Below are 63,395 nucleotides of genomic sequence, written 5' to 3' on the forward strand. Positions count from 1 at the left end.
AAGTGAAAAGTGCAAGTGAAAAAAAGGAAGGAACAGTTAATGTTACAATTCAATTCTTCAATTTACCAATTAAATTAAGTGTGTTTAAAGTATTGTCATCACTATTTTCACTAATGTTAAATGTTTTTTTGGCTTTTTACCTAAATTGATATGTTAGATTTTAAGATCTTCCATGTCATGTATTATTGCGACTGAACGACAAATATAAGAATCACACTTTTCTACAAAGGTTCTGATGAATTAGGAAACAAATGTGTTCATAAAAACGTGTATTCTTGGGTGTAAAGAGCGTTGCTGTATCGGATTAATGAATCACAAAACCTTGTGAACGTAATCCCAGATCACGTCGCTGTAGTAGCTTCTCAAACACACGTCGGCTGAAACACATTAAACCTCCCGGACACAGATCTGCGTCTGGTACTGGGATCCATGTGGTCGTGAGCATGGATGTTATTATTAATTAAAACCCAGCAGCATGTGTTGTGTATTTGTGCCCAAAAAAAAAAAAGGGAGGCATCTGTGAAGTGGTTGGAGGCGTGTTGGTCCTGCAAGCAGGTGTAACTGTAATGTTACTGACAAATATTAGCACGAGGCTCCAGATGTTCCGCCTCTCAGCTCTGGTCCGGACACTCCTCTGGATCTCCTTCTCCTGCTTTCATGTTGTTCAATAAAGCAAAACTTTGCATTTAACTTTTGTCCTGTTGTTTCATTTCAATAATAAAAACGAAATGATGTCATTGTTTTCGTTTTTTATGATCAATATCAGAAGTAACGTTTTGATGCCATTATTAGCATGTGCGAGCTAATGCTTTAAACAGAGCTCAACTCACCTCATTAAATTTCAGTTAAAATGCATTCATTTATTCAAATTATTTTTATCTAACAATCAGATTATGTGACTCGTAAATAGTATTAATAGTCGTATTTAACAAAACGTAATAAACAATTTGCACTTTATTTTATTCTTACTCTGGTCTCCGTTTTGTGACTTAAGATTAAAAAATGAGAAAACTACTGATAGTTGTGAGTTCATTTTGTTGTTGTCAGGCATATTTGATTCTTCTAAGCAATTGAAAAGAAAATATATTTTACAATTTCACTGAAAAAGGCTCAGGGAGAAGATTAATACTAGTCTAATATACAACTTGTGCTGTACCAGATATATATTGTGTATACACACACACTCATATATTTTTCATTTTTTCCAAATGTAAACATACATTTCAAATATACAGTAAATGAACATAATGTTTTTTCTAAAAGAACAATGTTATTTTTGAGTTTAAATGAAATAAATATTTTTGTGTTTTTAGATCCAGCTCTCAATATATGTCTAACATTGACTCAAACAAACTTATTGACACTGCCTGGTATAGTTTTATTTTTCACTTTAAACATAATTTTCTCCAAAGTTGAAAACATGGGAATCAAAAAATAACGGATCGGTATGATCAGAATATCCATTTTTGGTTGTAAAAGAATTATCAGTTGTCGTTTGAATTTTTTATTAAAATAATAAATTGTTAAATACATGAGTAAAAATGTATATATTTTTGGACATTTGTTTCAGATACAAGTTGATTAACCTTTAAATCATGGGCTTATGATATATTTATTTTTTAAATCTGTTTCATTCCTCTTTCCACACATTCCTCACAAGAAGGATTCAAACTTTTCTATCCATCTCCATGTGTGTTTATTCTATAGGAAGAAAGCAGCAGGAGCTGAGTTGCCGCAGAATCAAAACCCTGACTTACATCATCATGTAAGGGGTAAAAGTATATATATATTCCACTGTTGCACTGGTGGTGGAAGTTTTTTTTAACACACTTTGTGGATCAATAATGTGTTGCTGTCGCTGTTGTAGGTCAACACTCTCGACACATGTGTTGCTATTCTTGCACACTGACCGATATCTGCCATTGTTGTCCTGCCAGCATCCTCACACTGACCCACCACATGACGGTCAGATATATTTAGACAATGACTGTCGTCCACTTTCCTCTGCCTCGCGCCAAATATCCTTCACTAACAAACGCCACTGTCCCAATTATTTTGTTATTATTATTTTTATTTTTATATAAATATTATTTCCTTTTTAAAGTTCACAACAGTTAACAGTATTAATACACACACTCTTTTTTAAACTGTATATTCAAGAGACATTTTCCGGGTGAACAGCGCCCTCAAGAGGTTTAAGTATAACCTATAAACTACACGATGTTCAATAGCATTAACGGATTTAGAAATCAAAATATATCAGTTCATAGAAGGAATCTTGCTTCTAAGATTAAAATAAAACTACCACGATATGGATTTTAAGCTTGTTTATTTCACCCTGTGTGTGTGTGTAGTTATTATGGACACTATTTGAAGAGTAGTTGTCACCTTAACGGTGAAATTGTGTGTTATTTAGCGATTTTGTACGGTGGCTTAGAAGTTCAAAAACAAATATACAATTTCTATAAATTTTACATTTTGTTTGTAAATTTGCCTTCCTGTCAGTCCTCCATAGTAAGATCATGTTAAACAGGAGTTTTTCACACACACTTCAACAGACACCAATGTACAAATTGGTGTATGTTGTCTTTCTTGGAGTTAATTTTAAAAGAATATCTTTATATTATTAAATAAAACATTCATTTTCTTTCCATTCTGCTCCTTTAACTGGACCAGAAGAATCTTTAATATCAAGACAAAGTTGTGTTCTACTACAGTTTTAACCAGCTTTTAGTTGCCTTTTCAGACATATTTGACGATGATTAAAGTAGCATGATATTTCAACAGCAGTTACAAATAAGAGGCGAGTGAATTCTTTAAAATATTATGAGTCAATGTTTTTTGTGTAATACAAGTTATATTTTTTTTACAACTAGAACATGAAAAGGTGAGGTGACATGCGTTACTCAAGAGTTGGAAAGTACACAAGTCTTAAATATTGTCACAAGTCAACAGTTCAAAACAATCAACGGATGTTTTACGTTTCAAGGGAACTAACTAGTGAAGGCAGCACACAGTCTCCTAGTTTTAAATACAATAACAAAAGTCTCCATAAAACTACTGTTGTGGCGAAAAGAGTTATTGGTCCAAGATCACTGACATCGTGTCAGATCAACCTGGCCGAGTGTCCAGAGTGTCATAGCAAGGATGTTACAGACACACACACACACACACACACACACACACACACACACACACACACACACACACACTGAGAGTTTGGGAAAACAGCTTATATAATGAGATTGGAAAACATCTTGTGAAATCGTCCTGGCCAAGAGTCAAGAATATCATGTCAAATTAACATATGTCATGTCATGCCAAGTAAGGTCCGGAGGCGGACCGGACTGTGTCGTGTATAAAGCCAGTGCGAACTCTGTGACAATTCGATGATGTTGACAGTGTAAGCTTGTACGGATTGCTTGTGAATTATCTGCTGGGTATTCGTCCCACAGTTAATAAAATCCATCATCCGGTTGACCTGGTCTGGGTTCACTCATTTCCAGTCGACAACCGCTGGTTCCTTCTTCTATACTACGAGAACTAAATGTCTTCACAAACGTGGAATCAAAACTACTGAACTTCTACAAAAACGTGATTGAATCATTTACTCACCAACGATGGAAGACACACTGGTACAAGGAAAAGGTTGGTGGAGAATAAGAAGGGAGGAGGATTTACTAACACCAGGTGAAAACACTTAGACAATCATACTGAGACACACACTGGAAACAACACAGGAAGAGAATGAAACGATACCAAAATAACCAAACAAAAAACGCTACATGATTATGATTGAATGAATGAATATTGTTTTTTTTCGGGCATGTCAGTTTAAATCATAAACATCACTCTAGTTCACATGTTACATGCATGTCCCAAAAGGGAAAATCGGGAGAAGCAGAAGCTTATTTAGTCCCGCCCCCATTACCCTCAGAATAAAATCATAATCATAATCATATCTTCTACTTGCCCTTATTTTACTTTGGGACGTATGACGTATCACAGCAGTAGATGTCACAAAGTCACCCATTGGTCCAATCGACAGAGCTAAAGTCGTGAACCAATAGATTGTGCTTAGTGTGTGGATTTACAAGTTTCTCAGGCTCAACTCATTGTTTAGTTACAGAATGATCTTTCTTTATCAGCTCATACCGTCTCAACACCATGTCTGATTAGCTTCTCTGACCTTTATCAACCATCATGTACCATTTTGTACCAGTCAATGGTTGAATTTTTTAACTTTTTCTTGAAGGCATTAAGTGTTGCTGAATGTTTGACATCCGTTTCTAGTACATTCCATTGTTTAACACCTGTGACCGATAAAGAAAAAGGATTTTAAAGTAGTACATATCCTCCTTTGCCTGAAATTCATATTTCCTCTAAGATTGTGTCTCTCCTCTCTGTCATGAAATAGTTTCCCCACGTTACTACGGAGGCTTTTTTTTAGCAGCAAGTACATCATTTGTACAGTGCGGTAGTTTATTAAGTCATATAACTTAAGAATGTTGGATTTGATGTATAATTGTTTTGTTTGTGCCCTGTAGCATGATGTAAGACTATCAAAGCTTCTTTTTTTAAGTATTAGCAAGGAGTTTATGGAACACTTGTATGTATTACCCCAGATCTCAGCACAGTATAGCAGGTGTCGAGAGATTAGTGCGCAGTACAAAATATGGAGTGCTTTTTGATTTACTATTTTCTGTGCCCTTCCATAATATGGAGACGCCTCAGGCCAACTTACTTTTTAAGTGTCTGATGTGTGGCTTCCAACTTTATATGTTACATTCCCAGTACTTTATTCTTACTGACCTTTCAATATTCACTCTATTTATTTGAATGTTAGTACACTTGTTGCAGCCTTTTTTACCATATAGCATGTCTTTAGTTTTCGCTAGATTTAATGATAATTTTTTTAAATTTAAACCACACATGAAGCTTCGCCATTTCCTGATTTATTGTTTCCACGAGTTGGTTCAAGTTACTGCCAGGACAGAAAATATTAGTATAATCCACAAATAGTATTCATTTCAGAATGTTTGAGACTTTGTATCATTTATACATAGTATAAACAGTTTTAGCCCCAGAACTGACCCCTGTGGGACCCCACAGACTATGTCCAAACAAGTTGTGTTTTGTTTGTTATATTGGGATCTCTTGTGTATGTAGCTCTTGACCCAATCCAGTACTTCACCTCTAATGCCATATCTATCCAGTTTAGCTGTTAAAATATCATGGTTAATGGTGTCAAATGCTTTTTTCAGGTCTATGAAAATTCCTATTGAGTGTAGTTTTTGGTCAATGGCGTCAGTAATGATTTCCACAGACTCGGTTATCTATCTATCTACATAGGCATTTGTGTTTGTTGATGAAGTCGTCTAGTCTGTTTGTTCTGTAGTTGTTAAACTCATGTCTATCACCTTTTTTTCAAACAGAGGAACAACTTTGGCAACTTTTATTTTGGTGGGAATTGTCCCAGTTTGAAATGAGAGATTGAGAATGTAAGTGAGCGGAGCAATGATACCAGATAAGACCTTTTTAGTCAGTTTCATATCCAGATCATTTACGTCACTGGATGTTTTTGCTACGCATTTGCTCACCAGGTGTCTAATCTCTGTGTCCTTCACTGGAGTGAGAAGCATTGACCTTGAATTTCTGTCTCCGTCCTTATCACGTCTCCTTTGATTCACGTTTTCTGCTAAAAGATTGCTGTAGTATTGTTTCTTGCATTTATTTAGAATGTTATTTAGCTTGTTTCTGTACCTTTTGTATCTCATTTCTGACTGGACCGTCCCAGTTTTAATGATCTGTTTGTACAGAGTGTTTTCTTTTTTTTATTATCGTTTATCAATGTTTTTGTAAGCCATGGTTTCACCTACTTATTTTGATTTTTGTATTTTTTTTCAGAGGACAGTGTTTGTCATACAGTGTTGTAGAAGTTTGCAAAAAAGAACCACATGCATTTAAACAGGAATTATCCATGTTGCTATCGACGTTGACAGCAGTATAGTATATAGTAATATAAAGTATTGGGATAAGATTCGAAGAAGTGGGAATTGAACTCACACCTCCAAGATATTTTTTTCAGTAAATCTTGCATGTTACATGAAAGAAATGAGTAGGGCTACATTGATGTATTCGATATTTTTATTCATCGCACTGTATTGATATTTAACATTTCGATTAAAACATATAATATAAAATGAAAATTGGGGGTAAGAAAAATATGTTTTGTTTTATTAAGTATAAGTAAGTAAAGATTATTTGTAAAGCGCCTTTCTATACCAGGGAAACAAGGCGATTTAACAAACAAAAACAAAACACAGTTAAAATATATATTGACAAAGACATGTCTCTAGTACAACACTGCAGAAAACTGACCAGAAACTGTTTCCTTCGACTGTGAAAAATTGTATTATTATTATGTAACTATTGTAACAGTTTATTTCCTTGTCTTAACAAGAAGGAGCTGTCTCGCCTGCAGTTGATTCAGAACTCTGCAGCAAGAATTCTGACCCGCTCTAGCAGAAGAACTCACATTTCTCCGATCCTTAAATCTCTTCACTGGCTGCCAGTTTCTTTCAGGATCAACTTTAAAATTCTGGTTCTTACTTTCAGATCTATTCATGGTCAGGCTCCTCCTTACATCACTGATCTAAACCAGCCTTACACCCCAGCTCGGGCTCTTAGGTCTATGGATCAGAATCTACTGATGGTTCAGGACCAGAGGAGAGAAATCCTTCCAGGCTGTTGCTCCTGAGCTTTCGAACAATCTTCCTCTCTCACTGTGTTTGATGGAGTGTCTTTTGTTTATGATTTACTATAACATGCAAATAATCACAGTGTTTGTTAATTTTTGTGTTGCAATTTAACTTCCGGCCACTAGATGGGAGCAGTCATTAAATCTATCACTGATCAAGAAACAAGAAAATCCCACCTGATCCCGGTGACTACTTAGGACAAGACGATACAGGCGACTCCAGCGGACTTTAAAAACTGTAATTTGGTTTCAAAACAAATGAAAGCAGTTACGACTTTGTCAAGAGTCATGTGTATACTTTACAATACTACACATATATACTTGTTACTAAAGTAATAAAAAGTAAATATATCGTATCATTGACCCTGTATTGTGATACAGCAGATTCTTGCCAATACAGAATCCTAATAGTTACAGATTATTTTACCATTTTTGTAACTTTGCCTTGATACCTTTGGTTTTCAAATTCAGAACTTCCAAGAATGAAGAAAATATGTCTTTTGTCAGGCCATACAAAATGAGACAACCATTCACTCACACACACTCATACCAACGGATAATTTCCCCAAAATTCACAATCAACCTCTGTTTGTATTTGGACTGTGGGAGGAAACCGGAGTTCCCGGAGTAAACCCACACAACACGGGTAGAAATCACAAAACGGAACTTTTTATTCACGTCAGATCAGGAGTTATAATCACTGGCTACAAACTGAGAACACAATTGTCAATTAAATTAGAAATTACAATAGTTATTTTAACCATGTTAATAAAAGGCAGGTATAGTGGACGGGTCAAGTTCCTCAAGAGCAGTGCAAACATGCGGTAAAAACATTGCAATTATCCTCACGTTAAATAAATGGACATAAATTTAGAGCGATATACTTTACTAATCATTCATAGTATTTCAGTGCAAACCAAGTGTCTTCAACAGGATTCAGTTCATGTTGTGGCGGAGGAGGATAAGGCCAGTGAGTTCAAGAACACGTCCAGAGTGCTGTGGTAGTCTTCGGGGTGGCATCTCATGTGGGCCGCGTGAATGGACTCCTTCCACCTCCTGGTCTTGACGCGGACGCCCCTCGCCCGCCACCTTTCCGCGACCTTCTCCACGACCCCGGTGTCGCACAGCGCGTCGTCGTCGCTCAGGAAGAACAGAGCCGGCGCCGTGATGGGGTTGTCGTTGAAGACCTGGATGCCGTGGTGGTAGAAGTCGGCGGTGCTGCTCCTGAAGAGCCAGAAGTAAAGCATGGCCGTGTTCTTCACCAGACTCTCCAAGCACGGCAGCAACGTCTTTCCCAGGCCTGGCGATGAAACAACGGGACATGAGTGGAGCCTTCGACGGGTTAGTGGCTACAGAAATATTTAACTTATGTTAAATAATTAAAGGATTTAATAAGAATATTTGACCAGAGTTTGATTATTTTTGGGTGAATTTTCAATTTGATCTGAAGGAAAAATTCAAGAAATTCAGCTTTAAATCGGTTTTAATATGAAAATAATAATGTATTTTTTATTTTTAAAAGTAAATAATACACAGAAATAAACAGATTCTAATACAAACCAAAAGAGTACAGCATAAATACATTCTTAACTATTTACTTTGAATATAAAAACTGTATATCAACAGGTAAAATATTTCAATAAATGTCATGGGCTCAAACATTCTGCTGCGTTTATTTTGAATCTCTTACCTTTTTAGAATACGTTTTTTGTTAGAAAAAATACTTGTGAAAAATGATTTCAAAAGATGTAATAATACTGTAACTACCATAATAAATAATAAAAATTAGTGCAAAATGCAGGACCACACGCCTGAGAAACTCTTTCTACCCCACTGCAATAAGAATCATGAACAGCTGAACACTGCACTGTTGTCACATGTCACTTTAAATCCATCACATGTACAGTTCCCCTCCCTTTCTTATATTATTATTTTTTATTGTTATTTTATCTTGACTTTTTTTTGTTATGTATATTTATTTTTATTTTTTTGTTATGCCGATATTTGTGGAGGGACGGCAAAGAAAGAATTTCATTGCATAGGGAAATGTGTTTCTCGATGTATATGACAATAAACACTTTGAATTTGAATTTGATAATAATAATTTAAAAACTACAATAATTAACTCTATATATATTTAATAGAAATATTATAGTCTTATACTAGTAGTTTAAAGTAGTAACGGGACACGTTACTGTGAAGAAAGTCTCGTGTTGTCAAGATTTAGAACTGTTGGCTGTCAGCATGCGTCCATATTATCTACCGCGTGAGTTCAGTCACGTGATCGCGCTGTGTGTCTACATTCCTCCGAGCGCTGCGGCTGCATCTGCCTGTGAGAAGATCCACACAATGACAGCTCGACTTCAGAATCAACATCCTGACGCGTTTATCATCATCTCTGGAGACTTTAATCATGCCAACCTGGACTCTACTCTGCCTACTTTCCATCAGGCCGTGGATTGTCCCACCAGGAATAACAGGACAATTGACCTTCTTTATTCCAACTTGAAGGACGCCTACAGAGCCAAACCTCTTCCTCCACTTGGAAGGTCCGATCATAACCTGGTCCACCTTCAGTCACAGTACATTCCTCTGGTGCAGAGACAGACTTTGACCACTAAGACAATCAGAAAGTGGACACCAGCTGTGGAGGACGCCATCAGAGACTGCTTTGAAACAACAGACTGGGATGTGCTGCTGAGGTCTCATGGTGAGGACATCGAGGGACAGACACACTGTCTAACAGATTATTTAAATTTCTGCTTGGACGTTGTCGCCCCCTACTAAGACTGTCCGCTGTTACCCTAATAATAAACCGTGGGTAACAAAGGAGGTCAAGGATGTCCTTAACAGGAAGAAAGTGGCATTCAGGAGCAGAGACAGGGACGCCATGAGGTCAGCTCAGCAGGAGGTGAAGCGATGCTTGAAGGAGGCAAAGGACACCTACAGGAGGAGGTTGGAGGAGAAGCTGAGCCGAGAAGAAATAAGAGAGGTCTGGGATGGTGTTAAAACCATCACTGGACACAAGACCAAGGCCTCTCTGACTGCAGTGGACACGGTGGATGAGGCAAATGGACTGAACAACTTTTTCAACAGGTCTGAGCAGGTCACCTCACCCTCACTGCTGCCCGCCTCAGGACCTGCCCCACCTTCTTGTGCCCCCCCCAGCTCCACAGAACCACTTCCCAGCTTCACCTCACTCCAGGTACAGGATGTACTTCGGAGGATTCGTCCAGGGAAGGCTGCTGGTCCTGATAAGGTGTCTGCTCGACTGCTAAAGACCTGCGCTGCTGAACTAGCTGAGCCACTCCAGCATGTCTTCAACCTCAGTCTACGGCTGGGGAAAGTACCAACTCTGTGGAAGACTTCCTGTATCGTTCCAGTCCCTAAAAAGATCAGACCGAGTGTGCTGAACGATTACAGACCGGTGGCACTGACTTCGCAGCTGATGAAGACACTGGAGCGGCTGGTCCTCAAACATCTCACGCCACAAGTCCAGCACGCGCAAGACCCCCTGCAGTTTGCCTACCAGCCAGCAGTTGGTGTGGAAGATGCCATCCTTCACCTCCTGCATCGGACCTACTCCCACTTGGATAAAGGAAGCGGTTCAGTGAGAATCCTGTTCCTGGACTTTTCTAGTGCCTTCAACACTATCCAACCCACTCTGCTGCAGGACAAACTGACTAAGATGCATGTGGACCCTGGTCTGGTCTCCTGGATTACGGACTATCTTACTGATCAACCACAGTATGTCAGGCTGAAGGACATCAAGTCTGACACTGTGGTGTGCAGTACAGGAGCACCTCAGGGGACAGTACTGGCCCCTCTCCTCTTCACCATCTACACTTCAGACTTCTGCTACAACTCAGAGCTGAGTCTCGTCCAGAAGTATGCTGACGACACTGCCATTGTTGGATGCATCAGAGACAACAGCGAAGACGAGTAAAGGAGTCTGATACGTGACTTTGTGGACTGGAGTGAGAGGAACCACTTGCAGCTGAACACCTCAAAAACCAAGGAGCTGGTCTTGGATTTCGGGAGGTCCAGGATAAAGCCACGTCCAGTGTCCATCAGAGGCGACGAGGTGGAGATAGTGGACAACTATAAGTACCTCGGTGTGTGGATGGACAGTAAACTGGACTGGTCCTGCAATACAGACCATGTATATAAGAAGGTTCAGAGTAGACTGTACTTTCTGAGGATGTTCTGTTCCATGTTAGTCTTTGTATCTTTGTCTTTGTTGTTTTTCTTTCCTTGACCTATGTCCTTTGTCTTTGTTGTTTTTCTTTCCTTGACCTATGTCCTTTGTCTTTGTTGTTTTTCTTTCCTTGACCTATGTCCTTTGTCTTTGTTGTTTTTCTTTCCTTGACCTATGTCCTTTGTCTTTGTTGTTTTTCTTTCCTTGACCTATGTCCTTTGTCTTTGTCTTTAGACTTAGATTGTGTCATCTTGTTCTTCCTCTTTATGTTCTTCTTTTTTTATTTTTTATGTATTATTTTCTATTGTTTATGAAAAATTGCTGGCTATTGGTAAAAAACAATTTCCCAAAGGAGACCTCCTGAGGGATCAATAAAGTTTTACCTTACCTTACCTTACCTTACTTATTGATTGTCTTGTATTATTTTGTATATTTTTAAATAATGTACTGAATGTCTTATTATGATTTAATTGTGTAATGTGTGTTTAATATACTTCTTGTGAACTCATAAACTCAAATGACGGCAGTTTGTGAAGAATAAATATGTAATTATTATTATCATTATAATCATAATTTCTATTATCATTGTTGTGTTTTTAATCATCCTCTTTTATTTTATTTTGTTTATCATTTTAAATGCTATTATAACTGGAACTTTGTATTATGAGCTGCTGTAGAAGTATTTTACTGACAATCCTGTCGTCTTCTTTGCACTAAAATGGGTGTAATGTTGAAATAAAGATGTTGTCAGTAGTGTCCCTCAATGTGTCTCAATCTGTAGTCGGGAATTACATTTCAAGGGCCACATTTTATGCAGTGGCTCTTGTGAGGGGACATCAAGTTAAAAAAAAATATTAGAGGAGGAGAAAAAATATAAAATCAAGTTGAAAATTATTATTTTATTGAATTCTATACCAATTGTATTTATCAAGAAATACAAAATAAAGCCCTTTTTATTCGAAATATTTTTTCTATAATTATCTAATTCTTTTTTAATTAAAATGAATGCATGAATCTTGTGATACCTCTGCTATTTTCTTTTCAGCCTTCGCTGTAAACTGCATTATTTAAGCAGAGGATTTAAGAAATAAACAGAATTCCTTAAGTTGAAAATGTCACAATAGCTTTTTAGTAAGTATTACAAATATGTTTCTTAGCTCTCCATAAAAAAATGAAATTTTGTGTTTTAGTGGACAAAAGCAAATTTTCTTCATACTTACAACAAAAAATGACAAAAGCGACGTATTAAAGTCCTAAAACAAAAACCTTAAATAAAAGTCCAGTTTGGAGACTTATATTGACTTATAGGAATAAATACTAAATGAGTTCCAACATGATCTTTGACCTTGTGACTGTAATACAGTCAAAGGGCAAGACTTTCCCCCGCTAAGGTCAAAGGTCATACAAAGGTCAATAAAAAAGGGGGGGGGATAATTGTGAGGTCCTCATGAGTGGTTTTCTGGGGGTCATGTGATGTGAAAATGCAGATATCAGGTGTAATTCAGGAGCCAACAAAGCTCTTAATACAAGCTCTAAACCTGTAATACGACCTCTGTGCTCACACCTTCTCCATAAAGTATTTATAGTTGCGGCTCACGTGACCCCACTAAACACAGCTGAGAGCTCGAACCATTTTCCATCGCCGTCCCCCCTCACCTGTGGCCATGTGCTCCAGGGACCCCGCCACGATGCTGTCGTAGATGTGACCCACCACCATCTGCGGCACCTTGCACTCCCGCCGGAGGGCCACGTGGGTCAGCACCTGGGTGAACGTGTACCCGCCCAGGGACGAGGCGTAGACCAGGATGGGGCGCCCGGAGAACTGGGGCCCCTCCAGCACCCTCAGCACCTCCGACCCGTACTCCAGCCCCCAGCGGGGCCACAGGAAGTGCAGGACGCCGCTCTGGACCAGCAGGACGTCCATGCCCCGCCGCAGGTACATGTCCGTGTACTTGGACACCGTGGACGGGCTGGCGCCCAGCCAGGACAGGAAGAGGAGAAGGGGGCGACCGGTGGACTGGGAAAGTGGGTCAGATGATTGGGGGGAGGAGGACGGCGGGACATTATGGGATGGCGCGTCCACACCCAGACCCGGGGCATAGTAGCAAGTGATGCCTTTGCTGATCCTCTGGGTTCTGTACCTGCCGTGCTGAGCAGGAGCAGCATCTGCAGTGAAGAGCCTGGAAATAAAAACAAATATATGTTACAAGCAAATAACGACATAAACACCAGCCTGTGTCTCATCACTGTGACCCGCATTCAAGAGAGTCCTTCTCTTACCCGGTGGACAGCGGGAGGTTCCCCATGACCAGACCCCTTCGAGGACAGGCCCCGCTTTATAGAAGCGACCAAAAAAAAACCGGCTCCGGAAGATACGCAGAAAAGCTGCGGAAGAGTTTTTTCCTTTTGCCGGCTCGATGTTTCTATGGAGAGCGTGTGGCGTCACTGAGCTGCGCGCGCATTCTATCGAGAGTGGGGAGAAAATGTGCGCGCGCATCATGTGACATCGTGACACGTTTTACATTTCGTTGGATTTATATTAAATAGATAGAGATTAATTGTTGATTTCGTTTAGGATTATGATTTATTTTTCGGGGGGTCTTGCAATTTCCCTCCATGAACAGATGTTTTAAAAATAAATACGAATAGTTGTTCAATCTTTCTACAAATAAATCGATAAAATTATTATTTATAATAATAATAGATTCCGATCCAGGTCCTTTCGTCCTTGTGACTTATCTTTAAGAGCAGATATTACAATACAGAAAAATAGTGATTATTTAATTTTTCTCTTTTATTTTTATTTTTTTTTAAACAATTATTACAATCCAAAATAATCATATTAAATGAAATGGTCGTTTGTTAATTTGTACTCAACATAATGAAAATAACTGTCGCAATAAAAGCGAAACCGGGTCCAGTGACCGGATGTAGAAGATTTCAAAATAAGAGCACGTCAGTCGATAATGTGCGCGCGCATCATGTGACATCGCGACACGTTTTACATTTCGTTGGATTTACTTTAAATAGTTAAGAGATTAATTGTTGATTTCGTTTAGGATTATGATTTATTTTTTTGGGGGGTCTTGCAATTTCCCTCTATGAACAGATGTTTAAAAAAGAAAAAACGAATGGTTGTTCGATCTTTCTATAAATAAATAAAAACTAAAATTATTATTTATAATAATAATAATAATAGATTCCGATCCATGTAATTTCGTCCTTGTGACTTATCTTTAAGAGCAGATATTAAAATACAGAAAAAGCGTGATTAGTGAATTGTTCTCGAAAAGAAATTACAATTTTTACAATCCAAAATAATCATATTAAAGAAATGGTCGTTTGTTCATTTATCTCTAAACAACATAATGAAAATAACTGACGCAATAAAAGCGAAACCGGGTCCAGTGACCGGATGTAGAAGAGTTCAAAATAAGAGAACGTCAGTCTTTTTTTTTTCGATCACACTCACACAGAGCTTTATGCAATAAATGTAACATCATTTTGATTGGAAAATAATAGGATATTTACCTTGACTTCAATGTAGAAAATGCCATCTTAAGAACTTCGCTGTTAATATAATAATGATTCAATTTCTTTCTCTCGAACACGGAACCAAAGTGTGAATAAACAAATCGTCCTTTTCTATTTCGTTTAAGTGTTGACGTCAGTATTTGTAAAAAAGTTCCAAATGATGAAACAAAGAAGAAGCAAATAAAAGAAAGGTCCCTCGTCCTATATCTTACATTTAGTTAATATGTTAAACGACACTTAATGAAAGCAAATGACTGAGAATTATAGTTAAGGGGAAACTTTTAATATAATTAATTTAATTATAAATGCATTAACGAATCAAACGAGTGCAATATCTTAAACTGCCACCGGGTGGTGCTAACGCCGCACAAAGAAGGAATACTCGAATTCACTATATAATAGTGAGGAGTTCACGCTTTGGAAAACTACGTCACACGAGGAAAGCAAAGTTGTTGTTTTTTAAGGAATTAAACTCTTTTCCAAACCACCGTCCTTCCTCAACCCCTTAGAATCTTTTCCTTTCCTCTGCAGCCACCATGTATCGACCACACAAACCCTGCCTTTCCTTGTTGTATTGTTTCATGGAGGCCACTATTGTCAGAGTGAAATGAAGATGGAAGGGTCTTGAGGTGCAGAAGAAAGAAAGGGGAGAGGAAAGGGGAGGCTGACAGAAAGAGTGAAGGGGTGGCATGTTGCTCCTTCCATTCTACTCAATGGAAAATTCCCTTACAGCGTTTTTCTTCCAGTTGCTTTAGTCATGTTTTCTGTTGCCTCATGTTCCCAAAAACTTGACAGGGAAGGAAATGTATTTGGATGTTTGCTGTGCTTCCATCTATGAGTAGAAAACGTCAAACATTAGGCATTTATTACCACTTTTAACCTCGATTTGGCGTATGAATGTTGCATGTTTCCAAATACACAGAGATTCAAAGTTGAGTAGAAATGCTTTTGAGTGACAGATTTGGATCTACAAGTCGTGATAATGTATACACTTATTTCATCAATACTGTTCGTGTAAATTAATATATTTTCCCTGCATGTGACGTGAGTTTTAAATCACTCTGTTCCACTAACCCCTTTCTCATTCTCTGTTCACGCTGTCCAAATATACCTGCCCTGGTTTCCATAATCCCCGCCAGATTACATCGTTTACCTCGGGCCTAGTTCACTGTTCTTATTGCTGCCTGCCTTGTTGATCCTTTGCCATGACTTGCTCGTCCTGCTTCTCACTTTGGCCGTGACCTACGACCTTCTGTTACAGGGATGTGGATTCTCAAGACGTGTAAAACTCACGGTCCACCAGGCTTTTAATGTCGCCCGCTCTATGGTTGGGCTCAGAATCAAAGTATAAAAATGTTGATCTTGTGACCAGTTAAGATGCCTGTGTTTGAGATTAGATTGGAAACTGAGATTATTGATGTCAGAAATTCTACAGAGACTTCCAGTAAGACTTATATCATAGGAACAGAATATCTGGTAATGGAGGACAAACAAGTAGATGATTAAGTAGATTGAGCCTCAAGGAATGAAAACAAGTTCTCGTCATTTATTTTATTTAAAATGAATCTGACTCATGTTTCCTGTGAGAGATAGTTTTGTACGTATATACTGTCTGCCTTTGAGTTAGAGATAATGTTAGGTTTTTACTAGTTTTTCAATTTATATTGAACCGATTAAATATATAGATCTATTCTGTATATATTTATGATATTATTAATAATATGGAATAATGTATTCATTACGTTTTTGCAGACGTTGATCCGTCTGTCTATCTGTTCTAAATATAAACAACCTATTCAAATTAAAGTTGAAATAATTAATAATGGAACAAAACAATGAAGCTGGGATAGTTTTATTTTATTTTATCTATTTTTTATCCGGATTACCGTCAAGCTCCTTCACTGTAGCTCCAGGTTTTCTCAAGACATTTTTATTTGTTCAGGCTTTTCCTTGATTTTCTGAGACTCTTGTGTTCATCTCGGTGTTATCTTGACCTTTTAAGTATTTATTTTATTGTTTTTTTTATTTATTGTTTAAGCGCTTTGTGACCCTGGTCTAGAAAAGTGCTCTATAAATACTAATTATAATAATAATAATATTTTACTTACTTACTTACTTACTTATATTGTGTTGGTATGTTCCAGAACACTACTGCCCCCTGCTGTCCAATTGATCTTTTTTGAAAAAAACACTGGCATTTATAAGTATTTCAAATGCTAAAAAAGGACAACAACACTGGTTAGAAATCTCAGTATAGGTGTAAATGACCTTCTTGGCAGGGTTTTCCACTCCCTGAGTACTTTTCTATTTTCCCATTATTTTCATTGATATCATTATTTTTTCTCAACATACCCTATAGGCAGATTCAATTTCAACTTACTTTGAAAGTACTTTACTTCCACCGCTCTACTCCGGCCCACTCGTATGACAGAATAATCCTCTATTGATGGACTCCATTGTTTGAGTTTCCAGACAAAGTTTAACTTTCTCTGACCTCCACAATCTGCCTTTGTCCCAAAACGTTCCGTTGGCATGGGCCAGCATGCGCACACACTCGTGCACACACACCCGTGCACACACACTAGGAAAGGAAGGGACTCTCATTTACTGTAACAATGTTGAGTAATTAAGATTTTCATGAATTAATATTTATTTTGAGATTTGTGGGGCGTAATAATCTATTATTATTCTATTATTGAGAATATTGGGATGGGCAGCATCATCATCCTGACAGGATCTGTGAGGATATTAATCGTTATGGACAAGAAAACAAGGCCATTAGCGGTTCGTGCTCTTGCTCAACAATGGTGCCGCAATCTCGTGGGGACACTTTAATGAAATCAAACCTGTGTCTGAGACTCAACAAAGTCTCCTGAGAGGATGCAAATCAGCCGTAAAACTTCCTATCAGACGTCGGCGATGCTGAGAAAGTACACGGGCTTCTGAAAACACGGCATCGCTCGGGATCTGTGCGAAAGGGCACGAGCTGTGACCGAGGTTCATCTGGGAATCAACTGTGAGGACATAATAAAGTCGGATTGGTGCCTCGAAGCACATCTGACTTGAACTCTTCAAGGAGAGTCAAGGTCAAACTTGTTATTATGTGCCGACGGGAGCGAGTCGAGCTGGAGGCGAGGGGGGGGGGCCTTCATCACATCACAATTCTCTCTTCAGGAAATGATGTTTCCTTGGGCGCGGAGGGAGTCGATTATTTGCTATATTTAGGGAAATACCAGGGGATCATGGAGACGAGGGTCCGCCGGACCTTCTGTCAGAGTCGGCGCTCGAGACAAAGTGTGATGTCAGACCTGCGTGACTGTTTGAGAGTGTGTAGAAGGTGAGTTCAGTGCCAGAGCGTCAACACTATTGTTCCGTGTCTCAAGTTAAACAACAATAGAAACACTACAACACAACATTTGGACGCCGTTCAATAAAAGCGTCTTTGGATTGTACTTCATTGAAATATAGAAAACTGATGGAAAACCTAAGAGTAAAAAAATAAAGACAAAATAGGGTTTTTCAAAAACGTCATGTTAAACGCAGTTAGATTCTGCTAACGTACATTTCTCACTAAAGTATCAACATTTTTTCATGACTGTGTAGTGGAAGTAGCAGAGACGCCAAGGAAAATTCAACGAAAGAACAGAAAATACTGAAAGCTGACGCGTCTCCTCTTGACAGGATAACTTGATGTCTTAATTATCACATCTTATGTTGTTCAATATTATTCATTTTTATCTTTTAAAAGGACGAAAAGATGTACACAAACAGCAATGCTATTGATGCTAAGCTAACAACAAACCTCCTGCTTTGGATGTATTACTGTCTGATTTATTTATTTTCATAACATTTTATATATATAGATATATATATAGATATATATATATTATTGTGAGTTACAATGTTATCCAGTTGGACTCAACAAAACATCTCTGGATCATCTGAACCATAACTGAACATCAGTAGCGTGGCATTATTAACATCCTCTTTAATTTAATGTTCTCATTCAAGCAATTTATATATATGGCATTTTTATTGTGTTGTTTTTATTGTATGTTGTAACACAAAACACCAAGCTTGATTCATGAACCAGTAGGACATGTTAATTTGAGGCAAACCTGAATAATTTATGAACCCATTAAGTGGTGGAAATGACAAGAGAAACAGTTGTGGTGACCAAAGGGCTCGTAGGTCATGAAATACTTATGTCTGAGTGTAAAAACAAAAATATTTGACTCTTTCTAATCAAAGACCTCAGCGATCCTGGACAGAGTAAAGAGCTGCTGTATTACCCAAAAAGTTTCTATTCAGATGAAAGTCGGCCTCTTTCCTTTGGCTGCTGTATTGCGACATGACTTGGGATAAATGCATCACAGACACATGTTAAAAATGATAAGAGCAGGGTTTCCCACAGACCAACCGATAAAAACAGTAAAAATAAATCATATAGAGATCGTGTTTTACTCATTAACAGGTTCCTTTTTTAAATAAACTTTCTTTCAAGAGCCATAAGCTAATTCTATTAATAACATCTTATAAATATAAAATAATAAAATGTGAACAATGTAGTAACAAGGTTGTATAAACGACATGGATGGGATGTAAGGTAACAAATCGGTATTATATTCCGGGACCGATCTTCAGATAAAGAGTTAAAATAAATAAAGTTTTTTTTTCACTAGTTACCAGGTTCATTTTTCAAAATTAAACTTGACTTAAACTGATGTGTCAAGAGCCACATGCTTATTTTACTTCTGGGAAAATACAATCTTTTTTTTTTCAAAACAAAACACATGTCAGACCGTATTAATCCATAATAACACCGGATAAGAGGAATTAAATAATAAAATGTGAACGGTGAAAAATGTTGTTACAAGGATGAATAAAGGACAATACATGGGTGGGATATAAGGTAACAACGTTAGAAGCTGTCCTGAACCTGTTAAGCAAATTTAAAAAATAAATAAATTTGGAGCTCTGAAGTCTTTACATTTTAGAGGACTTATTATGGTTTAGGAAAATTACTTTTTTTTTTTCATTGAGCACGAGCGTCTTCTGCACCATTCCTCTGGAGTGCTCTCCTCTAATGAACAATTTGCTCATTGAGGTGTGACCACATGCATTGTGATAAAAGCTCCAGAGCAGACTGTGTGTGAGGAGAAGAGGGAGGGAGGGGAGGAAGAGAGAGAGAGAGAGAGAGGGAGGTAGAGCGAGAGAGAGAGGGAGGGAGGGAGGGAGGACAGAACTCTGGTGAAACATACACTCGCAAAGAAACCGTGCAGCACAGACACTCGCCGGCTGCTGGATGCGGATACTCCATCACCTGTAGGTGAGCATGACATCTCTGTTCCTCTGCATGTGTGGATCGTTTGTCTTGTGCCTGGAAGGTCTGACTTCTACATACATGATGAGCTTGAGGCGACACAGTTATAGTCTCCCAACACATGTAGAATCAAGCTGGAATGTATGGAATAACAGGAGAAGATGAAGGTGGTCATAAATATGTGGCTACAGTATCATCCATCTACATTATTGTTGCTCTACTGCTGATTTAAATCTAGAATAGAGTCATGACAGTAGTAGAACATCCATCTGTTCTCTCTTTCTTTCCCTGCATTCGCTAATGACATATAGCAAAACACTCAATGGGGAACAGTGCAGTCCAAAAAGGTGTTCAAATCCCAAGGATTAGCAAAACGCCTTGGCTCCAGCTGTCACCATGGCGGAGGCAGCCGGCGGAACGTCTTGAAAGTCTGAGAGTAGGTTTTAATAAAAGCCAGGTTGACATTGCTCAGGGATAAGCCTGGACACACTTGGTAATTCTGTGTTGTGGAATTGCTCGGAGAGAATAGCTCCCCCCCGACGTACGGGCCGTGTTGACATGAGTGGAATTGTAAAATGATGTATACGAGGGCACCGCCAGCGTAAAACCCTCAGATTAGAACAACAGGGATTTAATCCCATTTGTGTGTTGCATGACAGCTTCCTCTGGTCCTGATGTCCTCAGAATGCAGTTTGGGAAACATGACAAAGTGGTTTTAGCTACAAGCGAGTGGTGGTAGGCGATGACATCGGCCAAATGAGGCTTTGGATGAAACCCAGAGGATTGTAATATAGTTCATCAAAATCCATGGGATTATGTTTAAAAACGAGGCGAGCTGATGAGGTGTGAAATCCAGATAAGATCCATCCATCCATCCATCCATCCATCCATCCATCCATATATGCATCCATCCATCCATCCATCCATCCATCCTTCCATCCATCTATATATGCATCCATCCATCCATCCATCCATCCATCCATCCATCCATCCATCCATCAATCCATCTATATATGCATCCATCCATCCATCCCTCCTTCCATCCATCCATCCATCCATCCATCCATCCATCCATCCATCCTTTCTTTCTTTCTTCCATCAATCCATCCATATATCCATCCAATCATCCACCCACGCATCCTTCCATCCATCCTCTATCTATCCATCCATCCATCCATCCATCCATCCATGGTTCATAAAATGACAAGGTTTATTAGATGTGTATGTATTTTGCTTTTAGAACATCATTTTTTGACAAAAGAGGTGATTATTGGCAAAAATCTGACGATTTGATACGTATCAGGATACAGGTGCACCTATATGATATATCACAATACTGTAGAAACTCATTTTGATGATAATCAAGTATTTATACTATTTATACACAGTTTATTGAAATGCAAACCACAAAATAACTATGATTTAAATCAAATATGATTTGGATAAAGTATTGGGAAAAAAAAGTACCACAATAAAAAAGGTTTCTGAAAAAATGTAAATCGATACAGTGCTGTTGAATATTGATACAGTGTCGTGATACATTATTGGAATATATCGATATTTTCTCACACCACTAATTGAAACTGTCAGTTAGTTGTGTTCCATCACCACCACAAATGTCCTTTAATAGATCCACAGTGACTCAGGACATTAAACTGCCCTCTCTCCCCCCATAAAGCCCCTAAATGCGGCGCTTTATGCCGAGCTGAGCTGCCTTGGCATGACGTGGACGGTCAGAGTGACGCCGCCCGGGTATTGACATCTCTGGTGTTCGGTTAAAGTCAGCCGAGGTGAGACGGAGGCTAGAATCGAAACGCGGCACGTTTGTGAAGCTGCATCTGGCAGCACCCCAGTGAACAAGATGGATGGAGAGAGAGTGACGCAGGGACACTGAACGCCGTAACACACTTTCCACGCTATGTTTGTTTGTTTGTGTCGGAGGTTCATCCTCATCATCATCATCATCAATCCATTTTAATATGCTATATATTCCATTAAAAGGCTGATTACCAGGAAGTGACAGGTCAACTGAAAATAGCATTGATTCTTTGGTCACCCAAAGTTAAACATGGATGATAAAATGCTTTTAGATAAATCCGATGTGACACAATCAAAACCACTTTGGAATCTGACTGTAAACACCTACAACATGGCCAGCATTAAACTCTCAATATGGAGTTTGGAAATGTGACAAGATTTTCTTACTGGCCACGAACAAAAGCTGGTCAATTTCACATTAACATTTCGGGATTAACTTTGAGTTAATATGTGTTGCAACTGGACGTCCGCAGTTTCTGCCTTGAGTTCTCCACATTCGCCACTAATCCCCCTGTGGCAGCTTCTTCTTCTATATCTTGGTGTAGCTGCTTTGAGTTCCCCTAAAAACTTTAATTTAAAAGTGACAAAATTGCTCCAGAGATTTAATAATCTCTTAATTTACTGTATGACGTGTGCTCATGTCCTAAAGATGGGTTTCTCCCTGAGTAATCACCGAAAGAAAGAATAAAAAGCAGCTTAAAAACCGTGGTCGCTACAATTCTAATTCGCAAGCAGCCCTGAAGCCACAAAAACCATTGTCTGTGGTAGTCGAACCACTTTGTTTAAATCCATCTGACGAGCAACAGAGTCCGTTTAAGGATGAGATTGTGTCGTGGATAGTTTCTCCTTCGCATGAATTTAAGTTTAAACTCCTCTGTGCCGTGAACTATATCAGCTTTTGCATTATACACGAATGACAAGAATGTTTTCTCTTGCTAATGCTGGTTAAAACTGATACACGTGAAATGTGAGATTGTTCAAGGAAATAAATAATAAATGCCTTTCTCCGGCTGCGTGGCCAAGCGCTCCGGTGAGAAGGAAAATTACCCTCTGGACTACAACTATTAACACATAATAAACATCCAAACTCACTGAGACTGCAGATACCTCAGCCAAGGAGCTGATTTCACATCTTTTTATAGAAACAAGGCATGAAACCAAATCAATAAAATAACTAGTATGACTAATGGTCACGGCAAAAAAGGGAGTTTTTCTGCCTTCCACCAGATAGTTCAGTAAGTAGCATTAAAGAGATAATTTGCCCAAAATTTTCTCATTTTCTACTCACCCTCGTGTCGACTAAGGGTTGCTTTTACAGGAGCTCAGCTTTATAGGAGCTCAGTTGTCTTCGTCTTCATCTTCCTCCAAAGAAAACCTTAAAAACATCCAAATACCTTCATACTGCTCGTCTGTAACGTTCATCTTGTATTGAAGCATCAACATCAGAAATTATTCAGGAAAAACGTAAATAAATGTAGATATTTTTAGTTTGTTTGTAGCGGAAGCTCCCAGTTTCTCAGCTATTGCCTGAAGTCTTTCCTCAGTGGAAAAAACATTGCCAGTGCTCAAGCTATAGGCTGACGGCCTTGGATCTTCCGCTAAAAACAAGCTTAAATTTAGACATATTATTATAGATATTGTTTCATTGTTTCAGTAACAATTCCTTATGTCGAGGCTTCAATACAAGATGGACGTTACAGACGAGCAGTTTGGGGGTATTTTGATGTTTTTAAGTTTGTCTTTTTGGACGAAGATGGCGACAACTGAGCTCCAGTCGCTACACTAAAATGAACATACATTTTTGCCTATAACCCTGAACAGATTATTCTGAAAATAATCCCAACCCTTAGTCGACATGAGGGTGAGAAAGAAAATGAGTGAACTTTTACGTGAACTATTGTGTTTGACGAATTCTCCCACCAACTCTGCAACATCTTTTTAGTCTGCATTTTAGAGACTGGCTAGTATGCTGTGTTTACAAAGTAAAGTTGAATGGGTCTTGCTAGTTTTAAATTCAGATGAGTAGCCATACAAGTGAACCACAAGAACCCCCCTAATAATGCACATAATAAAAATGAGTTCACACCTTTATGAGTTCTGTTAACAAAAGCTGTGGAAAAACATGACCTCCTGAATCGGAGTCATACCTCTAGAACACATCATTTCTGTATCGATAGCAAAACAAGAAAGTGTGTGTTCAGTTCACAGCTATGCTAGTGGGCGGTTGGATTTTTCCAGCGTGTAAGAGTCAGATTGAAAGTCATCTAAGATCTTATCTGGGCATAAAGAAAACGCGTCCCTGTGTGGGTTGATACAGGCTCAAACAGGCATCGAAAACATCCTCGCCACCTTGGAAACGGATTTCATGCTGCTCCGTCAACGCGATAAAAGTGTGTGTGGGAAGTCGGGCCCCTTCAGCGGTCAGTCTTCATCAGGCGGTGGATTCAAAGAAGAGAAAAACGGCAGATTAACTCCTGTTGTTTGAGCTCCTGATGGGTCTAACTTGGGTAATCAATGAAGAAAGACTTGATAAATAAAAGCATTAAAAACACAAACAAAACCCTCGGGGGAACAAATGCTTTTGAGACCGAGAGGCGGAGAGAGAGAGAGGAGGGGGGGAGTCGTGGAGGGGAGTTACACAGGTTGTTGTTCTCACAGGGGAAATTCCTTCGGACCCCCAGTCTTTTCACTGAGGCAACAGGCTAGTGACTTTGAACCCACACCACACCCCATGAAGAAATAGAGGACCCCTATTATTGGAGCTCATTCTCCACTCACCTCCCCCACACACACACTTTATTTTACCCACTGCTCCTTGAATGGACTGAGGAAAAGCTGCTGTTTAATTGGTGCACCAGCGTGGGCATAAATACTGACCAGTGGATCTAAGGAGACGCCACAAATTACTGGGTGTTAAATCCCAAATGTAAGTTTTGGTCACTGATGCGTATTCCACCTTCTGTTATCGAGCCTGAATCCCATATCAGAACATTACATGCAGGTACATAGATAATTACATTGTTGTCATAGACTCATTAAGGATATGTAACATGTGTATTTGTTTCCACATATACAGAAAAATAATTAAAGCATTTCATTTGAGTGCATTTTCACTTTAACTTAAGTGCCGCTCCCATCTTCTAAAAATATTTCCCAGAATTCATTGCAGGGTTGAAAGGTTCCACCTGTTCAAAAGTTTCTATTCTAGATCCTGAAAATGGTCACATTTGCTTGCAATAGAGATACTTTGAACCATAAGTATACGTTCTGTCTTTCTGGGTAGAGACCTCCGCCTAAAAGGAACTATGGACTTCTGGTCATGTGACATGTAGCAACTTATCAACATGTTGGTTGGAGGTTTGAGACCCCTGATTTTACTCATCATTTAACATGAATTTTATAAAACTTTTCTAAGTCGAGTGATAAGACAAAATTGTCTATGTCAATCTATGGTTGAAATCCCTTGGAAAACAAATGACGAATAATATTTTTATTGGTCTTCATACTTGTCTGGAGACACATAAGTTATTGTTTGATATGTTGAGCTAACACATGTCTTGTTAAAGTGTTTTCAAGGAATTTAATCTGTAACCATGGTTGCCATAAATCAGGGGTCGGCAACGTCTTTCATGTAAAGACCCTTTTAGAACCGTTCCCCGTCAAATTAAACTCACTCAGAGCTTCAGTTTGACTGAAACTAAATTAAAAGACAGTTATTTTTGTACTATAAGGTCTATTGTAAAAAAAAATGAAAACAACATAAAAGTGAAAAATATTGGCTATTCAAACATTTAACAGTCGGTTTTAATCTTCAATGAATAGCAGTGTTTTTTCTCTTTAATCTATAGAACCGACAGAATAAAAAGCAAATAACTATACTTATAAACAATTAACAAACAAGTTCATTTGTTTTAAATTGGTATTATTTGTTCACATTATTATTCTTGTTTTTATCTCAGAATTCATCCAAGATAAGCGTAAAATCCCCACTGAAGATGAACATAAATGAATTAATATATGAGAAAATCGAACAATGATCAGAAGAACTAGATGAGAAAAGTTTCGGCTGCCAAGGAGGTAATATTTTTGCCAGTGTTTTTGCAAATAGCATAAATTATGAATTTATAGTAGTTTTCAAAGGATTTGCAACTTACTTTCAACACGCAACAAAAATGCGACTTTAAATTTGAGTTTGTGACACACTGCATATATAGATCAGTAAAATAAATCAACTTTCACGTGACTATGGTGAAAATAATTGTTGTTAGATTGTCGATTCAACTTTATTTTAGAGTTGCGTAAACAGGGTTATGACAGCTCAGGAATATTGCTAAGCTAACACCACTCAACGCTTCAGCTTTAGTTTAATTTATTTATTTATTATAAAGTATTTAGACATTTGCCAGAAGTGTTTCTCAACTGTTTCTTGTTTCCTTTTAAACAATGTTTGACTGATTCCGGATCTTTTTCTGTCTTTCCAGGTCATCCGTGATGTCAGCGAAATCCGACCGACGAAAAGAGGAAATCAACATGTGATCAGCTCATCCAGGACCGACGTCAGCATGCTTCACCTTCACCAGGTCCTGGTTCTCTTCTTCTGGTGTCTATTTTTGGCCGGCAGGCGAGCTCGGGCCGACGAGGAGGCTCTGTGGGACACGTCATCGTCCAGCGAAAGACCCAGTAAGGCTAAGACTGGATCTTCTTGGTGGATTCCAACTCTGCCAAAGTTACCTTCTTTTCCCTCTCTGCCGTTCGACATCCCGTTTTTACCCTTCAGCGAGAAAAGCAAAGCGGAGGCCGCCACAGCTAAAGAGGGCTTGACAGAACCAATCGATCACCTGCTGGAGGGCTCGGGATCTGGGGATGGCAGCATTTTGGAATCCACAGAAACACCCGCTACTTCCACTCCTGAGACTCCTGCCAGCGTGACGGCGATAAGACAGATATCTACAGTGACATCGGATTCTGTGCACGGCAGCGCCGCGGACAATGACACCGTTGTTGCTAGCTCCCACTTTCCCACAAGCAGTTTTATCCCAAACGATTTGTTTAGCAGAAATCCTGCCAGTGTTGGACTTCCCAAACAACATCCAACACATACCAGCCCACCAGTGGGTGCGACACTCGCTGCCAGACACAGAAATGCGACCACAACATCCCCCGTTCCGAGACAAAACACCCAATCGTCACCAGAACCTTCAGATCCCACCGTCTTAATACAAGCAGACGGCCCAACCACAACAACACACCCGGGATTACGACCAGGCCACGCGAGAAGTTCCCCTGAACCGAGATCAGAAACCACAGCCGTCGTCACGACCGACCCGACCCTCGGAGATGTTTCCGAGGACACGACAAGTATGGCACGTGAGAACGTGTTTTCTGAGGCCAGGACAGAAGAGCAATCGATGACTTCGTCCGTCGGGATTGATCTGAAAGAGACGCTGGGGCGATCCATGGGCAGTACGACCCCGAGCCAGAACGTTAGCGTGCTTATTGCAGGAGGTAAGCAGAGTTCAACATTTGAATAGTTGCCAGATTATGTCAATAAAAGAGATCAATCACCGGTTGACAGGTCATGAATAGGAGGTTGTTTAACAGTGTGGGTTTGATTGATGACACTGCGAGGGGTCGAAGAATCCTTGTTTCAATACATATACCAACAACACCAGAGGAGTCATTGTTCTTAGAGCGGTATTTATATATATTTTTTTTACAATTTCTCCGATGATCCTTAATTTTGAACGCATTACTTACACTTTAGTACAGTGGTGGGCAATTACATTTTCTCAGGGGCCACATTTCCTACTTTTGTGAGGGGCCCTAAACCAATAAAAGGAGCGTAAAGTATAAAATCAAGCTAAACCGCCATATAGATATGATATAAAACCTTTTTTTTGTCATATTCACAGCAAAAAGGGGAAAATAAATATTCACGAAAATGACAAGAGGCCCCCGAAACAAAAACCCTATTGTTGTCACTGTTTGTATGGACCGGAAAGTGTGAGTGAAGAACGAAATCTCAAGCTTGCAAAGGATCAGATGAATACAAATATAGATAAATATACAATTTAATATCAAGCATAAAAAATAAGAGTCCATTATCTCTTAAAATATACAAATGTCCAAAGCCAAAAACAGCAAAGCAAGAAGAGGGAACCATACTCATGGAACTCTCCGATTGGGGCGCACTGGTCTGTAAGCCGAGGGTTAATATTCTGCAGGTGATTGTTGATCAGCTCCAGCCGTGTGCCATTAGCCAGGTTCATGTGGAAAGAAACAGGAAGTAACTATACAAAATAAAACCACAATTAAAGAAGCACGACATTTGTCATATTTAGAAACAAAAGACTAATAACAGAAATAAATACTAAATAAATAATTAATAAGATAAACTTATTTTCCATTTCTAAATGATCTTCAGACTCACAACTTCACGAGGGGCCACATAAATACATGTATGTTTTAAGATTCTGCTATGTAACTGTACCACATAACTGATTGACAGCAGTAGTTCAGAGACAGAATTCTTCTGGCACAGGTGAAGTACTTAGAGTACTTTTTAAAGATTCCAGGAAGGAAAACAAATGATCCAAAAGAGCCATTTGTCTAATTTGTAAACAAATGTGGACTCTGGCAGCAGAGCAGGTCACACTTCAGTTTTCATGACACCGAGGCGTGTAAACATGTTCCAACCAAACTGTGTGTGTGACAGTAAAATTTGATTCTTATTCCTTCTACCATTCCTATCCATTTTCTTTGATGCCAGTTTTATGGTTATTGGAAGTATCTGTACAGTTGATGTTCCTTATTTTATCTTAAACACTGGCAATAGATCACATTATCAACATGAACATTAATCTACAGTGATTTGAGCATAAAATGACACCACAGGCCACATTTGACACTCGTGGTTTACATAATTACAATTACATTTTTTTTGCCTTTGCTTTGCGTCTTCATCTGAACGACCGAACCGCAACTTTCTCTAAGCAATAATGTCATAATCCTGCCTCCCTAATCCCAAATTTCAATAATAAACTAAATAGTCGTTCTTGTCCAGCAACAGCAGAAGATCTCAGGGAAAAATACTAACACAGCATTTCCATCTTTAATTATTCTCTATATTTGTCAAATTAAAATGGAAATATTGGGTAGAGAAGTTCCCACCTCTCCAGCAAAGTGATTGGTGAAGGATTTTCCCTTGGGGGTGGAGTTTAATAGCCACCCAATCAACGTAAGCAAAGTATAACCTGGGGACCTCTGGTAATTTGACATAATTGTGGAGAATGTCTGAGTTGTAATCCTGTGTGAATGCACCATGTCTGTGATTTGTAATGAAATAATTCCGCCGCAAATTACCTACAGTAATTCGCCAAACACAGATGTCGGGTGATAATACTAATCCCGTGTGAATCCGAATGTCTGTGTTTGTAATATTGAATCGCGCATATATGCCACTGTAACGGACTTCTAGGCACTCAGAATTGTGTTCATATTTACTTCCGCTGTTTTATTTTGAAGGGGTTGAAAAGGAAGTAGATCAAGTTAGTTGTTGTTTGGGGGTGTCTTCCACATGACGAAACTAACGAAGATGTGTGCGCTGCACAGCTACAAACTAAGTTCCCGACTCGTTGTTTCCCACATGAATACACTCGGTTACACTACTGCAACAGACTGTGTCTCTTCTGTAAGAATAATATTCTTATCTCAACGAAGAACACTTGGTTACACTACCTTTCTCTTTCAGTTATTGTGCTCCTTTTTAGATCTGTATCTCTAGGTAATGTCAGTAAAAATGACTATTTTACAGACGTCGCTTATCCCGTAAAAATGCACTTAAACTAACACAAAGGAGGGGGGGGGGTAATTTACTATAGGGCTTTATTACATAATGAGAGAAAAGACCAGTTGGTCAAAGACTTGTTGGAAATATTATGCGAAAAAATAATCCATTTTATTAGCATGATTTCTTATTTATTCACAGATTTATGTGTGTATTTGTTTAACTTTTACTCGTATACATGGGTGTGTTTCGATTAATTTGAACCTGATTTCATACACATGTATTACGTTTTTTTGTTGACTTTCAATCGATTGCTTTCTTATTACCTAATTATTTAAAACATCATGGATTATGTGAAACACATGTGAACTTAATTCATATGCTAGTTAATTTCAGTCGACGTTCCTGCAACAATTTCAGCTGCTGACATGAAGTAGTGACCTAGCATCATACATGGCTGCTTCATTTAATATATATTCTTGTTTTTATCTCCGCCAAGACATTGACACATATTCAATATGTTCGTCGAGACGGCCCGAGTATCGACGGCCCCTCCTCCACCCGTCTGGCTGTATGCTAATAGAGCTACAGAGGACGATTCTCCTTCAGGTACAGACACATTCATCACTCCGGGGTCAAAGGTAGTTCCAGGGAAATGATGAGGCGATTACTCATCTCACGGCCTCACACTGTGTGCAATATGTGACCAAAGTTGCGCGCTCGCGTATATATTCTACACCCCATAATCATGTGCGGCAGACCACTTTACTTGAGCATATAAATAATTCATATCACTTAATTTCAAAAAATAATACGTGGAAACGGGGCCTGATTGAGTTGAAATTGTAAATTCTCTCTCTTGCAAATTGCCCTTGAGCAGGGGGATGAAGCGTGAAGGTTCAAATGTGGCGGAGAAATCTACTAATACTGTAATGATAATTTTAATTTTAATTAATTAATAATAAAACTCTAAGCTCTGTATCTCTACGTTCTTTAGATCCACCTTTACTATTTTTTTTATGATGTTTTCTTTTTTTTCCAGTTGATATTGAGTCTCCCAAGTTGACCTTTTCAGTCTGAACCTCGAACCTAAACTGGGTTTTTTTTTATTGGTAAACTTGAAAACGCAGCTCTTTTCCTATCCAACATCCGTCACGCTGCCGTGGTCTTCGGCTGGTGTGTGCTCCTCGCTGTATGGCTGCTTCAAATTAAAGGTTTGAATGTGGAGGAGGAGGAGGAGGAGGAGGAGGTGGGCTGCCTCTCCTCTGTATCAGTATTCCAAGCGCACACTCAGCAGAACCAGTGGCGTTCCTCTGGGACCTTCCCCTCGCCAGTCACACTCTTCAAGGACCCTGAACGCATCGTTGAAACCCCCGCCTGCCTCCTCCCTTTACACCATCTTCTTCAAATACAAACCCTTGTCATTTTTTTCCAAGTCATTGCCTTGTCGGCAAAGAGACACTTGCTCTTACAGAGAAGCTTTAGATCTGTGACGCAAAATACAAAATAAAAGATCCACTTCTTCAATGCTCCGTGTTCCCATGTTTAGGTGGTTTGAGGTGAATGCTATCACAGCTAGAGATCGACGATTTGACCTTGTCCTTGAATCACCTGATCTTGGGAGGCTTTGTGCTCATCTCAGATCTAAATGGTACATCGATTTAGAAGAGAAGAGAACATTCTTAACCTGGAGATCAAACTTTAGATTGGATTTTTGTAGGATTTTATTTTAGAATTGCATTTTTATTTATCAATGGTTGTGTTTTAAACACATATGTTTCATTTTTGGCTGTACAGTTTGATTTTAAAAAAGCTTCTTGACTTGGTAGATTTGATCTTAAATCTAAATGATCAATATTCTTGTCACCCCTGTCTTCTTAATGTCCTCCTTTTACTACCAAGTGTACTTGGACCTCATTGGTTGTCTCCCTTTGTCTCATGGAAGCTCTTTATAATGTCCCCTGAACCAGTGGCTCCCAACCAGCGGGCCGTGGCCCTGGTACTCGATCGTAACACATTTGTTATCGTGCAGAAAAAATAAATATCTATCGCCTGATATGTTACTAATGAAGAATAGTTCCAAAAAATACTCTTTTTTGAGCTTCTTTGCAAAGGAGAAAAGATCAAATGATGTTTGCATTAGACCAGACCATGTAAAAAAAAAAAGGTTTGGGGCTCCTGATTTAAAGCTTTATACAAGTTTCTTTTTGTGTGTGAATATTTTCCCTCAAAATAAACTGAAAGAATAATTTTTAAAAAGACAGTATCTTAAATCTTAATAAAAAGTGCATAACAAAAATTTAAAAATCACCCTTTGTGGCTGTTTATTTCAATGTTGTTATTTTTTTAATGTTCCAATTTTATTTATTTCTTTCTGCCTGACGGCCCCTCAAAACAGTATATTAATATGAATTGCCCTTTGAGCTAGTGCAAGGTTGGGCAATTATGTTTCCTAAGGGGCCACAAAGTATACAGTGACTAAAAATTAAGTGAATTAACAAATACAAAAAAAATCCCTGAATTAACACTTTTTTATAATGCATTCATAGAATGTTAATTAAATACAAATGTACTTATACATATACATATACAAAAAATGTTGACTGCTATTTTCATTAACGTGAATTTTATTTACTTATTAATATTTCATATAAATCACAAAACAATATGATATAGAAAATATTTATTTTCTTTTTCAATTTATTTTAAGGAAAAAACTAATTATCTAAAGAATCTAAAAAATTAATATAGGCCTTAAAAGCAGGATATATTTAAATTTGTCGAACGACGTCCCACAAAATCAAATGTCAAAAGAGGATAAAAAGATTTCTACATGACCAGTTTCAAAGTTATTCACTGATCTTGCGAGGGTTGCATTGATTCAGACAAAGGTCCGCATTTGGCCAACGGAACGTCTTTTCCAGGGTCTGCTGTATTTGCTACAGACAGTTTATCTAACTGTTCCACCCCGCCTGCACTCTCTTCTTCGTCTCCCTTCATTTTAATTAATATGAAATTGTCAAGCCACAGACAGAGTTGTAGTCAAAACACCAACGATGAAGACAACGATTGAAGCAGAAAGTGTCTAGTTTTTAATGACCAATTATTTCTTAATGAAGCCAATTTATTTCTTAATGTTCCCCAAAAGGTTTCCGTGCTCTTTATTGTCCTGAATGCTCCCGCAGACGTCTCTGCGGAGCCACTATGAATATCTTCAGAAAGTACACACTCGGCTTGTTTACTCGGAACAATAGTGTGGATCTAAAGGCTGCTCACCATCACACATCCAACTGTCAATCTAATTAGACCACACAGGACCAGGCCCGGGTGATGCGGGTGACTGCCCATGAGCAAGTGGGTGAGATTTCCATCACTCTGACAGAACTGGGTAAAGACGCAGAGACACTCCGTCTCTCGGCAGCGACACTTCGCACACAGGAGCGAAGGAGACGCGCTGAATGTCGCTGATTAAATGACTCAAAGGTGGATTTGTCTTCACAGAGTTGCCACCTAAGGATGAGGAGGATGCGGTTGCCATAGCAGCAGACTCAAGTTTGATTACCACGACGACGGCAGCAGAAGAACAGAGCGCAGGTGAGCGAAATAACATAAAAACATCTGGTTTGTTGCTATTTTTATTGAGCTATACATGTTGTTTGGTGTATTGACTCTTTAGACACGATCATTTCAAACAGCGTTATAAACCCTCGGGTTCTGTCTGTTGTTAAATCAATACAGGATGTATGGAACGGATGCTCCATGTTACACATTCAGGCCCGGCTGACCCGGAGCAGCTGTAACCCACATTACACGGGCCCGGAATAGAATGAGTCACATTCACAAATAGATGCGTCAAATGTCTCAAATGTGTCACCTGCAGATGAACGTGGGTTTGTTACTGCGTAACTCTGGTCAAGAAATTTGTGTGTCCTTGTCAACAAATATATTGGTATTTACAGTTATTTTCGAGTTGATATTTGGGGCGGAGGCTAGAGGCAGAATTGTATCTGAGGGTTGTTGTAATGATGAGGTAATGGTGTTGGGAATAAGGGATGAACTTGATGGGGAGAAAGTTTTGCTGTGACTTTAAAGAGTTTAAAAAAATAAAAATAGATCAAGATCAAGTAATAATTCTGTTATTTATTGATATTTAATCTGCTTTTATCTAACATAGACATTGACCTGAACTTGAGTTTCTTTTATTCAGTATTCTTTATGATGAAAAGATATATATATATAAATATTTTAATGTCATAAAGTAATTGATTGTTTTACAAGAAACTTGAACAGATGTAGTTCGAGTCAATTATATTCTTCTGCATTTGAGTCTTAAGCGCTGCAAGAAGTGATGAATATTACTATGTTATTTAGTTTCATTATTTTGTTAATAAATGTTTTTTAAATACATTTCATCAAAGTCAGACATGCATAGAAACTTTAGTTTAAGAACTGTTTAGTTGATTGATCCAATATCAAAAGTAGTGACGGGTTGATGAGGCTTCAGGAAACAGCTGATGATGTATCATCATTTTGAAAGACCACTAGATGGTGCTCTCTGCTTCATAATCTTTGGCGCTGATCTATTAATTTAAAGACGCCTCATTTTCAAACTGAGAGTGCCATCTAGTGGCCCTTCAAAATCAAGACACTGTATCATGACACCTCATCGGCTGTTTCATGAAGCCTCATCGAATCATCACCAATCAAAAGCCACTGACGTGTCCTTCATTAATCCGTGTTGTGACTTCATCTTTCGGGAAATCTTCTGAACACCCATCATCTTGTCGCAAAGGGAGGATAATAATTGGGTCACTTGCTAGTTCAGAGCGACACAGATGTGCCAGATGTGGGTTCTTGACTGACTAACAGGAGAGTAGGTAGAGGATTGGAACTAGAATCCGTCCTTTGAGTTCAGTCATGGAGTCGGAGAGTTTTCTACACAGTGGGTAGAAAATGAACGGCAGCATTGGAGAGAAGAGAAACGGTGAGAAAGAAAGTGATAAACACTTCATTCAAGGCTGTATTTAATAAACACGGTCAACCCCTCCTCCCCCACGATGACCTTAAATAACACCCGTGAATGCTTTTATCCAGTCCGTCCGTGCAGATACCAACAGTTCCGCTCGCATCTGACATTTATCGACGGGCAAACGTGCCGCTAAATTAACACTTAGTCACGTTTTCCACTTGACCTGATTCGCCTAGTGTATCAGCGCCGCTGCCCCAGAAACAAACGGACAAATCCTCTCGTGATGCCTTTTTTGTAGACTCCCATGGTGAGCTGTGGCCTCTACCTTTCACTGAGGCATATCTGCTTCATCGAAAATAATGTTTCTTTATATAAAAAGTCAAATAGAGACGGATTAATAAAGACATCATTCGTGTCTTTTCATTTGAGAATACAAGCATTCCTTGCAGATTGGCGATCCTGAGTCACTGCTGTCGTTGTTAAAAACTAAATATGGTGGAACCATGAAACATCAACTTTCCATTTGTGTTGTTTACACTGAGTGACAGATTAAACATTCTGGAAGATTCAGCCTGGTTTTATCTTAATATCCTGTTCATTTCCCAACATCTGTGGTCAAATTGAATGTGTTATTGAAACAAACACAACCTTAATTCCAATAAATCCATCAGTAATAAAGCATTTTTCTTTTTAAATAAACATCTAAATTACCCAAATACAATTAAGGAAGTTTTAGGGTTAGGGTTAGGGTTAGGGTTAGGGCTAGGGTCAAGGTTAGGGTTAGGCCCAACAAATATATTCAAATCTGAGTATAGTAATAAAAAACAATAAGCATTCTATTTCCTATCCGACAAAATTTGGTTTATTTGAATTATTTTTATATGCAGAAAAAACTTTTTTTAAACCATTGAAATGTCCTGAAGCACCATGATGTAGAATGCAACCGTAGCAAGGGACAAGTTTTCCTTATATTTGTTTTGAGGGACATAAAAAACCCCAAAAAGCAAAGAATGGAGTGAAAAATCAGGAAATTAGGAACTTTGTAATTTATACTTACAATTGAATTTCTAACAAAACCGAGATTTTGTAAATTGTCAAAAAAGCATGAAAAGCGCTAAAGAAACCTAAGCAAATTTCTCTGACACTGTATGTTTTGAATTTACAAACACAATAACTACATATTGCACTAGTTAATAAGCTCACTGGAAAGCTAATATAATATTAGTTAATATACTTGGGAAATAATAAATAAATAAATCACCAGGAACACTCACTGTTTCACTGACTTGACTCCAGCAAAGATTCTTCCTATTTCTCTCCAAATACAATGGATATTAGGCTCATTCTTGATTGGAGTTAATCCTCCAATAAGATCATTGTTTGCATGATGCTGCTACAACAGAAACATATTATAGTATATAGCGATAGTGATCGCGAACTAAACAATAATTTCAGTAATCAACTTTTCCTTAAAATATCATTAAAGACCATGCTTTCAAGTTATTGTCAAATATTTTAGAAGCATTTTGGGGTTTTCTCAGCAAATCCTTTATCTACAAAGACCAATTTTGTAATCTGTCGCTATCGACCAAAAAGATTATGCTAGCACAATGTTCAGTTCATTCGAGTATGATGAAGGGATGATTATATATTGACAATTCAGTGACATGGCCTTTTGATTTTTCACTAAAAATATTTTAAGTGGTTTTGTTTTCTATATATTAAAAAAAAATCAACATATCAAAGGCGGCAACTTCAGCTAGTAAACTGCTCTAAACTCTGCTTTTACCCAAAACTAATGTTCACGTTACATTGCTCACACAAGAAAAATGAAAGTGTGAAGGAAACATCACATTGTAAAGAAAACATGTAAAAATCATCCTGGAATGAATCCCGGCTTTAAAATAACAAACCCATCTTTGGGAGTGTCCCTAATGTAACCGCGGGTGCTGAAGGGAAATAATAAACAAAGAGTCAATTTGGGCACCAGCGCTGGGTGTGATGGGAAACACTGGCGAGAAAAAAAAGAAAAAAAAAACCTTCCTCCGGAAACCAAATTAATGTCTCAGGCACACACATGGAAACGTGGTTTAGAGCAGTCATGTGACCTTCTAATGTATTCCCCAGATTTCAATACATGTGTTTCAAACGCCAGAGTTATTATTGAGAAATGTTTTACGGCCGACATTAAACCTGTCTGGAGTGAGATTTAATGTTTCTGCCGGATTCTCCTGTTCATAAGTCGTTCTCTCAGAGGTGTGTTGCAATAATCATGGACAAGTTATTGGTTATCGTCCTGTGATAAGACTAGTCATATGACAAATGCAATGTTTGTAACTAATCTCGATCCGACTGCTGATGGATAAATGAGTAGTTGCTTCATTTGATGTAACAAGAACAAGCCGTTTTTGTTGCATTAAATCATTTATTAAACTGAACATAAACATGTTTCATTCGCTCAACGGCAAATGAAACAAATGATGATTCCAGAGCTAAACCACTTAGACCGTCCAATTTCCTGTGCTGCGCTGTCTAACACGATCATAATTAACTTGTTTGGAAACTGGTTACGCAACACAAATGGAACTAGCTTTGAGGTTTTTTAACTGGGCAGACGCACACAGACGCACACAGTCGTACACACTGTTGACGTCCAGAAATAATTATGGGCTAACTCGGCGAAGAAAAAGGAAACGATTTCACATGATCATTTGCTGCTGCCATTCTCAGTATTTGATGTTAGAAGAATATTATTTGGATAATAAAGACATTATTGCTACTGATTTAATTAATAATATTCAATAAGTTCTGAATAAAAGTGTTTTTTTTAAACTACCATGAAAAAAACTTTTTGTGTTTATTGGAATCTGTATCTAGGTTTTTAAGTTATTTTGTTAATACAAATTAAACAAAATAATAGCTATTAAAAATAGCAATGTGTTGTGTTGGTCTGTTGTACTCGTTTATCTATTTGTATGTTTATTATTTTTGTGACACGTTGATGTATATCATAAGGACATTGTCGCCAAATGCTGATAACTATAAATATTATTACCCATTAGATGGATTTGCAACATATGGATTGACAACTGATATCATTAAAAATATGTTTATACAGTATATAGCATAGATCATGCTGATTAAAAAGACACTGAGAAAACTCTTGTTCAGCAGGGCTGCAGATTACTGCACCTCCTCCCAAATGCTTTTAATCAAGATAAGATTAAGACATTTGGCAGGAGCTTAAATGTCCTGTCCTCCAATTTAATCCAACAGTTTTAGTTAATTAACTCCCGCAACCTATTATTTAGTTTTGATAACTGTGTCATTTTGAACATTTGATTGGTTAACAATGTTAATCTAGTAGCTCAGTTTTTCTTTACTGGAACGGCCCAATGTTACCTCTGGTGGATCAAACGTGTAACTGCATCTTTTTCCAGCATGAATTAACCTGGCGATCTTAGCTTAATAACGGCAATGATTCTTGTTTTTTAGGTACCACCACGAGAGAGCCAACCCAATCCACAGACGAGTGGGAGTTGACCACGCGAGACGGTACCGCCACTTTCCTTCCGGACTGCAACCAGGACCGCTCGGGAATCTGTAACGTCTCCGACTCTTGGGGCTCCTCGACCCCGCAGGACCTGAAGCCCACGCAAAACTCCACAGTCGTCAATCAATCAAACAGTCTTTTCCTGATCCCTGCCCCGCTCATGTTGGTGCCGCTCTACGCAGACTGGAACAGTGCCATGGCTGCCTGGGGTTCGGCCTGGCAGGCTCACGTCTACGGCGCCGGTTGCGTCTTCGTCATGCTGACGATCGCCTCCGCCCTCAACCTGCTCTGTCTGCCGCTGCGCTGCCCGTCTGGTTGCGGCTACTTTGCCTTGGTGAGCCTTTTTCTGCTGGCTGTTGGATTTACCAGATCCTTCTCGCTCCTGTACGACGCCTACGGCCACCAGGACCGCTTGGTTTCCACAGAAGCCTCGCTCCTTCTCTACGAAGCTCCATTTCCATGCTTGACGGCAGCGTTTGGCCTGGTTTTTCTCCTGCTCTCCATGCGTTCAAGGATGCAACTGTCCTACTCAGCCTTCCAGAGACCTTGTTTCTTGGCCTGCCTGGTTGTTGTCCACTTTGCCGCTGCGTTCGGTCCGGCCACCTTACTTAAGTTCTACCAGCAGAAGCCTCCTCTGTGCCTCTTTCTGTCGCTGGTAGCCCGTGGAGCCTTTGTAACCCTGGCAACCTTTTTGTCGGTAGCTTATTTCGTGTTTTATATCTACGTACGAGCAGATTCAAAGCACATCTACCACCTCAACAATACTTCCCCAACGCCCGCCGAGAGGTACAACCGCTGCCCCTTCGCCGAGAGCCGGGACTGGAACAGGGCGGCGGTGACCGTCTGTCTCTCGGCTCTGTTCTGCTTGGCCTGTGCGGGGCTGCAGTTGTACGCTATGCTCAACGCCATGGGCGTCGCCGGTGGGAAAGAAGTCTTCCACCCGTGGCCCTGGTGGGTGTTTCACTTCAGCTGTAGGATGTGTGAGCTCGGTGTTTGCGTCACGTTGGCGATGGTGGTCGCGCAGCCCGTGTATTGCTCTAATCACCTGCCTTCGACCGGGAGCTGTTGGACCGAACTGCTGGCGGCCAAATCTCCGATCCTGCCCGGGACCTACCAGTGGACCCTGAGCAATCAGGAGAAGCTCGCTATAGTCGACACGGTCGGGCTAGGGGAGTGCGAGAGCCTCCCTCTGTACACCCTCATGGACGAGCGGCTAGCGAACAGCATGAATGGGCTGGATCTCCTGTATCATAGCAACCGCGCTCTTGCCTACAGAGATCTGGACTTGGACCTATTAGTTTCTGATAAACAGGGCAATGGGGGGCTTGAGGTGCCATCAGGTGGATCTTCGTTCACCAGTGACTCCACGACGGATCTGCGGCCACCGTCGCCCATCAATCTGCGCCGCAGCATCGACGAGGCGCTTTTTGGAGAGGCGCTGTTTCCCATGAGCCTCTTCAGCCCTCCGAGTCTCTGCAACGACACATCCACCATCCACAATTACAACTCGTTCCCCAGCAAAGCACACGCCGATCCCCTGACTGCAGACGCCGGTCTTTATCGGACCTCGTCTTGCGTAGAGATAAACAACAAAGTGCAGTGTGCTAAACCACAAGGAGACATCATAGCCGGTGCTCCACCATCGCCGTCGCTGTCTTCGTCCAACAGCTCGTCTCCGGAGCGTTGGAGGGGCAGCTCGTCCTCGTGCTCCCTCTACAGAACGTCTATCGGAGGCTCCTCGCTAGTTCTTTGCCAGAGCCCCGAGAGAGCAAGGGATCAAGGACAGAATGCGCCCTCATGTGACCCGCAGGGCCACTACCAAACACTAGGGGCAGCGTCACAGGAGAGCCTGGACCTGTCCTCAGAGGCGGACCGGTCAGTGCAGGAGGAGTTCATGAGCGTGTGCCGACAAATCGACGCCATGAGCATCAGCAGTGAGACAATTGACCTTTGAACTCCTTTTCTAAGAGCTGCTAAAAACTGGTCGCACTTGTTGGAAAGAGGATGCAAAGAATGGACTTGTGTTGTTTAGTAAAGCTAAAAGTGTAGTTTTCTCATTTCCTTATCATCTACAACTTAGGAGACAATTCTACTAGCAGGGGACATTTACCAAGTCTCGGGACATTAACGAGGGGTCCTTCTCCAAAACTGCTGCCATTTTTACATTCCAAGGACACACCATGTTTAAAAAAAAATCTCAAGTCAAACTTATATGAGCTGAAAAAACAAAGACACTCATAAATATTAGTTAGAAAATATAATTGAATGTTTTCTGTCAAGTTTTTGCAAATCATTTTATTAGGATAGTTGAGGGTAAAAAATAAATGTTAAAATTATAACCTAATTCATTTTAATTGCTCAACTCACCTAATATAATTAAAGGGTAAAACGTTGACCTAAAATATTACTTATTTATTTTTTTGAGAGTACGTAATAGTGAAAAATGCTTTATTTGAAGCATAATACTTAAATGTATTTCAATGTATCTCTGTTTAACAAAAGTATTATTTTTTTATTTACTTTTAATTAAAACGTTCAAGTGCTATCATAGTTGGAAATTTAAAGATTTCCTGCTTATTTATTGCTGCTAAAAAGATCAATAAATACATCTATTAAATCATGGATAATTGTGTGGGAACTTTCCCACTTGAGATCTTGGCCCCTGCTATGGTTTTAGTATAAACATTTTTGCAATGTCACGCAACAGTGTTTTTGTAATCGCCAGAGCTGCAGAACTATGGGATGGACCATAATAGAAAATACTTTAGCTACTTTCCAGACACACATAATTTGTGTATCTAAAGACTTGAAAGCATGTTATTTAGTAACCAACACTATATTTTCCTAACATTTTTCCCGGGTTTATGGCACCGGTTTTGTTGAAGGACCCATTAATGCGAGCATAACAGAAACATGTATGTCGTGTCAGTGCAATACATGATCATGGTTGTTTTAGAATTTATTTCTAGTTCTGAAGACTCGGAAAGGTTTTTTTTAAGTCTGGAAAAAATATATAAAGTACATTAAGCATTTTCTGTGAATGTTTAAAAAAAAAAAAAGTGCCAAGAATGTCAAACGCCAAAAATGTTTTGTTTTTTCTTTTAAAATGTCGCAAATATGTGGGAAAAAAATATATTTCTACGACAGACGATTGCACTTACTACTACTGACGTCACACCCTTTCATTACGCTTACGTGACAACAGCGCCCTCTGGTGGAGTCGATCATCTCACTTCTCTTTGCACTCAAACTATGAACTTATTCATGCTTCGCCCTAACCTGTCCCACACTGATCATAACTTAATAAAGCTAAATGACGAAACCAAGACGTTATTTTCTTGTATTTATTTTAACAGCAAAAGCAGTCTTCCTGTAAACATAATCTGACATTTGAAAGAGAAAATACAAGATTTGACTTTTTTTTTAAGAAACAAGCGGATAAATGATACACCAAAAACTGATGCAAGTACGCTCGATGTAACAAAAAGTGAGTTGTTTATGGCATCATGAGGTGCTGAAACCAAGCATTTATCTTCATATAATCTCCCAAAACAAACAGTTTGGTGCAGATTTTAAGGAAATAATCAAAACTGCTGGAAGGAAAAAAAAAAAAAGACGAACCCATAACTAAGAACATCACTTCTCTGCTGCAACTCCATTTTAATATTGCTGTGCTTTTCATGGGTTTTCAGGTTTAACGTTGAACACATTTCACTTTGTGTCGATCAATGCTTATGCAGATGTGAAATTTGACACGGAATAACGGAAACAGCTGGCGTTTCATTTTTTCCAATTAGAGTCCGATACATTTTTTTGGTTTCAGCTCCAGCACTGATTTTCCATTTCCTGGTCGAATAGAAAAGAAACGGCGAGAATGATGCATCATCATCATCATCATCATCACCACGTCATGGTGGCCACGGATCACGACTCCCAAGGCAGATCTCTGGCAGCAAGACACAAGTGTTGGAACAGGATTAAACGCCGGAATGGGCGAGTGAGGACGACGACGGCGACGCAGAAACTTTTTGCACTAAAGTCTTTACAAAAAGTATAAATACACTTGGCAGTACGCAGTCACGATAAAGCGGGGTATAAATACAGGTTTTGGCTCTGTGAAAAAATGACATGCATATCAAAAAACCCTTCAGTTCAAGCTCCGGTCAAAGCTGCCGCTATAAACCAGATTTAATAAAGATTTGGAATTCAAGTGTTTTCATTCAGGACAGAAATTGTGGCCAATTATGCTCATGAAGGGGGAAGATTAACAGAAGTTGGTATACAAAAAGAAAAAAGATCTGAACCAAGTATGACTGACTAACCAAGAAAGTTTCAGGTCTCTGCACCAACCAAAAGAAAACTTTTGAACAAAATATATATATTTATATCTTTGTCCTTTGACGATAATATGATTGAGATCTCACACACAAACATTCGTTCTTCCACTCGTCCGGTCATCGACGCGCTAATGATGAGAACAGTCGTACACTCCAGATACAGATCGGGAAAAGACCCTGATGTCCCGCCTCATGAGTCGCAGGTGTTGAAGAGAGGTGCGTGTGATTCTCCCACTCGGACCAGGAGCACAATACCGGGGGGTCAGGTCGGGGGTCGTGGGGTAGGTGACGGAGAGGTCGGTGGACTGTGTTCAAACACATTTGGTCACTTTTACAGAGGAGGTGTCTGGTTCTTTCAGTAGAGCCGCTTCTCGTAGCTGCACAGGTGGAGAAAACAAACATGTTCAGTGTCTAAAGTGGGATCATTGCAGACCAGGAGTGAAGAATGACCACAAGTTTCCAACCGTTTTATCCGTTTAAAGTTATTAGATGATAAAATTAATTTAAAACTTCACATCACTTTTTTACATGTAATTCAATTCATCGTCATTATTTACAAATAATTGAATAAAATACTGATTACAAAACTCTATTCTTTAAATAATAAAAATAACTTTAAAGCAAATAAATCTTTATTAATAATTGTCAAAAAACAGATTACAACTCCTATTTATAATTGTATAGCACTCACACGCTACCGTAGTCTGTGATAGCTGTAATAGAACTGCGCTAATATAACTGCGCTACTATAACTGCATTAAGCTAGCAGTGTTAAGCCAGCTGCGTTAAGCTAGCTCCATTAAGCTAGCCGCGTAAAAATTGCTTCGTTAAAATAGCTGCATTAATATAAATGCGCTACTATAACTGCATTTAGCTAGCAGTGTTAAGCCAGCTGCGTTAAGCTAGCTCCATTTAGTTAGGTGCGTAAAAATTGCTTTGTTAAAATAGCTGCATTAATATAACTGCGCTAAGATAAATGCATTAAGCTAGCTTCATTCAAATAACCAGCTTAAAATAACTGCATTATTATAACTTCGCTAATGTAACTGCGTTAAGCTAGTTTCGTTAAGATAGATGCATAATCCATTTATTAGCACAACTAGCACTAGCACCAGCCAACTAACCCGACTCAACTTGTTATTTCATGGGGGAACTGTTGTTTGGAAAGGCATAGCTTAGTTTCTTAAGCAAGTTTTGTTTACTTTTAAAAACTAGAAACTAGTTTGAAATGTCTCGTTGACGAATTATACTCTCACTGATATTAAAAAGTATTACATCTTAATGTTTAAATTTAAGCCAAGATTGTGACGATGAAGATGTGAAGATGATTTACTGGATCAGAAAGTTAAATTGTCAGCCATTATTTTAATAAAGTGAATGAAGGACTCGAATGCCAAGTTTAACTGGTTTAACATTTTCAAACTGCAGAAAAGATGTCGACAGTTCGCCAATTATCACAATTACTTGTATTATTATCTACTATAACTTTCACTGTGTGACAAACTTTGAAACCAGAGACTCATTTTGCATTAACAAAATGGTTTCTTGCTGAAAATTTGGAAAGAATGTTTTCACTTAAGAAGCTGCTGGACTTCTGTTGACATTCCTGCCACTGGGAGCCGGATGTTGTGACATTTCTAGCACATTTGCCAGGAGGTGGTTATAAGAATCGTAAATAAATCAATTTAAGTCAAATTAAGTAGAGGAAAACGCCAATAATATTTCTACCAGAATAACGTTTCTAAAGAAAAAGTAATTATTTGATAGTTGACAGTGATTTCAAAATAAAACCAATATTTTCAGTAAAGTCCAGTTACTCACGAGTGAAGCCCGTGGACTCCTCCCTCCACCTGTGCAGACATGGTGCGCTTCTCAAACTTCAGCTCTCCAGAGTACATCATAGATCTGCAGGAGAGAGAAACGTTTTATCACCTGAAGTAACCAAAACCGTTCTTGAACCAACTTACCGCAGCACAGACAGACTCTTCGCTCCGATGTCCTGGCAGCCATGTTGGATTCCAGCGATCAGGTACGGTACAAACTTCTGGATGGATCCCTTGTCCTGGACTGAGCCGGACACGCCCTGAGCCACCTTCACCTTGTCCCCCTCGCTGTGGAAGACCTCAGTCGTCACTCCTCTGACATTATTAAAGCTCAGGTGTCGACGACTCACCTGAAGTAGCGTTTCTGGCTGCTGGTGCTCTTCTCCATGGCGTCCAAGGAACCCATCCCGCGGTACTTCTTTAGCCGCACGCCGTCTGAGAAGAAGTACTCGCCCGGAGCCTCTGTGGTCGCCGCCAGCAGGGAACCCATCATGACTGCAGAAGCACATGACTCTACTTAGTGGGAGTTTAACTTGTTTAAATTATTTAGCTTGGGCTTTAATTTTTATCATAGTTCTTTAGCTGTTTATATTTCAATATTACAATTAACGAGCAAATATTCAAACTGTTTTTTTTTCTTCATTTTTGTTTTGCAATTAAACTTCTGGCCGCTAGATGGCAGCAGTCATTATGTCCTCTCCAGCTAAAGGAACAATAAATAAAATCCCCATAAAACCGGGTGATGACTGAGGACGAGAGGATACAGTCGCCTTCAGCAGATTTTTGAAGCCGATGTTGGGGCATATTTTGGTTTCAAAACAAATGAAAGCAGTTATAACTATGCACCAAGTACTCCTGCAATACTCAAACTATATCCTTGTTGCTACAGAATCACAATCCACCGTATTGTTGCCCCCTGAATACTAGGAGTGTGAGAAATAAATAAAATACACCGATATACAGTGTTACAGAAATGTTGTCTCATTACTGTATCGATATTTAACATCACTGTGTCCATTTTGGGCTGCAAATCATTTTTTTTTAGAAATCATTTTAGGGTTTATATTTCAAAAACAGGAGAGTTAAATAAATAATGTACAATTAAATTCTGCAAGACCATAGCAGTGACTGAGGACAAGAGGAGACCCTCAACTCCAGATGATTTTAAAGCTGATGTCTGAACACACGTTCTCCTTCAGTTTGAACAGATTTTATGGGACACTGATTTTTTATTTCTATCAAATGATTTCATATTGAATCGTAACGTGAGATTAGCGTACCGCTACACCTCGCCCTACGTATCCCATCGCCATATTCTTGCCAACACAAACACCCAATACTGAGCATCTTTACTTTATCAATAACTCTTAAATCATTGCCTACTCACCAGTAGACGCTCCCAGTGAAAGCGCCTTCACCACATGACCTACGGTCTGAATGCCACCGTCGGCGATCACCGGCACTCCGAAGCGCCTGGCGTACTCCGCCACCTTGTACACCGACGTCCCCTGAGGCCGGCCGCACGCCATGACTGAAAATGATTTTGGGAAAAAAAAGACAGATACTTGACAGGAAGCAGATGAGAACTGTGAACCACTTTAGACGGCACTAGACTCGAGTTTTTCCTCGCGTCTTCTTCTAACTGATGAACACGACCTTGTCGGCGCACAAGAGAACCGTCCCCATGGCAACGGGCCTGGGCTAAGATCTCCATGACAACAAGCGCCGGACTCCAGTTATTATCTTAGTGAACAAAACAGGTCTTACATTTAGAGTCTAAATTAACCTTGAATTAAATAAAAAAACAAACTACTTCATAATGTTTCATTCATTCATCTAATTCATATTTAATATTAAAGCAGTTTTTTTCAGCTTAATTCAAGTTATTCAAGACTTCAAACCATTTCAAATTAAAAACCTGACAACCAACAAAAATTGAGGGAAAAAACCCCACAGTAATTACATATTTTTTATAAAACAAATGGTTTCTAAAACCGTTTATATTAACATAAAATAAACATGCATTTTTAAGTCCACTGAAAAACTTTTGATTGAAAACGAACCATACACAAAACACAGTCTCGTACATGTGCCTGGAACAGCATTAAGCCATTGAAAAAAATGTTGGTTTGACAACATATTCTCATATTGGAGAAAATAAATAAATAAATGTTATGTGATAAAGACTTAAAACTAACATGATATCTTAGTCAGTAAATTGAAACTGTTTAAAAATAAGCAGTGACGCCAAATTCTATTAAAAAAATATATATTTAAAATATGATAGTGTGTCTGACTCATTTCCAGGGGCCAACCTGGGACAACCAATCCATCTTATATGGCCTGTCTAATGTTTGATTCAACCATCAGACTCCTTCTTACCTTCTTGTGTGATGCAGATGGAGCCGCAGCCCATACCAACTCTCAAAGCGTCGACTCCGGCATCGATTAGATTCTTGGCTTGCGCCGCCGTAACCACTGTGGACACGAAGGCGAGCAACGGTTAACAGAGGAAGTCGTTTTTTTGAAGAGGAAAGAGCAGCGAAAACATACCGTTCCCTCCGGCTACCTGCAGCTCTGTGTATTTCTCTTTGATATAATTGATCATGTTGATCTGATAAACGGAGTTTCCCTGTGACGAGTCCTGCCAAAGAAAAATGATTTGACGATCAGCTTTTGACAGATAAATGATTACATAATGCATTAACTGAGAGTAAAACCTCAACTTCAAAGTGTTTCATAACAAATGACTGCTAGATAAATCAAGTGAACGAGTCCTTTATCTTTCTCTTCCATCTATTGGAATGAAAGCTGACGAGACAAACGCACTCACCAGAACGACAACGTCCACTCCCGCCTGCACCAAGAGGTCCAGCCTGTACTTGTCGTCCTCTCGGGTTCCTATGGCGGCGCCACACAGCAACTGTTTGCGGGAGTCTTTGGATGCTAGTGGGTAGTCCCTGTTCTTCTTCAGGTCCGTTCTGGCGATGATGGCCACCAACTCATCGTTGTCGTTCACGATGGGGAGTTTACCTGCGAGCAAAAGGTCAGAACATTATACACTCTGAAACAAACCTCTTCGGGCAAGACAGAGTGACTGTAGCAGAGAACGTCAGAGACAAGTCCATATCTGTCCTCGTGACGTAATCTTCCAAGATCATGCCCGAGGTAATCAACACATGGCAACAGTAATAATAATTTCAAGAAAGTAGTCTTAAACTAAATACACAGATAGTTTTTAATGTCCGAGTAAAAACTCTTTGCAGCTAAATGTGGACAAAACGGAAACTTTTAATCCATGCGTTTATGTCTTCTCGTCTGAACTATTGCTGTTGGAACGATCTTGTTCTCTCTCTGCGCTTGATAGAGTCTATTGACTCCTTCAAGATACATCTTAAGAAACTTTTATTCGTGCAGGCTTTTCCTTGATTTTCTGAGACTCCTGTGTTTGTCTCGGTGTTGTCTTGACCTTTTTATTATACATTTTATTGAGTAATGTTTTGATTGTTTAAGCGCTTTGTGACTCTGGTCTTGAAAAGCGCTCTACAAATATAAATTACTTACTTACTTACCTAATGCTGGTTTGAAATGCACATTTGAAAACGAGAAAAACAAAAATAACTCCAAGCAGCTTGACTCTATATTCTGAGGTCCCTGGATTGTTGTGGGATTACATTCTGAAAACCCACCACAATAAACTAAATCTATTAAATCCAAAACCTACACTACTTAAACAACATGAACTTTTATAAATGATTAATCACACGACAAATATATTACAACTCCTCTGATCGCGCTGCATCGCCCACCCTCGTCATTTCATTTACTCGCCTTAAAGAAATCTGTCCGTTCATCCATCCATTTACCAACAACTAACCCTGTGTCAGTACATTTAACAATCCATCCATTAGTTTATTGCAGAATCCATCCACCTACAGTTCATCTTTCCTTCACCCACCCCATTTTTTTCCTTTTTTAAATACTTCAATTCATTTATTGCATAGTAGTCAAGTTCTACTGAGGACAGTGAAGGTGGCATGAGACTGACTTGGGAAGACAAACTTGTATATTTAAATATTCAGAAGGTGAATGGGGGCCACTGTATTGTAAATGTTGTCCTGAATTAGAATTGAAAGAGCTCATATTCCAGCAGGGGGCAGCAAGCATCCAGCAAGAAAGCCAATGTAGCTCACACTACATAATGGGCGAATGCAGTGGCCCCCAATCTACCCGTCCTGGCCTTGTACCAGCATGTTGAGCATTTGTTACTAGTCCACATCAGAAATAATAAACTGAAATATAATTTATATTTGGATTTTTAAAACGGCCAGTGCCTCTAAAGTAATTGTCTTGGTCATGTCATGGTCATTTAATGCCTGTTTAATGCATGTTATTTGTTGCCTTTTAACATGTTCATATACTGTACATTCATCTTCTGTCAAACCTTGAAGGTCAGTGTGTGACAATAAAACCTACATTAAACCAGTGTGTTGTTCAGGAAAAATGGTTTGAGACACTGGGTATAATTGAACCCAGATTGAAATCCCTTTTTATACAGATTGATAAATGCCAGGAAAAGTAATCCTTGGCAGAGGCATATAAAGTATCTGGTCACCTTTTTTGCTGCGCTGAAGAATGTCATTGGCCTCCTTCAGGGTAACACCAGCAGGGGCCACTACCAGCTCCTCCCTTTTTGTCATCACCTAAAACAACAAAACAACATTTTAGCAACTCACAATAAAAGCCTTAATCTTCAACGCTCCGCTTGCAAACCTCTTCCAGAGATTTCTTGTGGTCCTTCTCAGAGAGAAAATCGATGTCTCTGGAGGTTACAATTCCGACCAGTTTGCTGCCCATCTTGCCCGTTTCAGTGACCGGAATGCCGGAGAAGCCGTGTCGGACTTTAGCCTCGAAGACGTCGCCCACCGTGTGTTTCGGACTCATCACGACCGGATCTGTGATGAAACCTTGTTCGAACCTCTAGATGAAGAAGACAAAATCGATATTGAGCGATTGACTAGTCATTCAAAGAGGCTGAATCTGGTTTAATTGGGGATCAAAAAAGTTCTCACCTTAACCTTGCGGACCTCGTTGGCTTGGAATTCAGGTGTGCAGTTGTGATGTATGATACCGATGCCTCCCATTAGCTGTGTAGGTAAATAAAAAACACATTAGCGAGATCTCAAAGACCATCAAACTGGTCCAGTCAAGTTCTTACCGCCATCGCGATGGCCATTGCAGACTCTGTGACGGTGTCCATCGGTGATGAGATGAGTGGAGTTTTTAACGTGATCTTCTTTGTCAAAGCAGACGTCAAGTCCTGTTTTCAGTGAAAGGAAGAACATGAATCAACTTATCCAGCAGGGGGCAGAATAGCATATTTATTATTATCAGAGCCTGATTATGTAATTTGTATTTGAGTTTAGTATGCCATGAGCTTTAGGAAACTACTTCAGCTGCCCGACTTCACACATTGCAAATTTATCTCCGATTTAAAAGATCTTAATGACATAGTATTTGGAGAATTATCAATTCACCAGTTATGAGTCAATTGTAATGTCACATATTTAGCCAAACACGAAAGGCCATGCCTTTTTTTTTTCATTACTACTAAAAGAAGTCACAATTGGCAAAACTATTTTTATTTATTTACCATGAGCTGCATTCAAAGAGAGATTCATTTTAAATCAATTATTTAACACTTCATTTCTAGGCCATACACTACCACACTCTGCTAGAGTTTACTTCATTAATGTCTTAACATGTCATTACATGGCAAGACAATCTCATTAATGATTTTCTGATAGTTGCAACCTGCAAGTGTGTTTTCTTATCAATTTACCCTTTTGCACGCTTTTCATCACATTGCGTTCAATATGACACACTCACACACATGAAGATTTTTAAACTGTACTTGAGGCAAATACTTTGTTTCGTTCCCAGTGTGGATTCCCAGGCAGGTTTTCACATGCTGTGCTGTCTTTTCGATAAAAGGTACAGCAAACTGACATTCCTCGCACATGGGAATTGAATGATTCCCATGAAGTTTGGTTTTTGAGCTTTTATCTCACGAAAGCTCTGCTGCTGTTCTCAGGGGTTTCAAGGTGAACTGAGGTAAACCTCAGAAACAAGCAAAAACCGGCCTAAAAATATTTTCCCACACTCGGGTGCTGTCCACTCAACTGCACCGGGATAAGAGTAGCCGAGGGAAGTACAGCTAAAGTTCTGTCTTTGAGCAAATGGTCTTTCAAGCATGACTGGACTCACAAGCTAGAGAGAAAAATAGGGCAGGGAACGATTGTGTCAAAACACGGAAGGAATGAGTTGACGTGTGCTCCGGTACCATGTATAGATATTATTTGACCACCTTAATGAACATAGCAGAAGCAAGGCACTTCAACGGATTCCCAGAGATTAACTCGTCGGCTGCGTGGGTGTGAGGGCAACCGAGCAAAGCCCAAAGTAAACACAGGGGTGAGACGGCAGACGGTGGGTGACTAGAAGAGACCGAAATAGCTCAGACACGGCAACACAGGAGACATTTGACTCAGAAAAACAGAGTTTTTTCCCCAAATGTGGTCGAGATTCTGAGCACGACTTGACACGATTCCTGTAAAGCTTAAGAATCAGGAAGGGGAATTCTGCTGACAATGCATTTGCAAATGATTAGTGTAATGCATATTTTAATGTCGTTAGGGCAGAATCCTATTTTCTTTACAAGTACGGTAATACATTAATAGGTACATATTCCAGAAGGTGAATATAACAAGGTAAAATCTATTTAGGTCTTGCCTGAAGTGTCTGCATTTGAGTTTAACGTATTTAAGTTTAAAATTTTGGTTTTTAGTCTGAATTTAAGTTGATTTAAAAAGCAAACTTTCAACAATGTAAGATTATTATTATTGTATCATTATAAATATCCCAATTATAATTTAGACTTTTGTTTAAACTGCACTTTCATTTTAATATAGTCATTTATTTATATGCTCTTCGGAGTTGCCCAATTTTCCCAAAAACCTTAAAAAGGGACAAATAAAGTACTAGATATGTATCCAAACTGCGATGAACTACTTTACATATTAATAACAATTCACTTTTATTTCTGGTCTTTCATTATAATGTTTTTCCAACACATAATGTCTGGGTGTTTATTTTTCAACTGTTGTTTTAGGACTTGGCAGACTGGTTAGTCTTTCTACTCCTTTTTATAATGTGACTCCCATTAAAAAGAAAATAAAGAAAACACAACACAGTCCAGCTACTCCACCTAAAATGACTTCAGGTCCTGACTCAATCTTAACTGGAAAAAGACTGGTCTCCTCCTCTTGGTGCGACACCCTCCTAGTGAACTCAGCCGCGTTTATTTAACAGATAGTTACTTAAATGCATGAACATGCTAAAAATAAATACTATTAAAATAAATCACAAAACAGGACTGTCATCTTGCTGTCATCTTGTTGTCAACTGTTCAAATGTTATTATTTCAGTAGTTTGTGTACTGAAAACACTAATAAAACAATAATACATTGTTATTGAATTGGTATGATGTTCCCATCGCCTTTTTTTAATCATTAACTGTTTTCTGTCAAGTACCAAGTGGGGAAAAAAAGCAATTTAGTCCTGGGTTTAAAAAGTTGGTGGTTTATTAGAAAAAAGCCAATTGTAAGTGATGCAGGAACTTGTGACGGAAAAATATACGGTTTTGATATTAAAAAAAAGCTTTACATATAAAAATTAAACACAACAACAAAACAAAAACATCTCAACATCATTTTGGCCCACATCAGTTATCAGTGCCTTCTGGGATTTTTTTTCCCCTGAGGTTCAGTTCTGATAGCCACGTGGACACTCTTCAGACAGGAGTCAGCGAGGGCAATCTGTTAATGCACTGCGTCTTCCTACCATCAACACATTTGATTTTCTGGACCACGAAAAAACTAGTGGCAAGAGCTGTAGCTGTGACAGGGATTTATTTACACCGCTTAGGAAAACCTCTACTCAGTTTATCCGATAAGCCTGCTTTGTGAAACAGATCCTAACGGATCCACTGGAAAAAATACACTAACAAATAAGTAGGTCATGAGTGGAGGTGACAGATAAGGAGGCGTTTATGACTGTAGTGAAAACTAATATAGCAACGTAAGGATCAGATTTACTCAGCTGTTTGTATCAGTGGATTTACATTAAGAGTCAAGGATTACTCACCACTTCATCAGATGTAAAGTCGATGAAGCCAGGTAAAATCAGGAAGTCACTGAAAGACAAAAGCAATCGATAAAAGGTGAGATCCAGAATGTGTTTTGGTTTTGAATTACAAAAACATAAATATATATTTGGAAATATCAAGTAAAGCAGTGAGAGACAGGCAGCCATGAATGAATCTCGGTGGAAATTGTGACTAGAAAATAACCGTTTGTGTGTAAATAACATGCTTTTTCGATCCAGCCGAGTTTTATTTTAGAGACGATGAACGTTTAAACTTTCTCTTTGCATACAAATACATTTTTTAGTTAGCGGGTGAAATGAAACGGCACAATGGCAGACAAGTCGGATCTTTTCTGAGACAAGATTCTCAGAAGTTAAAGCAATGTAAAATCAAATGCATCAAAGTTGAACATATCCACAATAGTGAGCCTCAGGTCAAGTGAGGGTTTTTTTTTTTAAATAAACTGGGTTGTTCTGTTCTCAACGATAAAAATCAAAATACCATCCCAAATATCAATTTTAAGGCATCTTGAAACCTCGAGGGCATCCATCATGCAGAATACTTATAATTCTGCTAAGAATAATAGCCAAGCATGCAGATTGATAAGGTCTAAAAAGACCACTACCTAAGTCCCACATATACTTGATGTCAATGTCATCATTGAATCTACTATGCAGTTTTAATCAAAGTAATATTTTTTTTTAAAAACAGTCTAGCAATTATTGTGTATAAATTGGTTATCGACCAGTCAAGGTACCTCAAATGTTTATATATATGAATGTGTGTTTTTAAAGATGCTCCAAAAAAAAGGTCAAAAGTAACATTTGAAAAAGAGAGATCACATTTGTCAACTCTACATAGAGAATTACATCATAACAAATGAATCCTCCTGGAACAGGAAGCAAAATTTAAAAATTGATTAACTACCTCCACCGTTTATTACACAAAGAAAAGGTGGGTCTGGTAAAACTGTCACTTTTTGCCAAATGGAAGAGTTTCTATAGGACATCTGAAAAGAAGGAATAATAAATCACCTCTGAGCCATAAACGCCAACACTGACGACAACATCTTGCATCATTTAGCAGCAGCCTCAAACCACGGCTGAAAAAAACTGTGGCCACTTCACAATTAAACGACCGCCAAGCCTTTGCCTACTTTAAAAATACACAACGTGCATAATTTAAGGGATAGTTCAACAGTTCAAAATTGAAATTTCACTCATTTCCTACTAACGTTCAAGTCGATTAAGGGTTGGGATTATTTTCAGAGTAATCCGTTTTATTTGTAGTTGCAAGCAGAAAGAGCTCATTTGAAACACAAATGTTTGAACTGTTTCCTTACTGAACTGGTCAGACTTCATTTTACCTCAAGGCGGGCCAACTTTTATCTGAGAGGACACATTTCCTGCTCGTGTAAAAAACGTCAATAATAACAAGAAAAGATCATATCTGCAGTGACATGGATCAGGAGCGGTTTTAAGTTGAAAGCCATGCGATACTTGCCAACGTTGCAGCAGTCTATGCAACTCTATTAATTCTTAAACCGTTGTAATTTCATATTCAGCTGCTGGAAATGGATTATTTAAAAATAACAGAGCTGGTTTTCTGTTTCAGCATTTATTGATCGTCTGCTGGGGAAGAAATTGATTCTTTTTCAATGTGCCCGAGTTCAACTGAGTTGCATCCTAACCACATCCCATTCGCTGTGAATGGAAGTTGGAAGAAACAATATAGCAGGACACATAAAGCGAGTAATTAAAAACCATAGCAATTTTGAGTCGATAGGCACTATGGCTGAAACACGTACTCAAATGACTTCAATATGTCACAAATTCACCCGTCTCAAGTAATTGTTAACTCTCAAATTATGGTTGTTAAATGTAATCTCCTGCAATACTTTTACTTTATTGCTTATAATCACCTTCAAACCAATTATTTAGATGAATGTTTGTTTGTTTTTTCTTCATTCCTTATACGTTTAGGTATTTGAAAGCTAGCAAGTTAATCATTTTCATTTTTTTTACATAAATAATTGTGTTTAAACGGTTTGTCAGTAAAAACAAAAAAATTTGCCATTCATTATGGAGTGAAAGGTTTTTTTTCCAATTGCCCTTTGTGTGTGTGTATATATATATATATATATATATATATATTAAAAAAAACATTTGATACTTGATAACGAATTTAATCAAAAGCTGCAGCCCTAGTTGGTACAATGAATTCATTATTTTACTAACAAAGAAAAGTAAAGATGTATTTTCACAGCATACGAGTAGGAATTGAGGAACTGATGATTCTCTAAAGGATTTTAAAGGAAGTGTGATTGTATATATAAATGCAGAACTCAAAGCAAAACCAAAAATCTAAATGTATTTTATTAAAATAAGCCTTTTAAATGCATTGCAGACTTATACAAGTAAAGAGTTGTAATTTATTCTCATTATTCGACTCACTGTAAAAAAGTCATTCACCACTAGTTCTCAAACTAATAAAACCCAGCAACGACATCATTAACCTATATTTTATTTTAACAGTGACGTTTTTGTTTGTAACAGCTGATCACAGCTAGAAAATTAGCCTCTAATGAACTTATCCAGAGTTATCCGAGGAGATCAGATAAGCTGGCAATTGACCACGCTTCCCCTGCCTTCACTCACATGATGTCCATCATGTGAGATGCTCGATTCCAGCTACGACGCAAGTCATTATAGTAGGAATGACACACATTTGTGAATGACCCAAGAAACCCAAGAATCTTAAAGGGATAGTTCACAGAAAAAAATGAAATTTCACTCACGACCCCCTCTTGTCGACTAAGAATTTGGATTGCTTTCAGAGTAATCCGTGTCTTTTTGGAGGTACAGGCAGAAGCGCATGTCTGTGTGACAGTTGCAAACGGCGCTCATTTGATATATATCCACCATGTCACATAAGACACACTTTAAAACATCCCAACACCTCCATACTGCTCGGCTGTAATTTCCCTCTTGTACTGAAGCCCCTGCTGATGCTTACACTGGCTTATTTCATGTCCGTCTAGCATTATAGGCTTTTAGCTTCTGCTACAAACAAGCTTAAAATTCAAACTTGTTTACCATTTTCTGAACAATATCTTGTGTCGGGGCTTCGATACAAGATGGACATTACAGACGAGCAGTATGGAGATATTGGGATATTGTTAAGTGTGTCTTTTTGGACGTGGAAAATGTTGCTCCGTTTGTTACCGACATATGTATGCAACTCTAAAAAGGAACAGATTACTCTGGAAATAATTGATTTTTTTTAATGAATAGAGAAAATCAAACAAAGCAGAAAACGATGTCATGCAATTTCGGCGAGGTCACCGAGTCATGTTGTGTAGAGTTATACATGCATGACAGGCAAAATAATTGCTCTACTGTACAAAGAAAACTAAAGATAGGAAACTTTATGTCATGTATGCTACGCACACAAGAAGGATCATGTGGCTTGGTGATCATTGAAAGCCAAGTTTCCAATCAGAAGCAAATTTCATTCACAAAGATTAGATTAAACACACCAGAAGATGTTTTAATCATCCGCACGCAACTTTGGATCCCCCGGTTTGTTATTTATTTAATTTCAATATTAAGTAGCTTAAAAAACAATCATTAGCTACCCGTCAAGGAATTTTAAGAGTAAAGTTGGAGAATCATTTAAAAAATGACTTTTTTTTACTCACTTGTAAGTCAACCCATCTCCTTTAGAGCATAGCTCTTCAGCCGTATGACCGTCGGAGAGAACGCACTCTTGGTCTGATCTGCTGGTTCAAAATGTGTTGGCCATTACAAAAGAACTTGTGTGGACACTTCACCCACCAAAGTGAACAGGTGGGGGACTTGGAAAAAAATTAGTAAGCCCATCTCGGAGTGATTGTTATTTTTTTAATTTGGTCATTGGGTCGTTCGAAACGGGCAAATTGCTGTCTCTTTACACCATATGATGCACAGATACACACTCTGCTTGTTCATTAATACATTTACATAGAGCATTAGAAGCTACTGCAATAATATTTAATCCAATAGTGCTCAGAAATCCAGTTGCTCTTTAATACCAATTTTAGGTAGTAAAGGTTAATTGAAACCATTCAAAAATAAACAGCTCGATTGTAGCATAAAGAGGATCTTTCTACCACACATGTTCCAGCTTAACAATGGAATCCAGGTTCCTGGATTGTTCTTTAATTAAACAGAGCTACTTCCTTATCAAAATCTGAGAAAAAAAAGTTCATCCTTTCCATGAAAAAAATCTATATATTGTTCAACATGTTTGAATCCAATGTCATACAATACTGGAACATTTCATTCATAACAATATCACATGTTTCTCTAACAATAGAACATACTCAGAGGAAGCAAAAAAGAAGGAACTCAACTTTTCACAATCATCAGCTGAGAAAGTCTGCAGCTCTGATGTCACAATGATGCCACACTGGTCTGACAGCAAACACTGGGAATGTTGCCGACAGTTTAATTCCTAAAATCAACTTTGATGCTTCATAATCATAGAATCGTATTCGTTATGTTATGATTCTTATGATGTATTGCAAACTATATTAAAAAACTCTTGGGAGTGTGTCTGTATATTATAGCTGCTGCAACAGTATCATGGTATGGAATCAGAGACGAAATCAACAATAAATGTGAAAATAAATATACAAATGTAGTCAGTTATCCAGAGACACTTGAGGCGGTAATGAGAGAAAATATTGTCAACTAAAAAGTTCTAACTAAAAACAAAGCTTGGCGATAAAGTTGAGGTACACTTTGTCATGCACTGCTGCTTAATACTTTTAAATATAGTTTGTTTTCATTTCAACTTTTCAACAGACACACAAAATAGCATCATTTACAAGATTGCGTTTTTAATGAGATAGTATTATTCAAACGTCTTAAATCTGGAAATAAATATATGCCTAGACTTCAGTAGGTTCCTATTAGGCTGCAAATTACAATACAATATACACAATTCACCAATTGTTTTTGCAATGTTTTAAGAAAAGGATGTAAATATTACCCAGTTGTTAACAGCTATTGCAGAACTAAAAAAGGATTTTGGGGACAAACTGAACAATTTGTTAAGTAGTAGACGAGGCAGCAACCTTGCGTTTCGAACGGACCCCGAGTGAAGAAGAAAAAACAGTCGTAGGCAAGTGAAAACTCACTTGTACGTTAGGCCGTCCCCGATGGAAAAGAGCTGCTGAGCCGAGAGTCCGTCGTCAGGGACGTAGCCGGTGCCACCGCTGATCAGGTAATCTGCCATGCTGTCCAAAGAAATACATACACCGGTCAATGAAGCTTTGCAGCACGAGAGAAACGTTCATCATGCAGAACACATTTCAATCAAAAACATTACATTAAACATTCCTTTGGGATCTTGCATCTCAAGCGTTCAATTCAAGACAAACTTGACAAGAAACTAAAATTGAAAAAGGAAAAAAAAAAAAAAAAAACACAAAGTCCCGATCCGAGCCACGAAGAAAAACATAAGATAAACAGACAACTCTCATGGTATTTACCTTGTTACATGTTGCCCAAAGTCTCTTTTCAAAGTTGCTAATAAGTGTGTTGAAATAGAACGGCGACATGCTTTGGCGTCACCGTTTGTTAGGAAAATAAATAAATGTTATCAAATATCTAAAACCAACGAAACAATAATTATATCATCGCCATGTTCACATTTATAAGAATTTTTAAGATTTTATTTGACATTTTAAAGCTAATGTATGCCTTATTTTTCAGGTTACAGCATAGGCAAATCGAATGGCTTTTAAATATTGTCTTAAGGATCAGCAGGAACCCTCATCCCAGTTCCAATGTTGATTAAGAAAAGACGACGTCATCCCATGATCACAAAAACCATAGCAACGGCAACATTCTGCTGCCAACATCCGCGACGAACTACCTCTGTAAACAAAAAGTCAAACAAAAAATTATTTAAAATAACATTACTAACGTCATGGAATTATCCCTTAAAATTAATTTTTGGTGTCCAAAAAAATTAAAAAGGCGTAGTTTCTATCTTATTTTTGCATTGTTTCGTTGACAACAAATACACAAAAACATGGCACAACACTCTTATTTTACTGCTCCTGTGACCTACATTACCAGACGGTTAGTAAACAACAGCAGGAGCCTTTGGTGTATAAAAAAAGAAAAACACATTAAAAATTCAATGACGTTTCTTCTTGACATGAGAATAAAGCCAAACCGTTTCTACGTCGCTCCACATTTAAAAAGGACACGTTTATTTTTGTATTTAATATCAACGTTATTGAGAATTATATTGTTTTAAGCGAGCAGTGCTAGCAACGTTGTTATTAAAATAACCCCAAATGCTGACATGTAAACAACACTGTTTGTTTTTTAAATAACAACGTAGGTTCAAGTGACACATGGTGAAATGAATGACGTTTCAAAATTTGACAATACCGTTAAAAAAAAACAACCTTTGACCTACATGTCCTGCAATCGTCCTGAATCAGAGTCAAAACCAGTCGTTTTTTTAAACAAAAAAACGGTGTCAGTGTCGTTAATAATCCACCAACTTTTTAGCAAAAAAAAAAACACATGCGACGATGCATGTGGAAGCAGCGTTAGCATTTAGCCACACTAGCTCGACTGCACAAAGATGCACATTTTCTAAATATCTCATCGTTGTTTTTAGAATAAAGAGACGACGTTTATATCGCATGTATTCGCGACAACCTACGTGTTGTTTTCGCTTTATTCTCGAGGTGGAAAAACGTCACTACTCGTGAGTCGTTTTAATCGGCAGGTTTTAAGCTAGCTGATGCCCACGTTGACAGGAATGGAGGCAACTTTTTTTTTTTCGGATATCGCGTCAAAGTTCTAGAAGAAGCGACGCTGCTCGGTTGTGTCTTTACCTGAAGGGATGAGAACGAGATGAGAAGAAGAGTGTATTCGTGTCCGCAAGAGCTTAGAGGAGAAGCGGTGGAGGCAGCGAGGAGGAGGAGAAGCGGTTGCCTGTCGCCGTGCTGCAGACAGAGGCGCTGCTGTTATGTACCAGCAGCCGCCGCGTCACAGCCCCTTTTTTTCTGTCTCTCAGAGGCGTGTTCAGCTCTGGACACTCAGCATCTCTCACACATGAACACGAGGTAAAGTTGCTAAAATTACCTCAATAAACACAATATACAAGCAGAGAGCGAGTGATCTGTGTCGTGAAATCTCGCCTGTATCAGTAGCTCTACCATGAGTCTCTGACAAATGATGTACCTCAAAATTCTACATCTTTTATTCTTTTTTTTAAATTGGAAAACAAATAAATGTTATCAAATATCTAAAAACCAACAAAAAAATATTATAAATATATCACCACCATGTTCACATTTATAAGTAAGTAAGTAAGTTTTTATTTGTATAGCGCTTTTCCAGACCAGGGTCACAAAGCGCTTAAACAATCGAAACAATATTCAATAAAGTATATATTTTAAAGATCAAGATAAAACTGATAACACAACAGGAGTTCCAAGGAAAAGCCTGAACAAATGGAAACGTCTTGAGATGTTTCTTAAAGGAGTCAGTATAAGATTTTTTATTATTTTTAGGTTACGGCACAGACAAATCGAATGGCTTTTAAATATTGTTTTAAGGATCAGCAGGAACCGTCATCCCAGTTACAATGTTTATTAAGAAAAGACTATGTCATCTCGAGAAGATGATGATGTCCAAACCAGCCAAAGAGTTGACATTGTGTTGCTTTAGTCAAAGAATGATCAAATTTCATAACAAGGTCAACAGAGTGAATCCTGCTATCACTGCTCTACTACACAGGATATCAATGACGACTCACTTGAAATAGTTATTTAACATTTGTTGGAATTGGATTTCATCTCATTTACTTATGTACTTCTATCTCTTTTGGTATTCTTTTTTCTTTATTGTTGCCTAGCTTTCACAGCAGTAGTACTTGTTTCATTATTTTCATCTTTTCATTACCATATCTTCAGTAGGTTAAACCAGGAATATGTATTTATGATTTTAAATACATACAAAGAAATGGTTGTAAAAGAGAAAACTTTAGACATTTCAGATCAGAATAAGAATACTTTATTAATCCCAGTATTAGTGGAGGGGGTCCACTAATTTGGAAATTGTTACGATACACTCTGCAACATCCAAAATTATAGAATATCATATTAAACCTAAATACAAATATGATTTTACACTATAGCTATTAACAAAGTGCAATCAAAATTAGAGAAGTTGGAGAAGTTAAGGATATATTTTTAAATAATCAGTACAACTGTCTACAATAAAACCCATACGTAACATTTTACTATGTAAAAAAAATACAATACAATATAAGTATTGGTAAATTGCAGATGGAAGTATTTGAATCTGTAAAACCATAGAGAGAGACAGAGAGAGAAGGAAAGAGGGTGAGAGGGTTATCACAATGCTGAGAAAAACTTTATTTGTTTAACCACTATTTGATATTTAAAAAAAACGTATTTTCTAGTTATAATTACTTATAATACAAGTTCTACTATTAAATAATAATAAGTCTGCTGTTTGCCAGTGCAAATCCAAAATAAGGGAGGCTTCCTTACTTGCATTCCAATCATTTCACCAGCAAATCTTTAACCACTAAACCGAAATACGCTGTGTCCGTGCCTGAGTCAGGTGATCGCAGTTTCAGGAATGATGAGCTTTGTCTCCCAGAATTGGAATTTCACATCTGTTTGCAAACGTGCCGAGAACATCAGTTGATTTCATGACTACCATTTGGCCTCAATGGCTACTGCTAAAATGTTAGAAGCTGGTCACAAGTTTAGTCACACTGGGTTCACTTGAACTTAGTGACTTCTTACCTTAAAGATTTTGTAATGACCTGTTTTACAATTTACACTTCCTTATTATTGCAGCTCAAAAATATTTTCCTCACAGACCCTGTAGTTAAAATGTTAAAGAAAAAGGGTGTTGGAGACACAGGCTCATTTACACAAATATTGTCTGTTTTTATTTTTTAATTAAACATTTCTAACAAAGCTTTTTAAAAGCATCCAGGCCATCAAATGTATTTTTTTGCCATCTATATTGTTATTTTCAATGCAAGAATAAATGTATACAATTGTAATAAATTCAATGTGTAAAAAAATAAATGTGAAAAACATCATTAATAAATTCAGTGTAAAATATCCCAATCATGTGTATTGGTTTCAGTTGGTTGGCACTGAATTTATTTAAAAAATATATATATACAGTATATATATATATATATATATATGTATATATAAATTAATAGATTCTTTTAGGTTTTTCAAATTCAATGAAAGACTTTGATGCTGTTTAAATTCAGTGGTAGAAAGTTATATTCAAAGTCTGATGGCACACATATACTTTCATATGCATTTGTTTACTTATCTGAGATACAAATAATATAAGTGGGTTGTTGATTGGGAAATAGCTCAGTCAAATGGCCAACTTTCTGTTTCACTGTTTCCCTCTGACTAGGCAAAGGACACTACTTTTTTCCCTTTAATCTCCTCAATATCTCACTATACAGTCAAGATCATTACCTTATTCAACAATGGTCAATTTTACAAAGAAAATTAAAAAAAATTTTAATACAAAGCCCATTCTGATCTGTAATATGTAACAAGATGGCACCAGAAGTAAGTCTCAAGTGAAATGTAGGTCATGGCAAATACGTGTCAGTAGTTTCTTGATGTGCTATTCTGAGAGGTGGATTTCAGCCTGGTCTCCCCTTCCTGGCTGACCCTAACTGGACTGGCACGACTGCTCAGTTTAAAATAGCGCTTGACAACTTTACCCTATTGTAGTACAAAACAACTTTAGAAGCCAAATTTCTTATCCCAAATGAATGCAAATATGCAGTGTAATTGAGTACAAGGGATTTAACCTCAGCAGATCGACAAACAAATGTCTCGGTGTACATGTAAATTGACACGATGCCAATGAGTTTCATTTCCATGTTACATGTGCAGCTAGTGAGAGTCAGCAGATAAATCACACGGAACAATTTAGGACCTGGTGGTTGGTATAGACGGTACTCTTCCAGTTCAGTAGCAGATAAGTATGTTAGCGGGCTCCAAAAGAAAGTAATCACACAAGTGAAGTCAGTGATTTGTAAACACATTATCTATTATGTATTATGTGTAGAAGACTGGCTGATCCGTTGTATACTATGTTACTGATTCAAAGACGTTACCTTTTTATTCAGTAAATAGATACTCAAGGCATTACTACTTTTCTCTGTTTGGAAAGTAAATCAACCAATATGAAATCCGACTTGGATCAAGTGAATGTTTCATGTAATCTCAATAGCTCAAGAATCAAGAAAAAGCAGGACTGAGATCTGCAAAACTTAACTGTACTTAAACAGGATGTAAACGATGTTCACATAATGTTATGGAAACTGGATGATGTGCTAACATGTGTCTGTTTTACATAACACAAACAAAATAAAAATTAAGGTGGTTAGAACAGTTACACAACTTTAGATGGTTGAGAAATACGGTTCTTTTCTCCATGTCTCTATACTTTATATGGTTCATATTTTCTTTGTTGTTTGTGTACGGGTTTTTTAAATTTCACAATCATGAATTTTGAAAGCTGTATATTGACAATAAAGACAAAAATAAATACTGAGTCTCTTGGACAATAGGTAGGAATTGATGAAACAAATATGTGATTTACTAAGTGTGGCCCCAGGGCCACATGCAGTTTAATAAACGTCTCTTTTCTTAAATTATTTTTTACAAATAATGTATTTTTATCCTTAAACAAACATGTGTTATGTCTGTCCTTCATATCCTATTTCCTCACAGTTCTTTAATATATATTTTGAGAATCTCTAAACTAAATAATATAAAGTAATATGTGATCAAAAAACAATTGAGGTTAAATGTACAACTTGTTATCTCTTAGAAGCATTTTCCGAGGCAAGTGTTATTGTAACATAAAGTCATTTTTTTGTTGGATTCACATAGTTACAATACATAAGGGAACCCATCAGGAAATGCAATCGCTCACCTATGTCGTCAACTTGAACAAAAGTTTCTCACCTTTCTGGACCTAAACCAGC

At 38.4% G+C, this 63,395-nt stretch overlaps 3 protein-coding genes across 7 annotated transcripts; 1 reads left to right on the forward strand and 2 right to left on the reverse strand.

Annotated features, from left to right (window-relative positions):
- Window positions 1–7,409: 7,409 nt before the first annotated feature.
- Window positions 7,410–14,584, reverse strand: LOC148084035 (transmembrane protein 53-like). Of its 2 annotated transcripts, none has more exons than XM_087785863.1 (3): window positions 14,490–14,584; window positions 12,615–13,138; window positions 7,410–8,060 (listed from the first exon to the last, which is right to left on the reverse strand). In XM_087785863.1, exons 1-3 carry the CDS (start codon window positions 14,513–14,515, stop codon window positions 7,702–7,704), a joined length of 909 nt encoding a protein of 302 aa, XP_087641989.1. In that variant the 5' UTR covers window positions 14,516–14,584; the 3' UTR covers window positions 7,410–7,701. The 2 variants fall into 2 exon arrangements, with proteins under 2 accessions (XP_087641989.1, XP_087641990.1); XM_087785864.1 differs by lacking the exon at window positions 14,490–14,584 and adding an exon at window positions 13,239–13,355.
- A 5,176-nt stretch (window positions 14,585–19,760) lies between these two features.
- prrt4b (proline rich transmembrane protein 4b) lies at window positions 19,761–41,267 on the forward strand. 2 transcript variants are annotated; one of them, XM_087787298.1, is made up of 4 exons: window positions 19,761–19,821; window positions 26,115–27,138; window positions 32,921–33,013; window positions 37,884–41,267. In XM_087787298.1, the coding sequence occupies exons 2-4, from the start codon at window positions 26,196–26,198 to the stop codon at window positions 39,893–39,895; spliced, it is 3,048 nt and encodes a 1,015-aa protein (XP_087643424.1). In that variant the 5' UTR covers window positions 19,761–19,821; window positions 26,115–26,195; the 3' UTR covers window positions 39,896–41,267. The 2 variants fall into 2 exon arrangements, with proteins under 2 accessions (XP_087643424.1, XP_087643425.1); XM_087787299.1 differs by having other exon boundaries at window positions 19,768–19,817.
- Window positions 41,268–41,271: 4 nt separating this feature from the next.
- On the reverse strand, window positions 41,272–59,348 carry impdh1b (IMP (inosine 5'-monophosphate) dehydrogenase 1b). Of its 3 annotated transcripts, none has more exons than XM_087787303.1 (16): window positions 59,212–59,348; window positions 57,490–57,588; window positions 56,008–56,085; window positions 52,307–52,355; window positions 49,320–49,421; window positions 49,174–49,248; window positions 48,875–49,081; window positions 48,717–48,804; window positions 46,935–47,134; window positions 46,655–46,745; window positions 46,484–46,579; window positions 45,489–45,632; window positions 44,452–44,596; window positions 44,246–44,389; window positions 44,100–44,183; window positions 41,272–42,655 (listed from the first exon to the last, which is right to left on the reverse strand). In XM_087787303.1, the coding sequence occupies exons 2-16, from the start codon at window positions 57,585–57,587 to the stop codon at window positions 42,634–42,636; spliced, it is 1,623 nt and encodes a 540-aa protein (XP_087643429.1). In that variant the 5' UTR covers window position 57,588; window positions 59,212–59,348; the 3' UTR covers window positions 41,272–42,633. The 3 variants fall into 3 exon arrangements, with proteins under 3 accessions (XP_087643429.1, XP_087643428.1, XP_087643430.1); XM_087787302.1 differs by having other exon boundaries at window positions 56,008–56,088; XM_087787304.1 differs by lacking the exon at window positions 56,008–56,085.
- Between the last annotated feature and the right edge of the window lie 4,047 nt (window positions 59,349–63,395).

Source organism: Callionymus lyra, chromosome 3 (genome assembly GCF_982586985.1).
Source record: "Callionymus lyra chromosome 3, fCalLyr1.hap1.1, whole genome shotgun sequence".
Classification (NCBI taxonomy): domain Eukaryota; kingdom Metazoa; phylum Chordata; class Actinopteri; order Syngnathiformes; family Callionymidae; genus Callionymus; species Callionymus lyra.

Bases quoted from the DNA above. Each gene is read 5' to 3' on its own strand.
- prrt4b (XM_087787298.1), top strand. From the start codon at position 26,196: ATGCTTCACCTTCACCAGGTCCTGGTTCTCTTCTTCTGGTGTCTATTT. The intron at 27,139-32,920 runs GTAAGCAGAGTT...TTGTCTTCACAG, and splicing joins TAGCGTGCTTATTGCAGGAG to AGTTGCCACCTAAGGATGAG. The intron at 33,014-37,883 runs GTGAGCGAAATA...CTTGTTTTTTAG, and splicing joins AGCAGAAGAACAGAGCGCAG to GTACCACCACGAGAGAGCCA.
- LOC148084035 (XM_087785863.1), bottom strand. From the start codon at position 14,515: ATGGCATTTTCTACATTGAAGTCAAG. The intron at 13,139-14,489 runs GTAAATATCCTA...TTTTATTTCCAG, and splicing joins TTTTCTACATTGAAGTCAAG to GCTCTTCACTGCAGATGCTG. The intron at 8,061-12,614 runs GTGAGGGGGGAC...TTTCATCGCCAG, and splicing joins CCTGGAGCACATGGCCACAG to GCCTGGGAAAGACGTTGCTG.
- impdh1b (XM_087787302.1), bottom strand. From the start codon at position 57,587: ATGGCAGATTACCTGATCAGCGGTGGCACCGGCTACGTCCCTGACGAC. The intron at 46,746-46,934 runs GTGAGTGCGTTT...TTTCTTTGGCAG, and splicing joins GAGTGGACGTTGTCGTTCTG to GACTCGTCACAGGGAAACTC. The intron at 45,633-46,483 runs GTAAGAAGGAGT...AATCATTTTCAG, and splicing joins CATCTGCATCACACAAGAAG to TCATGGCGTGCGGCCGGCCT.